The 72,089-nt window shown below is 36.3% G+C and overlaps 1 pseudogene; it reads left to right on the top strand.

The window, feature by feature from the left end:
- Positions 1-29,873: 29,873 nt before the first annotated feature.
- LOC149264350 (uncharacterized) lies at positions 29,874-53,944 on the top strand (annotated as a pseudogene).
- Positions 53,945-72,089: the final 18,145 nt, after the last annotated feature.

The raw sequence follows: 72,089 nt of genomic DNA, 5'->3' as shown, positions 1-72,089 counted from the left end.
AATGGATGATGACAAGGATGTTAATGATTTCCTTGTATTTGAACATGTATGTAATTGACTTGATGGAAAGCTATCAACCATCATATTGTTTTGTTTAAACATGCATGTAATTTCATGTTGACTTGGAAGAGTTGATTTGGACTCCAAGATTGTAAAAAGGAGATACTGATGAAGTGTTTTATCTTTGTAAAAGAATCATTAAAATTATTTTTGTACATGCTTGACTTGAAGGGTCAATTGCGGAAAAGACATGATTTTTATCGGCTTGTGACTTAGTTGATCATTTGTACACAAGATGTAAAGACATGATGATGATTCACATGGTGTGAAATTTGTTTCTTTTGATGGAGCAAGAATTTATGTCATCAAGTTGTTTTCTTGTATTTTGACATCGTCTGTTGAAGGAGATTAGTAGCAGCAAAGGTCACCCTGGAAGTGGTTTGAAAGCAATGTTTAGCTACCTTCTGTACATTCCGAATGAGTTCAAGGAAGAGAATTCTTAATAGGAAGACAAGGGCATCCAAGAAGGGAAGTGTCAACTACCTTCAAGTTTTGGTTTAAAGGCACTAGCCATGTAGGCAAGTGTATGAAGGCTGAAAGAAGAGGGTAATGTACTCTCATCTACTATTCAAATCAATATATAAGTGTTTTGGGGTCCAAAATTTTCCCAATGGGGAGGAGTGATCAGATATTGATCTAGGGTTTTAATAACAGCGCAAATTTTAAAGTGTTCGAAAAGGTGTCAAACCTGAATGACCGGATAGATATTGTCTTCCTAATTCTAGCACTGTGAATGGTTCAAAAAACTGACACTGTATGAAGAAGTTACCACCATTTGAAAAAGTCTAGTAAACTGTAATTTCCAAGGATAAAATGATTTTTGGAAAATAATAAAAAAGAATATTCCAAGAAATATTCCACTGAATATTCTCGTTTGATTGACCAATCAGGAGTTGACACATGGTAAGCCCGAAGGTCACCACATGGCCCTGGAATGGCATGTTAAAATTTTGTTGGGTCCGACGGAATTGAACCCGTGACCTCCGGCTAGCTAAACAAGCATACTACCAACTCCGCTCTACATTGGTTCTTAACAATCTATGGTAAAATGTTTAATTTAACGTGTAATAGTCAGTGTTTTTGGGGTCAGGACCACCAATGGTCTTACTCGCCAGTGGTCCCATAAAACTTTGTCACATGTAACCACCGATGGAACCAAACCACGCGATCTGCGGGATGACCGCTAACCTTAACAACCGTTTATCCCTAACTATTAGGAGTAGCTATCACATGCATGGACGAAGCTGATAGTTACAGTTAGTGATTGGTGGTAAAGTTTATGGAGTCTACTAATTTCAAGCCTGCTACTAGATTTGGCGGCCTTAACTGCAGTTAACCAAATTTAGTGGAGAATCTCTAGGAGATAATGAATAAATGCATTCCAGGAGCAGTTTTTGACCTGAGAGAGGAAAACAAGAGGCTAAATAGGCTAATTGAGGCCTTCTGAAGCCAATGGAATATTCCATAGAAGCTGAAGAAGCCATATTCAAGGAGATTTTAATCCAAGGAGATTTTGGAGCTTAGGGCAACCAAGGGTTGGAGGCAGTTGCAGGAGTTACCAGTATCGAGTCTCAGTGAACCAACAGTCATTCCTGACTGTAACGAGCCTTCTAAATCCATTTCAAGGGTTTACAAAATCATCTGAAGACTTCTAAAGGATGTGGTGCTACAGGGAAGTTTGAGGCAGCCTAGTGCCAACCGTGGAAGAAGGCCTAGATTAGGGACACAGTGCTCATTTTGAGAAAATGAACTGACTATTGTTGATGTTGGTATGTACTGGAAACATTAGAAGAGGTTTCAGAGATAGTTGAAGAATTCTGAAGGAGTTTGTGCCATCAAGAAGCTCAGGGAAGCTCAATGCACCAATTGAAGGAATCAAGTCTAAGGGATCTTAGATCTGTTTGCAGAATGATGACAGCCATGACAGGGATATAGATAGTTTTCTAAGCCCATTGGTTTAGTCAATAACCATTGGAGTTGAGTGTGGAACTTGTAAAAGAATTGAAGCCATAATCCCAAAGAGCTAAGTCAAATTGACAAAAGCTGAAGGAGATGTAGCCCACGATATTCGGGTGAACTCCTAGATTAAATTTTTTGTCATGTGTTGATGTTTATTTGCTGCATTATATGGCTATTATGTGTGTCTAATATCAGCATAAACAAATCAACTAAAAGCAGTTAAACAGTTAAAAGCAAATAAAGACATACACCTATTTCAAGTACTTAATTTCGCATTTGTCAACATAAGCTAGATCATATAATTGTTAATATTTGGAGTGAGAGGTTCTTGTAAGTATAACAAGATGTTAAACCTTCACTTCAGATCATTCATGGATAGAACCAACTTTCCCTTGCAAACATCTCATATTTTATTTCAAGACTTCATCAACCGAAGTTTATAATCAAGCACAGAGAATACAGACACAGGACTGGTCAAGTGCTACAATGTCACAACACTCTTTAGATCTTAGCCACATACTCATTCAAAATCCATAACTCAATAGCGGGTAGCCTGTATTGGAAAAAGAGAAAAATAGCGTGATATTAAGTAAACAAAACAAAGTGAAGAAAAAAAAATCAAAGTAAAGCGGAAAGACAACAAGCAAGCAAGGGAGCAACAAACCAAACCAAGTCAACAAGCAAACAAACATGCAAACCAAAAAACAAAGGCAAGCAAGAATAAAATACTACTCCCACTCCTATGCTAAACAGCGCATGGGCCTACTTTGGCGAAGTGATATTTCCAATGCAGCCACTGGCGCATTGGCTGGCCCATGTTGGTGAAGGCATGGTTCACAAGAAGTGAAGACAAGCAAACTAGCAAACATAAAAGATATAATAACGAATCCCAACACACTCCAAGTTTAAACGCGTCTATAGAAAAGAAAAGAGTGAAAGCACAAGACAAACTGTTTTTCCACTTACCATGGTGTTGTGACACACTATGTATAGGTGATAAGCATATGCACTCTCTTGACTGTGGTAGACAAGAAAACATGAGAAAAAAAGAAAACTTACGCCTTGAAAGTGTGCTTGTTGCGAATAATTCCTCAAGTGTGCAAGGGATGGGATCATGTGATTTCAGTGGAAGAAGCAAAATTTGTATGTTGGATTGGCCTTCAATGCATACAGATGAGTGATGAGGAGCCTTGTGTGTTTTGAAATTTTTTTGATCAGAAGTGGAACTAACCTCAAGATAGTGAGCACCTAACATAATCATCAGCTCAGGCTGAAGTGCCTTAAAGCTTGCGGGGTTCCCACTTCATCAATAGATAGTTCATTAGAGACCAATGACTTAGATAGATTAAAAATGAGTGAATCAACATCGTGATCAAATCAAGAAGTATAAAGATCACAACAACCATGATCAGAAAATTTAGTACGTTTTTCAGCATCCTCATTAATTGATGAATCATAAAAAGGGGTGGATGAGAAGAAAGAATGTTCACCCTCTACATTTCTGGAAAATGTAGATGAAACATTAAGCAGATTCTCAATGAAACATTTTTCCTCTCCACTATTAAATAATGGATTGGAATCAAGTGTGATCTATGAAATATTGGAAGTAGATGCATCCGTGGATGGACTTACACAAGGAAAATCAGACTTAACAGAATCACGAATGATGTGAAGAAAAAGAGGAGGAGGCATGCATAGAAGGAGGTCATCCTTCACCGTGGTTCATGTTTAGATGCTCAGTCATACTCTTCCTGAATGACAGTGCAGGTTGGTTGTGCAACATCAACTCCATCGATCTCTTGATCCTCGTTAATAATAGGTGAAGAGTCCAGAATGGAGGAACACAAGATAGTGCAATTCAGAGGATCAACAGAATGCAGAGATAGAGTTTGAGGTAACAAGTGTGTATGAAAACCCATGGGATTCCCAACCAAAATCCATGTAGTAATTGATAGTAGTGAGGGTGGGACAATGTGCCAGTTGAACAATTGTGTGTGCATGTTCTCCCACATCACTCTATGGGGGTCGATCTGTCTGATGAGGGGAAGACGGACAATCACTTGTGATAGTGGCGGTGTCCGCTTATGATTGTGTAGCTCCATCATTGAAGTACGCTGAGTGGGGTTTGAAATTTAGCTTCATATTGGGACAGAGTGATTTGGTGAGGCAATATTTAAATCTATCCATGAGATATTGGAATTTTATCTTATTTTTAAGAGCTTAAAACATGAATAGACGAAAGCGCTGCACAAAATTTATAGGTGATTCATGTAGGGCCTTCCGTTGTTTTAACAATTGTTTATCAAGTGCTTTAGGATCAAAATGGTGAAAAACAAATTCTATGAGATCACTAAACTTCTTGAATGAGTGCACGAAGTTATGAGTTAGTATGCTATAGCATCGCAATGGGTGGTCGCGAAGTGTGTGTGAAAGCAACGAACAAAACTTTGTTGCATTAAAACCTTCCTCATCCTCCATGAGTGCATGGAAGTCATCTGAGTACTCAACCCAGGCCACTTCGCCTTCACCATCATACATGATTTGTGACAAGTCATCTGAGAACTCCCTCTCAATGCTAAAGATGTGCTCGTTGGAAATAAATTTCGGAGGGTAAGCTATAACAAACTCCATGATAGATGTGTGAAGATTCAAAACAAATTGTGAGGACTCAAATTGTCATCTGGCCCTCCTTCTAGTGCCAAAAATGTTGACGATGCTCAACCCACCAACATTCATGGGATCTCCCCGATATGAAGTCCCAACTAGACCTCACACAGTTTGGTGTCGGAGTCCCATCCGATACGATGGCCAGGTTTCCATTATCTTAAATATATGCCTTAGCTCTTGCTTGCTAGCACATGAGAGTGGTTTTCTTTGTCTTTGAACAATGAGTTTCACGTGCCAAGTAAGTTCTTATTGTTGTTTGTCTCAAAGTTCTTTCACTGTAGAGGGAGAGGGTGGAAGTGAGTCTCAGGTTGAGATGGAATAGTCCCAACTCTGTTAGAGACACACAACACAACAGGACATGTGCAACTTTTGGCAGAGTAGTCCACAAAGATGCGACAATCACCAACACAAGGTGAACAGATAACACATGCATCACCCAATGGAATAGTCCACACAAGTGCGATGAGCGTTATAACAAGTTTACAAGAATGAATCTATCAAGTGTCCGACGGGATAGCCCATACAGCCCAGACAATGGTAGAAACTGATACAACACATTTCCAAAATATTATGTACTAAAACAACCGAAATAGTTCGACTACCTTAACACAAGTTTAAGCAACATGGATTACAAGTGTCCAAAGAATAGTCTTACAACTAGTTACAATACATGTGTGAAAACATGTTGGCCTATTAATAGGATTCTGAATTAAGCTAAAGTTCCAAGAAACATTCATACAACATTACATCACTAACCCTGATAGTGGGGCATTGGAGCCACTGTTCGCTCCTCCAAGAAAAGATTACAAACTTTGAAGGCTATGTGGGAGGAGCCAAGGTGAAAATTATTTTGCATGTACAAATGAGGGGTATTTATAGCCAAGGGTAAACTGGCCCTCATGACTGATCGACTTCCCTCATGACTATTTGAATTACATGAATCTTCAACTTTACATGAAACTTTAGATTTACATGTGGGTCTCTTGGAATTCCATGTTACATTATATTGATTACAATAGTGTGACCCCTAATAGTGATGTGGCCGAGATGACTCATGACATCACTTGACACGATAGAGCTGGTGTGTTCATGCTGGTGGTGGTGTGCATGTCGAGTTGCAGTGCTACTAAGTGATGGATGTCCTCTTGGTGTATCATAGTTTCACCTCCACATGGCAAGGTGTGAGGAGTCATCAATGGTCTTGTTGTTCACTTGATGTTGCATGTGCACGTCGCTCCTTCACTTATACTTTAGCATACTTCATGTGTTCATTCATTCGCAAACAAATCTCCTCGCATGCATTCCTCGTTTATCCATTCGCGAAAAAATATCCTCGAATGCATTCGTCATTCATGCATTCACAAAGAAATATCCTTGCATGCTCTCCTTGTTCATCTTGTTCATTGTTTCATTATGTCTCATCCATGTACCTGTATCTGCAATCACTCATGATGAGACAACATCAAATCTAGAAATATCCTAGTCTAACATGTTGCATTTTCATTTTCTTTTGGATGCAAGTGACAGGGAGAGAGGACAGGGCTCTAAAACTGCACAAGGAAGATTTCAAGCCAAGATGTGAGCTTCAGGAACTGCCAACGAAAATTCTATAGAGCTCATTGGGGGACCGATATGGAAAATCTAGATCAACAGTGATAATCCGTGGGATCTGGCTTGGATGGAGGGAATATCTGCGCAATTTTTTTATGGAGGTAGTGTAGGTAGTAGAGGGGGATAGGAAGCAAAAACTATGCAATTTCTCTTGGTAGTTGGCAGTAGGCTGCTGACAAAAATTGCATAATTGTTTTGGGGAGCTAACATCGGGCTGCGAGACTGCTGCTAGCAAAAACTACATAATGCTAGGAGGCTGGCCTACTAGACATCCTTGTGCAGTTTCTGACCTAAATGGGATGCTGGGCAGTTGGGAAACTTCTCATGAAAACTGCATAGTTTTCTGGGCAAGCAATATGTCGACTTACTGGGTGACTCGTAGGAAAAATTGCGCAATTTTTTTAGGGAAACAGTGATGGAAACAGGGTATCTGTCTAATATGTTTGCATAGTTCCTTCAGTCAGTGGAGCGGGCATGCTTTGTAGCTTTTCTGTAAATTTTTTGGGGATTGAGTCCTAGGGTCATTGCCTAGTCAAACTCTCTGGTTGACCAGTTGGAGGCTCAATCGATGTGCTTGTAGGAATCACAGATTAAAATGGCTTGCTAGGAAACTTTTGTATTGTTCTAGGTCGCAGTCAGTCAAGTCGGTTCCATGGTTGCACAATGCAAAATGCCTGGGAAGCAACCTCAAGCTCTGTGCAATTTTGGGTAGTAGTACATAATCACTAAGAGCTGAAACTGCGTAATGCAACTAAGTAGATTTTCTGACTATTGGAGGATGGTCCAGTCAACAAAGCTTCAAAGAAATGACCAAGTGTGTGAACGAGTGACTTCGTACATGCATGACCTCGCGAACACACACTTAACATGACTTGAGGACAAGACACCTCGAACCAACAAGACATCATAGACTCAGTGTGATTGACTGATGGTGTGAGCGATAAATGAGAAACTTGTGATAGATCGTTGAATGACCGTGATGAAACTTGTGTGACAGTGCATACAAATTCATGTGTGAGTGCGAAAAATGTTTACATGGTGAACACAACTTCTACACACGAAGGTGGAACTTGTGCATGACCAAAACATGAATACAAGCATGACATTGTGACCAACATGCAAAAATATGTTAGTTGAATGGTCAAGAGAGGAAGGTGCAAATACTTGACACGAGCTCACGGGATGAGCCCGAGTGCTTGCAAACATCAAGGAAAAACCCAAGGAAGGCTCCAAATTGGATGCAGGCCAAAATTTTGGAGAGTCTTGTAGCCACTACAACATAGTGTTAGCATAATAATAATAATAATAATAATAATAATAATAATAATTTAGAAGGAAATTTTAGACAAATTTTTATTTTGATAAATAATTTATAATTATTTTGTTGTAATACATTATAATAGAAGGATAGGAAAAAAAAGTAGAAATGGATTAAATAGTAAATATTTATAAACTGATGTTTACATGTAAGAAAATAATATATATGTTTTAAGTAATTTTTATATTTTCATTATGAGGTAGTTTAATTGGCAATCGTGTTGTTATGCAGTATTATGTAACCATCATAATATATCACAATGAAGTATTATGTAACCATCATAATATTAGTTTAATATTGTCTTGATATGAAAACCAATCATGGTCAGCCATAGTCAACCATGATCTAACGTTGCATTGTGACAAGGATTATCTCAATATGAAAATTAACCATGGTCAGCCATGTTTATTTTACGGTTTATAGTGTTGGAAATTAGATAAACCAACACTCCCTTTATATTTCACGACATGGACTAACTGCTTGTCGTGGAGCCTTATCTCTAGCGATGTGATTGTTGACTAACACCTGCGAGTTTTGGTCTAACGACAATATTGACTCCCAACAAGTGGTATCAAAGAGTAGGTCACGAGCTCGATACACACCCGGCTTGCTTTGGGGGGGATATTGTTGGAAATTGGATAAACCAACGCTCCCTGTGTATTTTGCGACATGGACTAACCACCTCTCGTGGATCCTTATCTTTGGTGATATGATCTTTGACTAACACCTGCGGGTTTTGGTCTAACGACAATCGTGATTCCCAACATATAGTATTTATCGTGACATTTGTATACCTTGAGAGTTATAATATTTATCCCTTAGGTTTATTATTCATTTGTGCTTATAATAACAATCCCTTGGGTTTATTAATCTAAGGGTTCATATTGTTAGGGTAAATATTATTCATATGGTTTATAATATTAATCCCTTGTGTTTAATATAAATCCCTTGGGTTTATAATCATGGTCAACCATGGTCCAACGTCACATTGTGACAAAGATTGTTTCAATACAAAAATCAACCATGGTCAATCATTTTCAACCATCATCAACCATGGTCAATGATGGTCAACCATGGTACAATGTCACATTGTGAAAAATATTGTCTCAATATGAAAATCAACCATAGTAAAACATGGCCAACCATGGTCATTATAATATTAGTTTAATGTTGTCTCGATATGGGAACTAGTCATGCTCAACCATGCTCCAACATTGCATTGTGACAAGCATTATCTCAATATGAAAAGCAACCATGGTCAACCATGTTTATTTTAGGGTTTATAATATTTATCTTGTGGTTTATATACCTTGGGTTTACAATATTAATTCCTTAGTTTTAATATTATTCCCTTGGGTTTATAATCCTTGGGGTTTTAGTATTAATCTCTTAGGTTTATTATTCCCTTGGGTTTATAATATCAATCCCTTGGATTTATTAATCTAAGGGTTCATACTCTTAGGGTAAATATTATTCATAGGGTTTATAATATTAATCCTAGGGTTTAATATAAATCCCTTGGGTTTAAAATCATGGTCAACCATGATCAACTATGGTCCAACGTCACGTTGTGACAAATATTATCTCAATATGAAAATCAACCATTGTCAATCATTGTCAACCATAGTCAATAACGGTCAACCATGGTCCAATGTCACATTGTGACAAAGATTGTCTCAATATCAAAATCAACCATGGTCAAGCATGGTCCAATGTCACATTGTGACAAATATTGTCTCAATATGAAAATCAATTATGGTCAAGCATGGTGAAGCATGGTCCAACATCACATTGTGACAAAGATTGTCTCAATATGAAAATCAACCATGGTCAACCATGTTTATTTTACTGTTTATAATATTTATCATAGGGTTTATATACCTTGGATTATAATATTGATGTTAGGGTTTATCATGGGATTTTATGAATATGAAAATCAATCATGGTCAAAATTATAGCAATGTGATGATCAATTTGACAATAGTTATCGCAATGTTACATTACAATGCAATTTATGCTATGTCACATTGTGACATAACATAATTAGCATTTTATTTATCTTAGGGTTTATAATATTAGGGTTCATAGGGTTTACAATATCAACCATGGATGGTCAACCATGTTTATTTTAGGGTTTATATTATTTATCTTAGGGTTTATATAGCTTGAACTTATAATATTGATCCCTTGGGTTTAATATTATTCCTTTCGGTTTATAATCCCTAGGGTTTATAATATCAATCCCTTTGGTTTATTAATCTAAGGGTTCATATTCATAGGGTATAAAATTATTCATAGGGTTTATAATATTAATCCTAAGGTTTAATATAAATCTCTTGGGTTAATAATCATGGTAAACCATGGTTAATCATAATCAATCATGGTCCAACGTCGCATTGTGACAAAGATTGTCTCAAAATGAAAAGCAATTAAGGTCAACCATGGTCAACCATCATTACCCATCATCAATTGTGGTCCAACATCACATTTTGAGGAAAATTGTCACAATATGAAAATCAACCATGGTGAACCATCATTAACCATCATCAATCGTGGTCAATTATGGTCAACCTTGGCCCATCATCACATTGTGACAAAGATTGTCTCAATATGAAAATCAACCATGGTCAACCATGGTTAAGCATGGTCCAACGTCGAGTTGTGACAAATATTGTCTCGATATAAAAATCAATCATGGTCAACCATGCTTATTTTATGGTTTATAATATTTATGATAAGGTTTATATACCTTGGGTTTATAATATTAATCTCTTGGGTTTAATATTATTCCCTTGGGTTTATAATCCCTTGGGATTTTAGTATTAATCCCTTGGGTTTATTATTCCCTTGGGCTTATAATAGAAATCCTTTGGGTTTTAATCTAAGGGTTCATATTCTTAGGTTAAATATTATTCATAGGGTTTATAATATTAGATGTAAGGTTTAATATAAATCCCTTGGGTTTGAAATCATGGTCAAACATGGTCAACCATGGTCCAACGTGACATTGTGACAAATATTGTCTGAATATGAAAATCAACCATGGTCAACTATCGTCAACCATGGTCAATCATGGTCAAATGTGACATTGTGACAAAGATTGTCCTAGTATGAAAATCAACCATGGTCCAATGTCATATTGTGACGAAGATTATCTCAATATGAAAATTAGTCATGGTCAAGCATGGTCAAACGTCACATTGTGACAAAGTTGTCTCAATATGAAAATCAACCATGGTCAACCATATTTATTTAAAAATTTATAATATTTATCATAGTTTTTATATACCTTGGTCTATAATATTTATCTTAGGGTTTATCATGGGATTTTCTCAATATGAAAATCAATAATGGTCAACCATGGTCAACATTGTAGCAATGTGACAATCAATTTGACAATAATTATCACAATGTTACATTACAATGTAATTTATGCTACGTCACATTCTAGCATTACAAAATTAGTATTTAATATATTAATCTTAGGGTTTATAATATCAATCTTAGGGTTTATAGGATTTACAATATCAACAATGGATGGTCAACCATGTTTATCTTAGGGTTTACAATATTTATTTTATGGTTTATATAGCTTGGGTTTATAATATTAATCCCTTTGGTTTAATATTATTTCCTTGGGTTTATAACCCCTTAGGTTTTTTAGTATTCAGATACCTTGGTTTATAATATTGATCTTAGGGTATATCATGAGATTTTCTCAACATGAAAATCAACCATGGTCAACATTGTAGCAATGTGACAATCAATTTGACAATAATTATCACAATGTTACAATACAATGCAATTTATGCTACGTCACATTGTGACTTTACAAAATTAGTATTTAATATATTAATATTAGGGTTTATAATATTAATCTTAGGGTTTATAGGGTTTACAATATCAACCATGGATGGTCAACCATGTTTATTTTAGGGTTTATAATATTTATCTTAGAGTTTATATATCTTGGGTTTATAATATTAATCCCTTGGGTCTAATATTATTCCCTTGGGTTTAAAATCCCTTGGATTGTTAGTATCTATCCCTTGGGTTTATAATATCAATCCCTTTGGGTTTATTAATCTAAGGGTTCATATTCCTAGACTATAATATTATTCATAGGGTTTATAATATTAATCCTAGTGTTTAATATAAATCTCTTCAGTTAATAATCATGGTCAACCATGGTCCAATGGCTCATTTGAAAAAGATTGTCTCAATATGAAAATAAACCATGGTCAACCATCGTTAACCACGTCAATCATGGTCAATCATGGTCCAATGTCACATTGTGACAAACATTATCTCAATATGAAAATCAACCATGGTTGGCCATGGTTCATTATAATTTTTATTATGTTTTAATATAAATAACTAAATAAATTATTATTCCTTAATTATTATTAATATTTAATTAAATTATTAATTAATTATTTAATAATATTATTAATTGATAATAGTAGCAATATTAATTAATAAGAATAATCTTAACTAATAATATTATTCGCTTGAATTCAAATAATAATAAATAACATTTAATATTAAATAATAGTTAATATAAATTAAAAATTATTATTACAATAGTTTATTATAGTTATAATTATTATTATAATGATAATAATAATATTTTTATTATAATACTTTTTTATTATTATCATTTCTATTATTATATATTTATTAATGATAGATATAAATGAAAGTGAAACTTTCAGCTATATCAACCACATTAATATTTTTAACGTGGTTGTACTAATAATATGTTTAATTTATATCTTTCTAAAAATTAAAAAACATTTTACCACAACATCTTTATCTTCATCCTGGTCTTGTCCTAAATACTAAATGTTGTTGTAAACATTATGTCTCTTCATACACTAAGACATTTCCAAAGCATAATTGTTTGTCGATAGTATTAATTGTTTTATATGTGAGGAACTTGAAATGAAGAACATGTGTGTAGGGGGGTAAGAAAAGAAGAACACGGTGCATGGGCATGTGTGTGATTGTATCATTTTCAGTGAAAGAAATATACTCGTTTAAAATTAGGGTGTAGACTAATTTATAAATGAAATGACATTTTTCATGACTATTTTTTTTGTTATTTTTAATCAAAATCTGTCATAGATATTTAAAAGCTTGAGTTTAAATTATTTAATAAGTGCTCCAAGAGTTTTTTAGAATATTGAATCCATTTATATATTCTAAAATATATTTTGAATGACAAAAAAAATCTCGAAATTCTATTGCTAATAAATTTTAGTAAAAAAATTTGTTTTATCTATAAATTAAAATAAGCCTAAAATTATTATAATTAACCCAATTTATTTGAAAATAAGGAATATATAGCTTTAAAATGAAAGAATATAAAGTTTTTTAATAAATTTCACGAATCTATATTTATGTGATATGTTTTTACTTTATCACACATTAAAAAAACGTTGTTTTACTTTATTTTAGTTAATGTGCCACTTGGAACGTGAAAGGGAGATGTCTCGCACTTTACGTGACAAAATCACTTGCTTGTGTGCAATTAAAATGCTGACTAGCATCACGTAAATGCTTTTATAAAAGTTAATATAATTACTCTTAACTTTATGTAATTATTGCAAGGTTAGATTTCCCTAATTTAGGCCTCTTCCCCATTTTAAAATGGCATCTGACTTCCATAGGCAATGGCCTCTTCAAAACAAGAAGTATTATTTTATACATATGAGTGGTAGAGATTGTAAATTTCAGTATAAGGATTTCTTTTATGAATTTAAAAATTTGCAATTTTAGTTATTTAAAATTATAGTTTTAGTTTTACCAACAATTTTATAATCAAATTAAATTAATGATAATAAAAAATACATATATTTAAATTAATTAAATTAAATTATAATATTTTAAACCATTACATAGCATGAATCCAAAACCTTATAAAATATTTTCTCATATATAGTATAATATCTTTACTTTTATTCTTTAAGTATCACATTTTAGGATATTATTTTTAATAAGATTAGTAATAAAAATAAATTTAATAATAAATATTTATCAAATATAAATTAATTATTTTTAATTAAATATTTTTATTTTAGTAAAGAAAACTTAGTTTAAGTGGTATAGTTCACATTTATTATTTTATAAACAAATAATTTTATTTTTTTTAAGATGTGGAACCTCTTAATTTTTTTTTGCAAAATCCAATATTTGGATTTTTATGTGAGTCCATCTTCTCAAGATTGCAATTTATAATGAGGAGTAGCAACGCAAGTATTGCTTAGTTTAAGACCACCATCTCTATTCATAGTGTTTGTTCTTTTTTCAATCTCTATAGCTTCTTTAACCTTTTTTTTTAAATAATGTTCTTCTCTTTGGATGAGTTTAGCATTTTCCATGCAGATGTAATGAGAGGAGGAACATGCATGTTCTGCCAAGGAAAATTTTGATGTTCTATTCCTTAATATGTCTGTTGCATGCTCTTTGAGTCTAATGCTAACAAATCTTCCTAATTCTCCTATGTATTATTTTCCGCACGAACAAGGAATGGTGTATACGCCTTTATGTTGGTTAGGGCACAACTAGTCTTCGATAGAGAGGGGTAAAAGTAGTCTTATGTTATGCTTTTTTAAAATTTTCGCAATTTTATTTGTAGATTCTTTTATGAAGGGAAGGGTGATTCTAGGGAGATCTAAAGAAGTTTTTGAATGCTTTTTATTTAGGGCTTGATGGATAGATTTTTTAATGATGTTTTTATTACTTTTAAAAGGTGGTCAAGTTCATGGTTTAAAAGATAAGGATAAAAAATTCTAGATGCTCTTGTAGTTAGGGTTTTGATGACACCAATTTTTTGTTTCGGATGGTGATGAAAGGCAACGTGCAAATATCTATCAGTGTGGGTTTTTTTCATGAAGACTTGGTACCCTATTTTACCATTTTTCTTGGTGAGAAGGATGTCAAGGAAAGGTAATTGGTTATCTTTTTCAATTTCTAAAGTGAATTTGATGTGATCTATCAAGTTTTTCTCTTCCATGGCTCCATTTTGTAAATATGTCATCTACAAATATTTTCCATTCTTCTGAGGTGTAAGGAAATGATATAAGCGCTCTTTGTTCAAAATGTTCCATGTAAATATTGGCTACTATCAGAGATAATGGTGATCCCATGTCCCATAGCTACGCTATATGTTTTCTCATAGATTTTTCTTTTGTAAGTGACATATGATGATTGATGACGCATTTCTAATTATTCCACAGTTTCATTGTCAATAATGGTACTCATAACATGGATCACTTCATCTACGAGGATCATTGTGTAGAGTGATACTATGATCATTGTGTAGAGTAATACTATATCAAAACTAACCACGAAATCCCCATCATTTACCTTTAAATTTTTTATCCATTTGACAAAGGATGCAAACTCCATGCAAAGTCTTTAATAAAAGAGGAGGAGTTGCCAAATAATAATTGCAGTTTTTTGGCAAGGTATTGTGCAAGAAAGTAGGTGGGCGACTCTACGGTATTTACTATGTGCTTTAATGGGATACCAATTTTATGTATCAGCGGAGCTATGGGCTACCAATTTTATGTATCTTCGGAGCTCCATATATTCTAGGTATAATTGAGCTAGATGGTGTGATTCTCCTTTTTTGTTACAACGTCCAAAAATGATTCTTTTATTTATGTGTTGACTTGTTCAGTTCTTTGTCCATAATTCTGTAGCATCCACTTTAGTTTAAATGATCATACATATTTTCATCATAATCATGTCTGTTCATTATTATAGTGGCATTTTCCTTAGTCTACATTTAGAATTGCGATGTTACACTTCAGGTTTTTTAGCGCAATTATTTCTTCCTTGGATATATTGCTTGCAGGACGTTTGGCGATTATGAGAATTTTGGCTACATCTTGTCTTATTTCTTCAGTTTTGAAAGAGTCGATGTCTTTGATGGCTACTTCAACGTTGCTTATTATTTCTTCAACCGGTATTCTGTTTGGTGTTATGGAAAAATTTAAGCCTTTTTGGAGAAGAAATTTAGATGCGCTGTCTAAAGTGAGATTTGGAGATTAATCATTGTGGAAGGATTGTTACAGACAAGAGCGGTGATTTCCTTCAGCTCATTATTAATCGAAACTTGTGCGTTATTGAATTCTTTTGTGCGTTCGATGAGAGCTGTGGGATTACCATGTCCGATTTGTTTGATGGGAATCGATGAGAGCTGTGTGCTTATATTTGGAGATACTGTCTCAGAAAAAACGTTGTAATTATTCATTATATTCACGTCAGAATTTGAGCATGTATTAATTTTAGGTCTGTTTTGTATGATATGTAGGTTATTTATTTTATTCTTCTTTTTAATTAGATTATGTTCCAGCCATCGATATACTTTATAATAATTTATAATTAGTATGAAATGTTATTTAATTATTTAATATTAAATGTTATTATTTAATTAAATAATAATTATTTAATTTGAAATTATGTAATATAAATATGAACCCTTAGATTAATAAATTTTAGGGATTGCGGCCTGGAGTATGCCGTAAAACTGCTTCTGCTTGGCTAAGAGCTCGTCTTCCTCGGACGTAAGGAAACAGGTTAACGGCCCAAGACCCAGAGGCATCTGGCAGGAGTGAGAGCCTGCTCCCGATTACGGACCACCAGCAGGGTTATGCCAGGTGGCGTGGTTTTCCTATTTAACAGTGATGAGTCAAACCCAGCATTCGCGGATAGCAGCCAGAGATGGCTGTCCTCACTGTTGGTTTGACACCTGAGTTGATAGGTTTTACCACCTTCGGAAAAAAAAAAAAAATAAATAAATAAATAAATTTTAGGGATTGATATTATAAACTCAATAGAATATTAAACCCAAGAGGTTAATACTAAAACCCCAAGGGAATAATATTAACCCAATGGATAATAAACCCAAGTGATTATTACTAAAAACCCTATGGTTTATAGTATTAATCCCTTAGGTTTCTTATTCCCTTGGATTTATAATATCAATCCCTTGGGTATATTAATCTAAGTGTTCATATTCCTAGGGTGTGATATTATTCATAGGTTTATAATATGAATCATTAGGTTCAATATAAATCATGGTCAACCAAGGGTTTATATACCTTGGACTTATAATATTAGTCCCTTGGGTCTAATAACATTAGTCCCTTGGGTTTACAATATCTTGGGGTTTTAATATTAACCATTGCATTTATTATTCCATTGGGTTTATAATATCAATCCCCTCGTTATGCTAATGCAAGGGTTCATATTCCTAGGGTTTAATACTAAAACCCCAAGGGATAATGAACCAAAGGCAATAATATTAAACCAAGGGAAAATAAACCCAATGGATTAATACTGAAAATCCAAGGAATTATTAACCAAGGGGAATATTGTTAAACCCTAGGGATTAATACTATAAACACAAGGTATATAAACCCTAAAAAAATATTATCAACCCTGAAATAAATATGGTTGACCATGGTTAAGAATGGTTCATTTTTATTTTGAAAGAATCCTTGTCACAATGGCATGTTGGACCATGGTCAGCCATCTTTATACTAGGGTTTATAATATTTATCTTATGGTTTGTATACCTTGGGTTTATAATATTAATTCATTTATGTTTATAATCTCTTAGCTTTAATACTAAAAATCCAAGGAATTATAAATCATAGGGTGTAGTATTTAACCCTACGGATTATTTAACCCACAGAATATTATACCATTGGGTTTTTAGTATTAAACCCAAGGGATTATAAACCCAAAGGAATAAAATTAAACCCATAGAATTAATATTATAAACCCAAGATATATAAACCCTAAGATATTAAATACCCTCGAATAAAGATGGTTGGCCATGGTCAACCATGGTCCAATGTCGCATTGTAACAACGATTGTCTCAAAATGAAAATCAACCATTTTTCAACCATGGTCAACCATGTTTATTTTAGGGTTTATAATATTTATCTAAGGGTTTATATACCTTGGGTTTATAATATTAATCCCTAGGGTTTAATATTATTCTCTTGTGTTTATAATTCCTTGGGTTTTTAGTATTAATCCCATGGGTTTATTATCCCTTTAGTTAATATTATTCCCTTGTGATTTTATTATTATACTTTAGGAATATAACCGTAGGGTTAATAGTATTAATGCATCGGGTTTATTATCCCTTGGGTTTATAATCACTTGGGGTTTTATTATTAACCCCTTATGTTTATTGTTAACCCCTTGGGTTTATAATATCAATCCTTTGGGATTATAATATAAATATTATAAACCCTTGGACCATGGTTGACCATGGTTGATTCTCATATTAAGACAATATTTGTCACAGTGCAACATTGGACTATGGTTGATGATGATTAAATTTATAAAACATGGTTGACCACAGTTGACCATGATTAATATTATAAAAACAAGGGAATAATAGACCCTAGGGATCAATACTAAAAACCCAAAGGATTATAAACCTAAGGGAATAAAATTAAACCCTAGGGATTGATATTATAAACCGAAGGGATAAAAATTATAGACCCAAGGTATATAAATCCTAAGATAAATATTATAAACACTAAAATAAACATGGTTGAGCATGGTTAATTTCCATATTGACCATGATTGATTTTCATATCGAGATAATCTTTGTCACAACATGACATTGGACCATGGTTGACCATGGTTTATTTCCATGTTGAGACAATCTTTGTCAGAATGTGACATTCAACCATGGTTGACCATGGTCGATCATGGTTGATTTTCATATCGAGACAATCTTTTTCACAATGGGGCATTCAACCATGGTTGACCATGGTTGACTATGGTTAACCAAGGTTCACCATGATTAATATTATAAGCCAAATGGAATAATAAACCCAAGGGATTGATATTATAAACCTAAGGGATTAATACTAAAACCCAAAGGGATTATGAACCCAAGGGAATAATATTAAACCCAATGGATAAATATTATAAACCCAAGGTATATAAACCCTAAGATAAATATTATAAACACTAAAACAAACATGCTTGAACATGGTTTATTTTCATATTGAGATAAAGCTTATGACAATGTGACAACATATCATGGTTTACAATGGTTCACCATGGTTAATTTACATATCAAGATAATCTTTGTCACAATGCGATGTTGGACCATGGTTGATTTTAATATTGCGACATTTTTGTCACAATCCAACGTTTTACCATGGTTGACCATGATTGTCCTTAACTGTCCATGATTTTCATATGGTGACAATTTCTGTCACAATGCAACATTCGTCCATGGTTGACCATAGTTGATCATGGTTGGCTATGATTGATCACGATTAACCATAATTGATCTTATAAACCCCAGGGATTCATATTATAAACCCAAGGGAATAATAAACCTAAGAGATTAATACTAAAACCCAAATGGATTATGAATCAAAAGGAATAATATTAAACCCAAAGGACAAATATTAAAAACCCAAGGCATATAAACCCTAAGATCAATATTATAAACACATGGTTCACCATGGTTGATTTCCATATTGAGACAATTCTTATCACAATGCGATGTTAGACCATAGTTGACCATTGTTGATTTACATATTGAGACAATATTTGTCACAATGCAATGTTATACCAGGGTTGAGCCTGGTTGATTTTCATATTAAGAGAATCTTTATTAGAATGTGACCTTCGACGATGGAAACCCTGGTAGATTTTCATATGGAGACAATTTTCTTCACAATGCGCCATTCGAGACCATGGTTGATTTACATATTGGGACAATCTTTGTTACAATGATACATTGGACCATACTTGACCATGATTTATTTTCATATCGAGACAATTTTGTCACAATGCAATATTCAACCATGGTTGACCAAGATTGATCATGGTTGGCCATGTTTCATTCTATAAAACATGGTTGACCATTATCAAACATGGATAACTATAGTTGAACATGATTGTCCATGATTTTCATATGGAGACAACTTTTGTCATAATGTGATATTCGACCATGGTTGACCATGAGTGGCTATGACTGATCTTGATTGACCATGATTGACATTATAAACCTAAAGGAATAATAAACCCAAGTGATTAAGATTATAAACCCAAGGGATTAATACTAAAATCTCAAGGGATCATCAACCCAAGGGGATAATATTGAACCCAAGGAACAAATATTGTAAACCCAAGTTATATAAACCCTAAGATAAATATTATAAACACATGGTTGATCATGGATGATTTTCATATTGAGACAATTTTTATCACAGTCTGATGTTAGACCATGGTTGACCATCGATGATTTACGTATCAAGAAAATCTTTGTCACAATGCGACGTTAGACCATGGTTGACTATGGTTGATTTTCATATCGATACTATCTTTGTCATAATGCGACGTTAGACCATGGTTGACCATGCTTGATTTTCATATCAAAACAATCTTTATCACAATGTGACGTCAGACCATAGTTGACCATGCTTCATTTTCATATCAAGAGAATGTTTGTCGTAATGCCACATTAGACCATGGTTAACCATGATTATCCATGGTTGTCCATGCTTTTCATATGGAGGCAATTTTTGTCACAATATGACATTTGACCATGGTTGAAAATAGCTAGTTATAACTCACCATGATTAACAATGATTGATATTATAAACCCAAGGGATCGATATTATAAATTCTAAAATAAGCATGCTTGACCATGTCTCATTCCATAAAACATGGTTAGCCATAATCAACGGTGGTTGACTACGGTTAATCATGATTTTCATATGGAGACACTTTTTTCCACAATGCAACATTCGAGACCATGGTAGATTTATATATCGAGACAATGTTTGTCACAATGCGACATTGGAATATGGTTGACCATGATTGATTTTCATATCAAGACAATCTTTGTCAATATGTTGTTGGCATTATGATTCTGGTTTGGCTCTATGGTACAGGTGTTGTACTTGATGGCAACTCACTCAAGTGGAAAAATTCTGTTCAGGCTCTCAAAATGATGGAAAATAAGAGGTTCGCAGGTGCATCGTTCAAAAGGTGCGAACCCGCAGGTTCGCCGTCTAGGAAGTGCAGACATACCCGCAGGTTACCCGTTCATAAGGTGCAGTCCCCCAGTTCACTCACTCCAATGTAGAGAAGCACACTCACATGGGGTTTCTTATGTTTGGCCCTTGGTATTTAGCCCGTCGTTCATGATCCTATGGTTTTGGCCCATGGTTTAGGATCTAAATTATTTGAACCCCTGTTTGGATCCCTTGTATTGGTTTTCGATGGTTTTGTCCCATGGTTTGAATAAGGGCTTGCCTATAAAAAGGAAAAGAGATCACTTGGCTAGACACTTGTGAAATTTAGAATATCTTAAGATCTGAAAGATTGGGTGATTGGTTTTAAAAGCTAGATCAAAATCAAGGAGAAAATTTAAGGCGAATCTATTGATAAGTCGCGATCTCTTGGGCGCATGATCAGATCTATGGATCTGAGTGACTGTGGAACATTGGAGGACTGTTAATTTGGCCCTAATCAGAGGTTCACAGGTGATCCACGGAGTGAGTGCGGGGTACGCAGCGCAGGAGAAGGCGCAGTGCGGGGGTACACAGCTCAGGAGAAGGCGCAGTGCAGAGGTACGTAGGGAAACAGAAGAACAAGTCGCGGAGGTACACTGTCAGGCGGGCAGTGCAGGTGCGGATCCGAGCAAAGGTACACAGGGCAGCATAACGAGTGGTGTGAAGATACGTAGAGCAGTAGACTGACCAGGTGCGGATCTACGTAGTTTAGACACAGAAGAGTTGTGGGTATTCGCAGGCCACTATTGGTGAAGTTGCGGACCTATCTTGAAACATTTGTTGGCTGTATTTTATCTATTACTGCAGAGTTCTGGGTTTAGATTTCTGATATTGCCTTTCTGTTTACAGCATTCTGAGAAGTTGGGTGCCATTGGTTAATTGTATAAGGAGATTGGGTGATTTGCATGTACTTGATGATTATTTGATCTTCTTGGATCGAGTTTGAAAATTAATGAAACATGGTCCCTAAAGAAGTAAAAGAGCAAAGGGGGTTGTAGCTCCCTTCCAGGAGAGACTGGAAAATGAGAGAGAGTTGTAGCTCTCTACAGGTTGCAGCCTGCGTACTGGTAAAGGACTGCACCAGTACAAAATCCTTGTAAAAGAATTTTATAATTGAAAGAAGATTGAGACCTATTGCAGCAGGCGGTTTTAACCCACATTGGGTTTCCACCTTATATCTGGTGTTCTTTGGTGTGCTTATCTATTTTTCTTGTTCTTGTTCATTATTATATGGCACTGACATACAAATTAATGATCAATATCTGAAGAATAAATTAAAGTATAAATCTTGAAGGCATATTGAAAAGAATTTGATAATACTGATTCACCCCCCCCCTTTCAGTATTATTTCCAACAATTGGTATCAGAGCAGGTTCTTCAGAAGAAGCTTGATCGCTTGAAGAAAGATCTTTCATCATGAGAAACTACGAGAGGGAAGCATCAATCAGGCCACCGATTTTTGATGGGACAAACTTCTTTTATTGGAAGGTAAGAGTTACTGCCTATCTTCAATCTCTTGGCACAGAAGTATGGGATATCATAGATACAGGGTATACTTTTCCATCAGCAACTCCTACATATCCGGCTGAGAAGAAGAAATATGAAACAAATGCAAAGGCGGTTAATACTCTATTGGGATGCCTATCTCAATCAGAATTTGTTAAGGTAATGCAGTTTAAATCCACAAAAGAGATATGGGACAAGATTGTTCTGAGCTATGAAGGAGATGATCAGGTAAAACGAGCAAAACTTCAAACCCTCAGAATTCAGTATGAAAATCTCAAGATGTATAATGATGAAAGTGTGGCTAACTATTTTCTTCGTGTAGATGAGATTGTTAATTGTATGAAAAATTTGGGTGAAGAAATAAAAGAGGTTGTTGTGGTTGAAAAAGTTCGAAGATCTTTGTCCCCTAGGTTTGAATCTAAAGTTTCTGCAATAGAAGAAAACGAGAATCTACAAAGCCTTAAAATGTCACAGCTGCACGAAATTCTAACTGCTTATGAAATGAGGAAAGGAGGTCAATCAGACAGGAGAGAAGCTACCTTTAAGGCTTCAGGCAAAGGAGAGTACTATGAGTCAGGACACGTGTCAGAAGAAGAAGAAGAATCAAATTTTGTCAGAAATCTTCAACGGGGTATTGGTCGTTTCCAAGGTAAGTTACCTTTCAAATGCTTTGCTTGTGGAAGAGTCGTTCACTATGCTTCCAAATGTCCTCACAAGGATAATATTGACAAAGGGAAGGAACCTGTTAGATGGAACAAGAAATAGAATGCAACTAAGAAAAGTTACTACACTCATGAAGACAGTGATGGCCTATCAAATAGTGATGAAGATGAACAAGGTAATGATTATAAACTTTTAATGGCCTTTGAAGATGATGATTACATGGACGTTATAGATGTAGATGGTTTTTATGAAGAGATTTCTCGACTATGATCATTGATACTCTGCAATTCCAACTCGATGAAAAAGAAAAGTCTCTTGAGAAGTTAGAATGTGAAATTCTTGGCCTTAGAAAAGAAATTGAGAAAACAAAGGCTCTTAATCTTAAATTTGTTAAAGGATCTGAAACTCTGGATGAGATTATGAATGTACAACGTTTTCCACTAATCAAGATAGGTCTGGGTTATAATGGAGAAACATATCAAGCATCCACCTCAAAGAGTTATCTTGATGTAGCAAGGAGGAATGAGCAAAAGCCCGATGAAGATCACTAGGTAAGGCAGGGATGAATTACATAAAGAACAAACAAATACTACCAGGTAAACCCGGGGCAATCCATCTTAAGGGTGAACAAAAGCTACAACCAGCCACAGGTAAAAACTTCTCAATTTGCTTCAAGAATGGATGACAATGGAAATTACAATCATTTGGCTGGTAGATTTGATAATCGCAGAAGTTTCTTCAATGGCCAATGTTTCTCTTGCCATAACTTCGGTCACAAAGCAGCTCAATGTGTTGCTTATAAGACAATCATGACTAGAGAAGCTCAAAAAAAAAGAAGTATGACTGGGATTACGAAAAGGACCTATAACAACTTTTCTGCCCTTGAAAATGAAATTGAATGTTCTATTTGTAATAACTTCGGTCATGAAGATTTGAATGTAGGAGCAGGTTTCGGCAGACAAAGGAACAAGCCTCAAGCACTAGAACATGGAGAATAAAGGAACCACAAATAGAAAGATGTGGGATAGCATTTTATGAAGAAGGACAAGAAAATCTATGCTACATCGACAGCGGATGTTCGAAGCATATGACAGGTGATAAAGAAAAACTTGAATCATATACTGCTTTAGAAAAGGGAAAGAAAGTTTCTTTTGGAAATGATACCCCTGAAGCCATAAAAGGAAAAGGCACTTCTCAGTTGAAAGAAAAGGTCAAAGTTGGAAATGTTTTGTGTGTTGATGGCTTCAAGCATAATCTACTAAGTGTCAGTTAGATGTGCGATCAAGGAACAGAGGTAATATTTCGATCAAATGGATGTAGTGTTCGTGATCTTGATATAGGAAAAACAATGATCAAAGGCAGAAGAACTCCAAATAATCTATACATATTTGAAGAAGGACAACAAAAATGCTGAGCAAAGATGATGAACATTGGTTATGGCACCGGAGGTTGGGGCATCTAAGCTTTCCACAAATAAGGAAAGCATTCAAATACCAAGCAGTTCGTGGTCTTCCAGATATCAAAATTCCAGACAACACCATATGCAAATCATGTTAGTTTGGTAAGCAAACCAGAACTAACTTGCCTGAGAAGGAAGGATCAGCTAGCAAGCCTCTTGAACTAGTCCATATAGATGTATGTGGTCCATTTTGGAAAAGGTCACCTCGAGGAGAAGAATACTTTATATTATTCATTGACGACTTCTCCAGGATGGTTTGGTTGGGACTTATGAAACACAAGGACGAAGCATTTGAAAAATTCAAATCTTTCAAATCCTTGGCTGAAAACGAATCAGATCACAAAATTAAGTGCCTCAGGTCCGACAGAGGTGGGGATTTTACCTCAAATGAATTTTTCAATTTCTGTGAAGAACATGGAATAAGAAGGGAATTCTCTACAGCTAGGACTCCTCAGCAAAATGGAGTGGTGGAAAGGATGAAGAGAACGGTCCAACAAATGGCTCGTGCTATGCTTGATGAGTCTGGGACTCCCGCAACCTTCTGGGGAGAAGCTGCTTTTGCTGCGGTTGTTATTCTCAACAAAAAAAATGTCCGAGTGAACAGCACTCAAACTCCTCATGAGCTCTGGTATGGTGAGACTCCTTCGGTAAAGCATCTCAAAATTTTTGGAAGCAAATGCTATATTAAGAATAATGATGAACAGCTTGGCAAACTTGAACCTAGAGCAGATGAAAGCATTCTCCTTGGTTATTCTCCCCACAACAAAGCATATAAGTGTTACAATAAAAGACTTGGAAGAATTGTTGACATCATTGATGTAGTGGTTGATGAAAAAGGATACATTCCTAGGCAAGTAAATTATGAAAATATCGAAGAAGATGAAGACTAATCTCCAAATCAGATTGATGATGAAGAAGAACCTCAAGGGGCACTAGAGGAACAATTAAGGATAGAAGAGAAGACTCCATCCAGGTACGTTCAGAAGAATCATCTAGAATCTCAGATTTTGGGGCAGAAAGAGGCAGGTGTACAAACAAGAAGAACAATTGCAGAAGCCTCAAGCTATTTGGAATTACTCTCCTCCACTGAACCACAAAATGTAAGAGATACATGCAAAGATGAATGTTGGGTCAAGGCAATGGATGAAGAACTTGAGCAGATCGAAAAGAACAACACTTGGGAGTTGGTTCCTAGACCAAAAGATAAGAATCTCATAGGGACAAAATGGATCTTCAAAAATAAGTTGAATGAAAATGGGGAAGTAATTAGAAACAAGGCCAGACTTGTTTGTAAAGGGTATGCTCAACAAGAAGGAATAGACTTTGAAGAAACTTTTGCTCTCGTTGCTAGACTTGAGGCCATCCGAATGTTCCTTGCTCTCTCAAGCTTTCAAAAGTTCAAAGTATTTCAAATGGACGTAAAATCAGCCTTTCTAAATGGAGACTTAGAAGAAGAAGTGTACATGGAGCAACCAGATGGGTTCATCCTTGGGAATGATCCAAATCTTGTATGCAGACTAAAAAACGCTGTCTATGGTCTTGAACAGGCTCCAAGGGCTTGGTACTACCGCTTGGACAAATATCTTCATCAACAAGGGATTTCAAAGGGATCAACACATAGCAATCTTTATATAAAAATTGAAAATGTCAAATTACTAATACTTGTTGTGTATGTAGATGATGTTATCTTTGGCAGCAATGAAGAAGCTATGAGTCAAAGCTTTGCCTTGGTGATGCAGAAAGAATTCGAAATGTCTTTGCTTGGAGAACTGACATATTTTATTGGACTGCAAATCCAACAAAATGAAGGCGGGATCTTCTTGTCTCAAACTAAGTATCTCAAGTAGATTTTGAAGAAATATGGCATGGAAGATGCAAAACCAGTGTGTACCCCCATGGTCACAGGATGTAGCATCAGTGCAAATGATGAATCAGCAGCAGTGCATCAACCAACCTACAGACCTATGATTGGAAGTCTTCTTTATTTGACAGGTACCCAACCAGACATCATGCATGCAGTTCAGGCAAATCCAAAGGAAACTCATCTTCAGGCAGTGAAGAGAATTTTCAAGTACCTTCAAGGAACTCAAAACTATGGTTTATGGTATCCTAGAGATACAGATCTCACACTTCATGCTTATACAGATGTAGATTGGGCCGGAAGCGTGGATGACAGGAAGAGCACAAGTGGTGGTGCATTCTTTATGGGTTCTAGATTATTATCTTGGTTCAGCAAGAAACAGAGTTCAATTGCATTATCTACAGCTAAAGCAGAATATGTGGCTGATGCATCTTGTTGCACTCAACTCCTTTGGATGATGCAGACCTTGCAGGATTTTCAGATCACTTGTACTCCACCTATCTCCATCTTATGTGATAATACAAGTGCAATCAGCATTTCAAAGAACCCAGTCACGCATTCAAAGACCAAGCACATACTGATCAAGTATCACTTTCTCAGGGAACAAGTGCTTGAACAAAAGGTTAAGTTAGAGTATGTTCCTTCTAAGGAACAAGTTGCTGATATACTCACCAAGCCATTGCCCGGGGAGACCTTTGAATACCTCAGGCAAAAGCTGGGGGTTATTGATGCATCATCCTGTTGTTGAATCTCATCTGTTTCAGAGATTTTTGGGTGTACGAAAGGTTCATATGGGGTATACGTGTACATTTGCTGGGTTGCGGATTAGTCGAAGATCGAATGGCACACGTTCAGGGGGAGCATATAATGCATTGTTGGCATTATGGTAGAAGATCTTGGAGGAAGTACAGAAGGAGATCATGGATGCTGATCTGAATAGTGCTACAATACGTCTCTATATCTTTCATGGTCAATTATGGTGTTTGATGGATTATGGTTCTTCTTGAAGAAATTTCTTTCCTTTTGCAGATCTGATTTATAGTCAGGGGGAGCATGTTCTCACGGGGAGCATAACCCTTTGCCCTTGATGTCAAAGGGGGAGAATGACGTTGAGGATCTTGAGGTTGCCATCAAGTCCAAAGGGGGAGATTGTTGGCATTATGATTCTGGTTTGGCTGTATGGTACGGGTGTTGTACTTGATGGCAACTCACTCAAGTGGCAAAATTCTGTTCAGGTTCTCAAAATCATGGAAAATAAGAGGTTCGCAGCTGCATCGTTCAAAAGGTGCGGACCCGCAGGTTCGCCATCCAGGAAGTGCAGACATACCTGCAGGTTATCCATTCATAAGGTGCGGTCCCCCAGTTCACTCATTCCAATGCAGAGAAGTGCACTCACGTGGGGTTTCTTATGTTTTGTCCCTTGGTATTTAGCCCGTCATTCATGATCCTATGGTTTTGGCCCATGGTTTAGGATCTAAATTATTTGAACCCCTGTTTGGATCCCTTGTATTGGTTTTCGATGGTTTTGTCCCATGGTTTGAATAAGGGCTTGCCTATAAAAAGGAAAAGAGATCACTTGGCTAGACACTTGTGAAATTTAGAATATCTTAAGATCTGAAAGTTTGGATGATTGGTTTTAAAAGCTAGATCTGAATCAAGGAGAAAATTTAAGGCAAATCTATTGATAAGTCGTGATCTCTCGGGTGCATGATCAGATCTATGGATCTGACTGACTGTGGCACATTGGAGGACTGTTAATTTGGCCCTAATCAGAGGTTCACAGGCTATCCACGACGTGAGTACGGGGGTACGCAGCGCAGGAGAAGGCGCAGTGCGGGGGTATGCAGCGCAGCAGAAGGCGCAGTGCGAGGTACGCAGCTCAGGAGAAGGCGCAGTGCAGAGGTACGCAGGGAAATAGAAGAACAAGTCGCGTCGGTACGCTGTCAGGCGGGCAGTGCAGGTACGGATCCAAGCAGAGGTATGCAGGGCAACAGAACGAGTGGTGCAGAGATACGCAGAGTAGTAGACCGACCAGGTGCAGATCTGCGCAGTTTAGACATAAAAGAGCTATGGGTATTCGCAGGCCACTATTGGTGAAGTTGCAAACCTATCTTGAAACATTTGTTGGCTGTCTTTTATCTATTGCTGCAAAGTTCTAGGTTTAGATTTCTGGTATTATCTGTTTACAGCATTCTGAGAAGTTGGGTGATTCATTGGTTGATTGTATAAGGAGATTGGGTGATTTTCATGTACTTGATGATTATTTGATCTTCTTGGATCCAGTTTGAAAATTAATGAAACGTGGTCCCTAAAGAAGTAAAAGAGCAAAGGGGGTTGTAACTCCCTTCCAAGAGAGACTAGAAAACGAGAGAGAGTTGTAGCTCTCTGCAGGTTGCAGTCTGCGTACTGGTAAAGGACTGCACCAGTACAAAATCCTTGTAAAAGAAGTTTCTAATTGAAAGAAGATAAAGACATATTGCAGCAGGTGGTTTTCACCCACATTGGGTTTCCACCTTATATCTGGTATTCTTTGGTGTGCTTATCTATTTTTCTTGTTCTTGTTAATTATTATATGGCACTGACATACAAATTAATGATCAATATCTAAAGAATAAATTAAAGTATAAATCTGGAAGGCATATTGAAAAGAATTTGATAATACTGATTCACCCCCCCTCTCAGTATTATTTCCAACATATGCGACATTTGACCATCTTTTACTAAGATTGACCATGATTGACTTTTAAGAAATATATATTTATATTTTATATAAAAGTATAAATATTTTAATTTAAAAGAAATTCAATAATATAAATACATTAATTTCATCATACAAAAAAAATCAATTAAAATAATCCTAAACATCTTCATTTATCTAATATAAAGTATTATCAAATGCTATTTATACACATATTTTTCCATAAACTCTATCAAGGAGAAGGCTATGTGTGAAGTCACTAATGCATCATGAACTCATTTAAATATTGTAACTTCTAATGCAAAATAAAATATAGTATAAGTAATTATATTTCATATGTTGGGTCTACATACTTCAAGTCATGTGGGATGTAATAGTTTTTTTGGTATTGTAATAGTTTTATTTTATAATATTATTTTTATTATTATATATTTATTAATAGCTTGTGTGTAGTTACAAATAAAGCTTTCAAGGTATATCAACTACATTAAATAACTAAGCACGATTGTACTAGCTCAACATAGATTATAAAATCAATGTCATATTATTATTAAAAAAAATTATTGAAACATAATTCTATATTTTAAAACTTGGTATTTAAATAATAGTAAAATGACAATGATAAAATCAGTGTCATACTCTCGAAAAAAAAAAAAAATTGATATTTAGATATTTATAATGATAAAAAAAATTGAGGAAAAAATTTATGAGGTACAAGATTAGCTTCTTTCATATTTCACAATGTTGCCAAAGCATGGGCTCTTAAATTCTCTCAACATGTAAGAGAAGCATCTATGCCAGAAAATTATGATTTATAACTGGTTTAGAATTTATCAATGTGTGTATTTATGCAAACAACAAGAAAGGCATAAATTTTGAAGAAATGTTTGTGAGAGATTGTTATCAATAAGGCATACATTTTGAAGAAATGTTTGTGAGAGATTGTTATCAACGAATGTCCTTATATAAACAATCTTTACATGTATATTGGGGCATGAAGCGTTTATTGGCTAAAGCTATGGAACAGGTGGCTCTAGAAATGGCTAAACTGATTCAAGGCATTCCAACCATGAAACGGGAATTGAAAAATATTCAAGTGACTCTATTGATGCAAGACAGAAAGATGGATGATATCATGCAGATGCTTCAACCGGCCGATTTGGGCGTCAAGGTTCAGAAAGAACCAAAGACAGATGCGGTTTGGGCGTCAAGGTTCAGAAAGAACCAAAGACAGATGCACCGAATCAGTAGAAGATGCAGGTGCAGATTGGAGGTTTTTATATATACTGCTGTTTTGTTGTTTTAGAAATATAGATGTTAATGGTTCAAAAGGAAAACATTTTACCTTCAGTTCGGATAGATGCATATATAGCGTGGATAGATAGGTTGGTGATATACTTTTTTTGGATGGCTCTGAAAAACTTTAGATGGTTACGAAGCCCGGTTTCCCTTAAGGGCGGGTGGAGACATGTCCAACTTTGTAATATCTTTTGATTGCAGTAATGGAAAGTAGAGTATCGTCTTAGCTTACAAAAAAAAAATACTGTCAAAATCAAAACTGTATAACCAACCATATAAACACTAATAATTGAAAAGCTTTGTCCATGATGAATTCAAATAACAGTGTTATTATGAAAAGCTTGGAAAAATATATACCATATGAAAATTCAAAGACATGACTCTCAGTCATTTACATAATATCCCAGCAAGCAATTATTCAGGTTTCACTCTGAATCAATGTGGCATATGATAATTCTTGATTGGCAAGGGACAAGTCATTTTCATTAATGAAAAACAGATCTTGCATGTTGCTGATGTCATCCATGTGTAACTACCATTTGTTTATGAGGTAAATTGTCAATGTTAAGGCGCTGGGAGTAAATTGTAAATTGTCAATGTTAAGGGCTAGGATTAAAACAGTTAAGTGCGTATATTTTAATAAAAAAATTGATTGATTAAAGATTGAAGAAAGATATTTTGGTTGAAAACGAGGCCAGATTTTGAAGACAAAACACGTCAGTATAAGATTTTGGACCAGATTCCTGAAAATACGTAATACTATTGCCCAAATTTATTTAATTGTTTCAAAATTCTACCACAATTTCAAAATTTTATATTTCATTTCAAAATTAAAAATAAATGTACTCCTTAAATTCAAACCTGTATGCGTTCTTATTAGGTCACAACACTTTGGATATGAATTTCAAATTATATTATTATTTTTTAATTAGTAACAATTTTATTAATTTAAAAAATATGTTACATTAAAGATGTTTATTTGTAAATCACAGCGTTTTAGATATAAATTTCAAATTATATTATTATTATTTTAATGAGTAACAATTTTATTAATTCAAAAAATATGCTACATCAAAAATGTCTATCTAGAAAAAACCTTCATACCAAACTCTTTATGACGACCTAAGAATTAGACTCCATTTTTCTAATGGTATAAGTTACTTTAAATCATTTAAAGGATTTGAATATGAAATTGTATATAGTAGTTTAAAATGTTTAGTATGGTTTATAAGTGTCTTTATTAAATTGATAAGCATGGTATATTTGAAAATAAACTTTTCACAATTTTCCTTCTCTATAAAATTAAAAAAGCTTTTCACAATTTTCATTCTTTATAAAATTAAAAATGGTGAATAGCCTAGATTTAATACTGAGAGAATATTTTCAAGTCATATATACCATCCAATGCCATGGATGAAATCAGAAAAAATTAACCGTTTTTCAATTAAAAAACAATAAGATACCAAGCATTCGGTCCACTGCATTCTCCATCACTGCTGCGGTTTCTCAATATTCGATCCACCGCATTCTCCATCACTGCTGCGGTTTCTCTCCATCTCCACGGCCAAGGAAGGAGTTCCAACTGGCTTCTGGACTTCTCAAACAATAAATTCACAGGTCGAATCCTGGCATAGGATGGCTAATTGCAAGCTCTCAAAAAAACCAATGATATGCAACATGAGCCAGAAACACTGTGGAATGATAAAGTGATATTGAATTTCAAAGGAACACAGCTGTTTTACGATTATTTCTTTTCAACACAAGCTTGCCTGGATCTATCAGAAAATCAACGAAGTGGGCAGATTCCTTCTGAAATAGGATTTCTGACTTGTCTTAGAAATTTGAACCTTTCCGGCCAATAGAGTGAGTGGCCATATCCCATGAAAACTTGAGAATTTAACCCTACCGAAATCTCTGGACTTATCTATGAACCTTCTGGATGATAAAATAACCAGTGAATTGACTAATATAGACAATTGATCAGTGATGAATGTATTCTACAATAGTTTATCCGATGTCATTCCAGCAGGTAATGTATCAATCACATGTATATTTTATGTAATCATTTCACACTTCTTTCTTTTTCTGATATCACTATGTTGCGTGCAGGCAGACAGTTCAATACATTAACTAATTCTTCGTATTTGGGCAATAAGAACCTCTATGGTTTTCGTCCTTCAAGTTCCAATAACTAGAGTAGCAATGGAAATTAGGTTTATAAACATGCTTACGATAATATTAAGTTTTAGGTTTTACATTTTAATATTACAATATTAGGTATCATTAACATTTAATAATAAGAATAATATTAATACTAATATTAATGTTATTATAAATGGTATTAACATTAATATACATAGTATTAATAATTAATATAATTATTATTAATAGGATTATTATTAAAAATAAAAATAAAAATTAGAAATTTTATTCACTTTAATCATATGATTAAGGTATTAATAATATTAATATTAACAATGTTAATATAAATGGGATTAAGGTATTAATGATATTAACATTAACATTGTTAATATAAATGGTATTAAGATTAATATTAATAAATAAAATCAATAATATTTATATTCTAGTCAAGTATGGTAAAACAAACTCAACCATGGTCAAGCATAGCAACACAAGGTAAAACTCAACCATGGTCAAGCATTGCCAACATAGTCAATCATTGTCATTGATGTTCAACGATATACAACCTTAGATAGCCATAGTCAACCATGGTTTATGTTGGTCAACCATAGTCAACCTTGGTCAATCTTGGTCAACCATTGACATCACTCTTAACCTAGAAAATCTCATGCTCTACCCATTCCTAATGGCCAACTATGATCAACCAAGGTTAGAATTGCTTAATACAATCAACCAAGGTCTCTATGGTTGAACATGGTAAACCATAATCTATCATAGAAAGGTATGGTCAATGCAAGCTTGGCCGTCCCTTCGTGGATGTTTGTTGGCAGATATACTCTATTAATATGGTTAAGGAGAGAGTGAAAGGAAAAATTAATAACACTATATGTAACATTATAAAAAAACATCAAATTTGTAATGCGATTAGTAAGTTTTGGAATAAAAGTTGTTAAGAAATGAGTGTAAAATAGTAAATAGACCACATTCCCAAAAAATGATGGAAAATGTGTACTAGCTAGCATACATGATGATGATAGCCAACATACATACATCTAAACTTTACATCTACCAAGCATTTAGAGGGATCAAATCTCCAAGATCTAGATTTCTTTTTGGGTATAAAACTTAGGAAAAGTTTGCACCTAAAGAGATTTGATTCTTCTATATCCTTGATAGACAAGGATTAAGATGGATTTATGCTAGTTTTTAATAATACTATTCATATTTATATAGATTTCACATCTCTCTATATATGAAATTTTTCTTATTTTTAGTTTTATTAAAACTTTAAAAGTTAACCAACAACTTTGCAAAATTTGGATTGTAAACAAACCATATTTGTTGAACATCTAGTTACTCCTCTATCAAACTTCATATTGCAAATTCTAGTGGAGGGAGAAGATCCTCTTCCTACAACAAGATTGTGGCCAACTATAAGAACACAGGGAAACCGTGTACTGCTATTCTAACTAACCTAGTGCAAAACACTAATGGGAATCAACAAAAAACCCAACAAACACCACCCTCATTAAGGAGGCACACACCTGGAAGTTATCTAGAAAAAGTACGTATATACCCAAAATTTGAAGTCCATTCCAGCCGCATGGGGGACCATATTCAATATATGTGGGACCATGTCCTCATTAGGAAATTTCACAACATCTAGCCTTCAAGAAAATCTCACACTCAATGGATGCAACTCAAATGGAAACCTACGGGGTAGATAAAGCTAGAGCTAGGTGCAAAGAGTTTCTTCACTATCAAAGTTCCCAGTCTTAAAGACCAAATGCGAGTGTTTGAGAACGACTTGTATTTTTTCAATTCAGCACGGTTATATCTTTGTTTTTGGATGGAATGTTTTGTGCTATAAAAGGAGGACTTTAAACCTGCCTCGGTATAGATTAGAATGAACTCATTGCCATGGGAGTTTTGGGATGAGGAAACCTTGGCAGGAACTGGCAATGCCATCGACAACTACGCCAAGTCTTCAAAAGCTACTAAGTAGGCTAGGTATATCTCCTACGTCTGCATTTACATTTATATGAAAGTTTCAAGCTTCTTCTAGTGTCCTTCAAAATCTATTATCAAGATGAGCCCTGGAAGAAAACCCTCGATTATGGGCACATCCCATTTTGGTGCCAAAGGTGCCATGAATATGACAATCTTTACCATAATTTCCCTTTGCTTTCTACTAATTCTAACTATGCTTCCCCTTCTTCTCATGATAAGGATGGTTTCATCAAAGTTACACTCAAATTATAAGCCCTTGGCCTTGTAACCCTCCTCCTCCAAAGATGCCCCCCTCCATAAACCTTTTTGAACGATGTATTCTTTAGACATTGCTAACCATCCTCCATATGTGCCACCCCTAGAAGCTAGGATGTACAACTCTGCCCAACCCCTACCCACCTCTGTCACTTACCTTGCATATTCTTCTAATACCCCACTCCCTCCACCTTCTCAATCCATATCCTAGATCCCTCTGCTCAAAACTCCAAACATAACCCTTAACCCAATCGAAAAAATGGAGCTCAATTCCCTCAATTTATCGACCTTGGAAAAAACACGAAAAGGAGAAGACCATTTTTCCCTCTCTAACCACCAAGTTAGAATGCTAGGTAGGGCATATTTAAAATTACACAAGTTTGGCCTCAAATGTGCTTCTGCTTATTCTAATTTTGGACTACTCAAATTTCAATCCTAGCCTCTGAAGGATTCAACCAAACTGCATAGAGAGAAAAAAGAAAAAGGGACAAAAAACAAATCTTCAACTTTTGGATGAATTAGCAGGTATGTTGGCGAATTCATGGTGCATAAGGAAAACACTAGATGTTTTCCCTATCTTTAACATACCCACAAAATTATGATATTCTCATGGAATATTAGGGGCCTCAATTGCAAAAGTGAACAAAGGCTCCTGAAAGAAAAATAGAAATTTGAAAACCCTGCGGTTATTATGATCTGGGAGACCAAATATCCTAGTGAGACAATCTCCAATATAATAATAAATGGGGCAGATACTAATGTGTGATTGTCACATATTCCTAAGAGCACTCATGTGGCATTGTTATAATATGGAATTTCCAAAAAATTCAAATTATAAATATGTTCATCCCTTTTTACATCCTTACTATCCAATTTCAGCTAATTGGATATGTAGAGACCTACTTCCTTTCTAATGCATATGGCCCAGCTTCTTCAAGAAATAAGTATGTTTTCCTCTGGTCAATCATGAGAATGTGCAAACACCTCCCTTTTGTCCATTGTTGGTGATGAATTCAATCTAATCAAATCACTAAATGAGAAGCATGGAGGCATAAGGTAGCTTGATGTGGAATCTGCTCTCTTCTAGGATATAATGACAAAGTTGCACCTCGTAGATCTTGTAACCATCAATGGAACCTTCTCTTGGAATAACATATGGGGAGGGGTACAACAAGTGGCATCAAAATTGGATTTATTCCTAGTCACAGAGTCTCTAATGGCTTGGGACATCTTCTTAGAGGCATTTATCCTCCTGAGCCATGGTTTAGACCATTGGTTTGTATGCTTGATTATAGTCATCCAATCTTTTCCACACAATAGGCCTTTTCATTTTGAAAAGTCATAGCTTCACCATCCTGATTTCCAAGAAAACATTAAGAAACGATGGGGAGAATTGCAAGGCTTACAAGGACCTTCCATGTATAAACTCCAACAAAAATTGAAATACATCAAATGGAAGCTCAAAGGATGGAACAAAGCCAAAATTTGTAATATTATAGATGAAAAATGTAAAATGAAGGAAAAAATGAAGACCATACAACAAGAAGCTATTTTGTATGGTCAACTTGATGCTTTAATCATAGAAGAAAGAACTACCCTCACTAATCTTGAGGAATGCAAGAAACAAAAAGAGCTCTTAAAAAATAAAAAATTAAGAGTTTGCTAGAATAAAGAAGGGGAAATTAATACAACTGTCTCCCATAAATATTTGCTTCAACATCGACTTCACAATTGTATATCCTCCATCGAAAATTCACCGAGGGATAAACTATTAGATTTATAAGAGATTACGCAGGATCTTATCTACTTTTATCAAAGCATTTTAACCGATCTGTCCCAAAATAGGTTTCTGGCTCCAACATATCATCGAACATATACCTTGTTTGGTCACTACCAAGTAGAATGAGGCCATGCTCCATGAAATCACTCAGGAGGAGGTGGAAATAACTTCCAAAGGGATGTCAGGCAATAAGGCCTGTGGCTCATATGGCTTCACTATAGAATATTTTCAAGGTTGCCGGTCCATAATGGGCCAATAGGTATGGTAAGTGGTGGAAGAATCTAGGAGAACTCATTCCATCCTCAAAGTCCTGAATTCGACCTTCCTTACACTAGTTCCAAAGCAGGGTAAAGTGGAGGATCCTAATGGATTCAAAATCGATGCTCTTTGTAATGTCATATAAAAGATCATTACTAAAATCATTTCCAGTAACCTCAAAACCATCCCCCCAAAGTTGGTATCATTGCAGCATACTGGCTTTGTGGAAGGTTGACAAATCCTTTATGGCATCATGGTTGCTCACAAAGTCATCCACTCCCTGAAAATCTCTTGTAAAGTTTGGATGTTACTTAAGTTAGACCTCTCAAAAGATTTTGACAAGCTTAACTAGCAATACTCGTTCCACATACTCTAAAGTTTTTCTTTCCTCCTAGAGTGGAAAAAATGGATTGATAATATCCTATATTTTGCCTCCTTCTCCATCTTTGTTAATATTTCTCCCTCCACTCCATTCAAATCCTCCCATGGCACGCATTAGGGTGACCCCCTCTCATCATTTATTTTCATTTTAGTCATGGAAGGGTTGATCCAACCTCTTAGAGTAGCTATCTCCATGAAATCACTCCAAGACCTCTATCTTTTTTGTGATGGTGTCCCCTTCACTCATTAACAATTTGTAGATGACACAATGGGAATGGGAACCCCTTCTGTCTTTGAAAACCAAGAGTTTCTTTAAATTTTAGAGGCGTTTTATTTCAGCTTATGTGCAAATGTTAACAAATATAAATCTCATGTTTTTTTCTTCAACACTCATTTGTACAACAACATATAGCCAACAACTTGGGCTTCCAAAAATGCAAGATTTCCTCAAAATATCTTAGAAAGTTAGTGGGATGAAATCTCATTGATATGGGGCCTATGGGAGGACCTCATATCCGAAATCAATAACAATTTCAAAGGATGGGCCTTCTATTCTCTGAATATTGTTGGAATACTAGTGCTTCTAAAAGTTGTGCTCCAAGCCCTCCCCATATACTTGTGTTCAACACTAATGGAACCATCCTTGATCCTTCAGGAACTCTAGCGAATTCAACACAAATTCCTTTTGGGGGCTCTAATTTGGAATGAAAATGGTCCTTGTTAGCATGGGATAAGCTCTCTAAACCAAAACTCAAAGGAGGACTCAATCTTTGCAACCCCACCACAACGGTGACAATCCTAGGTGTAAAAATTTGGTGAAAATGGATCAATGGGGGGGCTGACCTTTGGAGATGTATATGGAATTGTAAATACAATCCCCATACACCATAATAAATCTTGTTCTTCTTACACACCATGGCATCTAACTCATATATGTGGTCCCTAGCCAAGAAATTTATGCACTTGATCTAACAAAACTGCTTCTAGGAAATTAAGGGTGGAAACATTGGTATGTTATGGGAAGATTCCTTGCAATAATTCCTAAATATGTGTGATAACAAATAACTCAATAATATGAGCGAGTTAATGACATCCTAAGGCTTAACTAAACTCACTCATTGTTGGCACATCACCGAGGCCACCCCACAATGGCACCAACGATTACCACCAACATCATGGCATCTTAAACCAGTGGAAGAACAATGGCAACAAATATTAGGAAATATTCAAAAAATGTTGATGCCCATCTCAACTCATCTAAACACAATTCGATGGGTCTACACCACAAAATTCGCCTTCATTATTCAGGAGGCTTACCATTTGGAAATAGGTCATCATGAACTACCAATAGAGGAGGCATGTCTTAAAATATGGAAATAACATGTCTGGACAAAGATATACTTATTTATATGGTTGTTCTTTCAAAATAATACTCTAACATGGGACACCATTCTAAAACAAAGTTATCAAGGGCCATCTAGATGCCCCTTATGCCTTCTCTACATGGAAATTCTAACGCATATCATTAACAACTGTAATTTTACCTTTGATCTTTGGGCACCTATTGAAGAAATTATTTCATACTCAGATTGAGATCCGCTCAACATTCGCAACGACATTTCTAATTGGTGAAAATATGCTTCCTATAACCTATTTCTCAAACATATGGATGCTCACCCTTGATTTCATACTTTCGACAATTTGGAAAGAGAAAAACTAAAGAATATTCAAAGAATCCTCCTTTCTAGTTGACTCTCTTTCGAGCTCCACTCTAGAACACACTAAATAATCCATTCTTACTTTCCCCTAGTCTTCCTATGTCTGGAAGGCTCAAGGAAAATAATCCTAGCTCCTTCACCATTGGCAACTTGTTCCCTTTCCTTTTCTCCATTCTCCATCTTCCACACCCCCATCACTTGCCATTCCAACTGTATGGCCCCATCCACCCCCTGCTTTCCTCAAACTCAATTTTGATGATAGATAGAAGGGGGATTTTGGGTCCAATTAGACTGTGGTGTCACTAGAGACCACAAAGGTTGTCCACTCTTCATGTACTCAAGCTCCTTGGGTATCAATAGTAATAATGTATCGAAACTTACCGACCTAGTCACTAGGATGGAAATCACACAAGCACTTGGATTCTCCAAACATTTTGTGGAAGGTGACCCTCAAATTACCATTAACATGCTTCACAAGATACAAAATAACACCCTTCTTCATAAAGTTTCCAGAAGTTGGTGTCTGGAAGCACTCATCGGCAAGGCATAGACCCTTGTGGTCCACATTTAGGTTATTTTCCCATCCCACGTATGGCGAATAAGAAACAAAGGAATGATATGTTAGCTAACCATGGGTGTCTAGACTCTATGGAAACACTTTCCTCCACCTGGAACCTCTTGCTATAGTCTCCCCTCAAAGACATACGTTGGACTCATATTAAGTAGGATACATATGTCCCAACGGATGGGGTGTCTTTATTGTAACAGGAAGGGGTGGGACTACCACTTCCCCCTGATCAAGTGATTAAGGGACATGACATCACACCCCCATAATGAGTATTATGAAAATTGTGTCTTTGAGATATCACCTTAGGTGAGATGGCCACAAGACCATTGATCTCAAGCCTAAGCATTGCCATTACATTAAAGTTTTGTTTTCTTGCGAGGTATATCACATCTCTTTTTGTGTGGTGACTATTTTAATTTCAATTATACTCATGGATTCCTCGTTTGTGGTGTTACTCACGTTTAGAATGGTTGGGTATTCATTCCACCTATCTATAAGATTCCTTTTGGCTCTCGTCAGCATCAACTAGGGGCACAAGTTGACCCACTTTTGTGATCCTTGGCTAGGTCTTATATTTCCAAATTTGGTCTCATTCGAATTCTTTATAAAAATCTTGTCTCCTCTCCTTAACTGGATTTTCAGAGACTCTTTTAATTGGTTCCCTGGTATATCGACACAACTCTATTATTTACATTTCGTAGCAAAACTAATGTTATTGTAGTGGCTCACTATATGATTTTCTTTCACATGTCGGTTGATATTTCCTATTGGAAGTGGACCTCTTCAGCTAGAGCTATCTGAATCCTCTTCGATTTGCATTCATCCCCTGGCCTAATTTTTTTTTTTGTGGTTTTTCATCTTTTACTGGTACTCCTTTAGCCAACATTTTTTCCATTCACTTTCCTAGCACTTGTCAGTATGCTCTTGAGGCTTTGTGCTCCTTTTTTCGTCTATCTTTCGTGGGCTCCAGCTTCCTTTTGCTAGCTTCCTTAGGAGGCTTTGTATTTTCCTCCACACTCTCCCTTTCATTAGCGTTACTTTCTTGTGGTAGGTTGATAGCCTTCTCCTCTTTTGATTTCTTTCTTTGTTTGTCTCCTTATTACTAGTTCCCTTGTCCACATTATATGGTACACCTCTATGGGCTTGTCACTTGTCCACTCACCTCTTTGACAATTTGTTTATGTATCCTTGTTTGGCCTTCCACCATGCCTCACCATCGAGCATGTGTCTATCGAGGAGCTACCTACTATCAAGAGTGTGCTTCTCCAAGGCACACACATGCCCACCATTGAATAGAGGAATTGACTACTAGGTTTCACGATCTCACCATGGGCCCCATCCAGGAAGAACTAGCTCGCATGGAATTCAAAGGAGCCTCCGAATGGAAATATCTTTCAAATACAAATGTTCTTGCTGATCTGACTAACTGGATGTTGGATGTTGGGCACACATGAGTCTGTTTTAACTTGTATATGTACACCATCAACCTATATTTGCATTTGAATTTTCTCCTTGGCATAATTTCAATGGATCTTTTTGAGCATTGGGCATGCATCCTGCACTCTTTGAAGCACATATATCATCACATGAGGGACATAGACCAACGCTTGGAACACATTGAGCAGCATCTTGGCATTCCTCCCCTTATAGGTAGCACCCCTAACAACAATGAAGACCCCATTTAGGTTGCTACCATTGACTCTAAGCCCTCTTCTTATTCTTTTGATATGCTCTAGTTTATTTTGCACTCAAATTTCATAATTTCTCCTAATGGCCAATCCGGTCAGTTTTTTGGTTAATATATCACTTCTTTAGTCCTTTTGAATATTATGATTTCCTATGCCTCTTTTTTAAGAGCGCACTTTTGGATATGGTACGATCCTCCTAGTGAAAGGTTGACCTAACATATCGGGCATATCCATATATATTCCAGTTTAAAGGGCAATACAATATTTTTGCACTACATTAACAAAAATAAATAAAAATTAAATCAATTAAAATTAAAACTTTGATAACACATATAGTTATATATATACACACATTGGGAATATCATTTTGACACATTTTATAATTATATATATATATATATATATATATATATATATATAATTTTGACAAAAAGTGTTTATTACCCATATTAAGTTTTAAATAAGTTTATTAATTAAATTTAAATATTAAATAGAATCTTATATGGTAAAATGAATCTTAATTTATACTTATTTTACATTACATATATTTCACATTTTTTAATATAGAAAAAACTGTATTTATAATTATATGTTTATTAATGTCCACGGGTCTTGGATAGAAAGTGATCGGGTGCTCTGTTTAGGCACTCTTTGATGTGAAGTCACCAGTTCAATTCCCTGCGCAATCGAGGTGCTATATTGGACATGTTGAATATGTAGTCCTGCCAAGCTTGTATATATATATATATATATATATATATATATATATATATATATATATATATATATATATATATATTATTGAGTTTTTATATAACTATTAATTATATGATTCCCTTGGAACAACTCAATTAATGATAGATGTGAAAATCAAGTGTTATCTAGCAGAAGGTTAAAGGTACAAATTTATGTTTGTCACACGAGTACGAACGCTACCCAATTATCCATTCCTCCAAAAAAAATGATTATTAATTGTATGTTTTGAAATATTAATATTAATTATTATTATTGAAATTTATTTTAATATGATATGTATATTATGAATTTTTTTGCAAAAAAATATTTTTAATTTTATTAATAAAAGTAAGATTACAATATAACCAATTAAATTAGATTTATTTATTATTTTTATTAATTTTTTGATTAAGATGATATTATGCTTTATTATTATTCTAATTTAGTCATTCATTTAATGTACCACTACAATGTTTAAGTCACATTGTGTTGTAGAGCAATAATCTAGTTTTAACGTCACAACCATGCCAAACACTACTGATGGAATTTACAAAAAAACTACAATATCTATTTTTTTTTGTTACAAAAGAATACAATATCTATTTTTTTTACAAAAGAATATATATTCTACCCTCATTTAAAACTTGCTCAATTTAAACCACCATGTTAAACACTAGTGCTAAAATTTACAAAGAAATACAAGACATCTATTTTTTTGGTTTACAAAAGAATAAATATACTTTACCCCTCTCATTTAAACTACAAAAATTAATGCATGGATATATATTAGACTATAACAAATTAAGAATTTTAATGTGGATTCTTTATTTATTTTTAAAATATATTAATTAAAATGGATAGATATAGATATATATTAGAGTAAAGCAAACTAAGAACTATAATGTGGATTCTTTATTTATTTAAAAAATATCTTAATATATTGATGTTTTATGCTTTAAAAATTAAAATAATTATAAAATATAAAAATATATAAAGTTAAAATAATTATTAAATATAGGAAATATAAAAGATTAATAAATATAAAATATATATAAATTTTATTTATATGTTAACTATTTGTATAGATATGATTTCATTTTTAATTAAAAAAACGATTATTGATTATTTTTAACATTTACCAAATGTATAATTCTCTGTTTTGTAATTTAGGAGTGGTGAAATTATATATTTACACATTATAAATGGTATTAAATTCAAAAAATTGTATACATTAGAAATGGTATTAAATTCAAAATTATGCATTTTAAAAGTAGAATTTATCTCAATGCTAATTAAATTGCTTTATCTTATTTAATGTTTTAATTAAAAAAATATATTATAAATAATTAAAAAATGTATTATTTATCATCTATTCTTTAATTTTAATTAAATTTACTGAATTTTAATATAAGTTTTTTAGAAGGAGATGAAGAAGAAAAGTGGGTATCCATGATAAAGCTCAGCCACCTGGTTAAAGAAGGAAAAATCCGTTCCCTTGAGAAAATCTATCTCTTCTTGTTGGTCATTGAGGAGCATGAGATCGTGGAGACCATGTTGGGTCCCCAGTTGAAGGAAGAGGTCAGGAAGATCATATCTGGACAAAAGCAGACAAGGGTCGAGCAGAGGACTCGATTCAAGGCCTTCGTTGTCGTGGGTGACGAGAATGGCCACGTCGAGCTCGGCATTAAGTGTAGCAAAGAGGTGGCCACGACCATCCGCGGAGCCATTATTTTGAGCAAGCTTTCAGTTATTCCCGTGAGGAGGAGTTATTGGGGTAACAAGATCAAGAAACCCCACACCATACCTGTCAAGGTCACTAGTAAATGTGGCCCCGGAACAGTCAGAATGGTGCCCGCCCCCAGAGGTGTTGAGATCATGGCTGCTCGCGTGCCTAAGAAGGTTCTGCAGTTTGCTGGAATCGAAGATGTGTTCACCTCCTCGCGAGGGTCGACCAAAACTCTCAGAAATTTTGTCAAGGCCATCAAGACGCTGGAGGAGTACCCACAGACTACAGTGCTTTATGGAGACATTGAAGCTGCATGGTCCTGCATGACCCAGAGGACCACAAAACCCCCTTCCTTGGTAACTTCTAATCGCTTTCAAATTTTTATTAAAACCCCTTCAGGGAAGTCTTCCTTGATTTGGGTCCTTGCAACAGACTATGTTATGAACCTGAAGAATATCATCGCCCAACAAATTGGCTACCCGGTTGGACTACAACATCTATTATATGGGGGCAGAACCCTACAGGATCTTAGATCCATTTTGGACTACAAGATTATGTCAGAATCTACTATAACACTCAAACTGACACTGTGAGGTGGTGCAGCAACTTTCAGTTCAACAAAACAAACAGAAGGAGGCAGTGGGACAAGCACAAAAATAAAAAACAACACAAATCCACAACAGAAGCACAAAAATGGAGGAATATCCTTCAAGAACATCTTACAAGGGGGAAAAACTCCTACAGTGGTCCCAAAGCAAGCTGGAACAGAACCCAGTCCATACATTGTGGAGTAGCTAAATTATATACCAGAACTAAATATAGATATACCAGAAACCGATGAGGCATGTAATAATTTTGAATCACAAGCCATCATTTGTCGATTCAATTTTTCTAGCCAAAACCTTTTGAACTTTTCCATTGGATATTCACAAACTGGACTCTACACTGTGAGATCCACCTCTGTTCCAAGGGGTTTTTCATTGTCAAATTCCATTCAACAGAGATAAGAGACATTGTGCTACAGGAGGGACCATGGTTTTGGGGATCTACGGGCCTTTTCATCACACCATGGTTTCTGGAATTCAATGCCAATACTATGGTTGTTTCCAGGATGCCAGTTTGGGTCCGTCTGCACAACCTCCCATTGCACTTCTGGGACCATCAGGTCCTTGCTGGTATAGGCAACACCATTGGAAGATATATTAAAATGGACACACAAAGAGTGGAGGAAAGAATTTTTACATTCGCACACATCTCTGTGGAAGTAGATCTCAGTAAAGGCTTACCGGACCGCATAAAGTTGAAGCATAAATAACGAAGCTGGAAACAGATACTAGACTATGAAAACACATCATTTAGGTGCAGAATATGCCGACAAACAAGACATCTAAAAAATGCATGTCCTGAAGACAAAAAAGATCCGAAGAAAGAAGAAAACAAGGAAACAACACAAGGGTTGGCAATTTCCCCCACCAAATCCTGAAAAGGAGGAGGAGCTTGATGTGGAAGAGCCCATACCAAATGAGAACAATCAAACAGAGAAAGAAGCAAAAATCCAAGGGACATCTCCACAAGGACCTATGGAATTACAACCGGAAAATATGCCAGATACAATGGAAAACAGTGGAACCAAAAGACTACACACATCAGACACCCGTGATTCTGACAAGGAAAATGCCCCACTAGGCACTGAAAATCCACTTCAACTTGTAGCCACGATGCCGTCTCAAGGGGAGTGGTGCAAGGTCGAGAAGAAAAAGGAGGAAAAACATGATTTTCTCCCCATATGTACATTAATCTGAAGTCATTTGACTTGCAGATGAAATACAACTTAGCATATACAACATGTAATTTTGTTTTCATTAATAAAATTATGAAGTTTCTTATGGGATTTTTTTTTTTTTCTAGAATAATATTAAGTAATTATCTTATTAATATAGTGTATTTTTATTAATTCACATTTCATTTTTCATTATAACTTCTCTAGTTCAATTTAACTCAATAATAAGTTTAATATACTTATATCATAGTATTTATTTTATATATATTATATTATTATATTTACATTTGCCTTAGTTCGTAAAAAATGTTTCTTAAACATACATACCCACTATTTATTTTCACCAAAGATTCATAATTTTTACATGTCTTGACAATGGACTTAGATATTGATTCCTAAAGATCAAATATAAAACCTGCGCTTGTAAATCTTCCTAGATCAACTATGAACTTTGATCACATAAATTTAAACACTGAGATATAAACATCTCAATCAGAAATTTAAAATTTGAAATTATGATTTTAACATAATGAATTTGGATACTGCAAGGAGTAATGGTAATAAAAGAGGTTTATATATAAATGTAAAATAATATATTGCTTAGATTAAAAATAAGATTTTTGAAGGCATTCTTATTAGTGTACACATAATCTTCTATAACATTGGGACATGGATAGACACATAAGTGGATTACATTCGGATATCAGAGATTTACATTTTCATAATATTTCCCCACATATTCAGCTTCCTTTAAGTCTTTCTTGATGGAGTTGCATAGGGATGTTTTTGTGGTTGTGGGGCATGGCTTAGAATTTGCAATAGGACACATTTCAAATTAACTTGGCATGGTGGGAGTGGTACAAATAAAATAGCTGAGATATTGACCCTATGGGGATTGCTCTGGTTCGCCAAGAGAAGGTCTCTATAATGCTTGCATATATATGGAGATTCAAAGTCTCTCATTAATGGTGTTCTGGGGCACACTAATTTCGCTCCTCCAAACCTATGTTGTTGGTTGGATCGTATCATATCAGTTAAACTATCCTTTCATATTATATATTTCCAACACATCTTTCTAGAATCAAACATTCCTAGAATAAAACATGGTTGTAGATGCTCTATCAAAAGAAGATATAAATGCTACTGTTGGAGTTTTAAATTTCAGGCACTTTGAGGATAACATAATTAAAGAAGTGGGCTCGATTCCATTCCCATAGGCAATGCTTTTAGTCTAATAATGATGAATATAAACAAGTCTATTTTGGTATTTCAATATGATATAATGTATTGTATTAATTTTCAGTGGGGAATTTAGTTCTTTTGAGACAATTTGTTTGGATTGTGATTGGAAATCACAATCCCCCTTACGTTGAGGTCTCTTTTGAACAATCTATGATAGATGTACTGGATATTATTTTTATAATATATATGCATGTTTTTCTCCTCTGGAAAAAAAATTAAAAATAAGAGGATTGTGAAGAATGTGTAGTATTGTAAAGTAAATCAATTATTTTGATAAGTATATTTATTTTAGAATAGGCTTTTAAGAATTTTAATTCAATTACTATTAATTAAAATGTAAATGATAAGAATATAATCTCATGGAATATTTTTAATAATAATTATGGATTGAGGGTTGAGATTTATTTCAAAGGTAGTTATGTCTTTTTTTTTCTTTTCATTTTAATTAAAAAATATTATAATATTGATCCATAGTAATACAACAAAAACTATTTACAAATGATGAGTCTCTATTATAAAATGGGTTAAATCTCATCTTGTTACACAATTTTTTTAAATGTATAAATATTTAATCTGTATAATAATTTTCTCTTATGATAAAAAATGTAATAATAGTTTAAAATAAAATCATATATATATATATATATATATATATATATATATATATATATATATATAGATATAGATATATATATATATATATATATATATATATATATTTATTTATTTGGAAATGTGAGATTATATTAAAATAAATGTGTTAATACCTTTTATAGATAAATATATTGCTAACTTGGCTTAGTAATTGAATAAAAAATGTTTTAATATAAACTGAAAATAATTATTCAAACCTAATATTATTTTATAATGACCACCCTACGAATTAGATTCAGTGGCAGAGAGTGGCAATGGTATCTTTTCATGTTTTAACTTCAATGCAACCTCAAATCACTGTTGGGTTTTGTTATATTCCTTCCACGACTAGCCTACGTAATGAAAAATAAAGCTGGTAGTCCCGGTTTGGATCCAGGGGAAATCTCTATATATATGTCTTTTATGTGTTATGTTCTCGCATTGTTTACTTTCTGTGTTTTAGAATCCGTATGCAGGTAATTTCTGTATGGGGTTAAAACCTACATTTGGTATCAGAGTTGTTTTGGCTTCAAGGGGACACCTTTGTTGCTGAGGGGTTTCGCTCGAGCCTGTGGTAAACCCTGTTCAGTGGGAGATCTGTGGGATCGATATTGGTGGTGAAAGAAGATTGCGAGCAGTGGAAAGATAGAGATCGAGAAATTTAATGGTTAGAGTCTTGAGTTATGGAAACTCAAGATGGAGGATATGTTGGTGGATAAAGATCAGTGGATCGTGGTAGATCCAGGTACTAAACCAACGGGAGTGTCCGATGAAGAATGAAAGAAGTTGGATTGGAAGGAAAAGAGCACAATACGATTGTTTGTCTCAGATTCAGTACTGCTGAATGTATCAGGGGAAGCTACAGCGAAGGCTTTGTGGGACAAGTTAGGGACTTTGTACCAATCTAAGTCGCTAGTGATTAAATTGTTCCTATAGAAAAAACTGTATAACCTAAGGATGAAAGACGGGGACTCGGTGACAGAGCATCTGAATGCGTTTAATACTATGGTAAGCCAGTTATCGTTTGTTGATATCAAAATTTCAGATGAAGATAAGTGCATTAGTTTGTTGTGTTCTCTAGTCTGGTTATTGCAATAGGTAGCAATGCACCTGCCTTGTAGTTTGATGAAATACTCTCATCCTTACTGACGGAGGAGATGAGATGGAAAAATATGGAAAGCTAGAATGGTGATGCCTTATCTGTACAAGGACGGTCCCATAACAGAAACAAAAATGAGTCATCAAGTGGGAGATATAAATCTAGAGGGAGATATAAATCTCTAGGAAAACCTGTAAAGGTGGTGTGATGGAAATGCGGAAAGGAAGGGCACTACAAAAGAGACTGTAAATCTAAAGCTCCTGAGAAAGGAAAGGGATCTGATGATGCTCCTTCTATAGAGGCAAAAACCACCTCAGATAAAGGTGGGTATGTGTACTTAGCTTCTTCAATTACACATGTAGATCATGAGGCATGGTTGATTGACTCAGGTGCATCCTTTTTTCACTTCACTCCCCATAGAGAGTGGTTCTGTGAGTATGAGAAATATGATGGTGGTGATGTCTTCTTAGGGGATGATAGGAAGGCTAAAATCGTTGGTCGTGAAAAATTAAAGTTGAAGTTGCAAGGTGGAAGGGTTAGAACACTTCCAGGTGTTCTACATATCCCTACATTGGCCAGAAATCTGATTTCTGTAAGCAAGCTGGATGATGCAGGTGTAAAAACAGTGTTCAAGAAGGATACTTGCAAGATGGTTCGAGGAGCACTGGTATTGATGCGGGGAGTTTGGACTGGAAACTCTGTACAAGCTGCAAGGTAGCACTATTGTTGATGGGTGCAACGATTCTGTGGTTCCTGAAAGTGGAGCAGAGAATCTAATGGTCTCTGGAGAAAATACCATGTTGTGGCATCAAAGGCTTTGACATGTTGGAGAGAAGGGCCTTTGGATACTTCATGGTAAAGGTATGGTAGAAGGTATGAGTAATACCTCTCTGGATTTTGATTTCTGTGAAAATTGTGTGTATGGGAAGCAGAATCAGGTGAGTTTCCTCTCTGGTGGTAAGAGGGCGAAACAAATATTAGAGCTTGTGCACAGTGATGTGTTTGGACCTGTGAAGGTTCCATCACTAGGTATGTCTGTGTACTATGTATCATTTATAGATGACTTCTCAAGGAATACATGGATATATTTCCTTAAGAAGAAATCTGAAGTCTTTGATAGGTTTAAAGAATTTAAGGCTCTAGTGGAAAACCATATAGAGAAGAAGATAAAGGTGCTAAGGACAGATAACGGTGGAGAGTTTTGCAGTAAGGAATTTGAAGAATTCTATAAGAAGTGTGGTATATCACGACAGAAGACTACTCCATATACACCTCAAAAAAATGGAGTTGCAGAAAGAATTAACAAGACGTTGATGGAAAGGGCAAGAAGCATGCTTAGTGGTGTCGGGTTAGGACAGGAATTCTGGGCAGAGGCGGTGGAGACAACATGTTACCTGGTCAACAAATCACCTTCATTGGCATTGGAGGATAAGACTCCACAAGAGGTATGGATTGGTAAGAAACCCTCTCTTTCACATCTGAGGGTATTTGGATGTGATGCATATGTACATGTTCCAAAGGAGAAATGAACCAAGTTGGATAGTAAATCTGAAAAGTGCATCTTTATTGGGTATAAGGATGTTTTAAAGGGTTATAAGCTTTGGAACCCAGAAACAAGGAAGGTTGTGTACAGCCGAGATGTGGTGTTTAGAGAGGTGAAATATGTTATTAAACATGAAGTCCAACCAAAGGAACCTGAGAAGATAGAGTTTGAGCTAAAGGAGGAAGAATCAGACTCTACAGAAGAGGAGGAATCAGAAGATGAAGAGCCACAAACTCTGGGTGTAAGAAGATTAGTTCGAGAAAGAAGGCAGCCAGAAAGGTATAGTCCATCTACTTTCTGTTCAAATTTTGCTTTATCTATTACTAATGATGATCCCAAAACTGTGAAGGAAGCAGTGGATTCAGAGGATGGAAACTCTGGAAAGAGGCCATGGTTGATGAAATGGCATCTTTGCACAAAAATGAGGCTTGGGATCTGGTGGAGTTGCCGGCTGGAAGGAAACCCATTGGTAGCAAATGGGTGTTCAAGAAGAAGACAAATGCAAAAGAAAAGGTGGATAAATACAAAGCTCAGTTGGTAGCAAAAGGTTATTCCCAGGTGCCGGGAATTGATTTTGGTGATATTTTTTCTCCTGTTGCCAAGGTAACTTCTACTAGATTACTTTTATCTATTGCTGCTGCTTTTGATTTTGAGGTAGAACAGATGGATTTGAAGACAACATTTCTTCATGGGGATCTGGAAGAGGAGATCTACATGAAGCAACCTAAAGGCTTTGCAGTGAAGGCTAAGAAAGAACTAATATGAAAGTTAAACAAGTCTTTGTATGGGTTAAAATAGTCACCAAGGATGTGGTATCATAAATTTGATACATTTATATGGGGACTTGGCTTCACCAGAAGCAAAGCAGATCATTGTGTGTATTTTAAATTAATTTTTCACCGTGTTATTTATCTGGTCTTGTATGTGGATAATATGTTGCTAGTTGGAAATGACAAAGAAATTATCCAGGATTTGAAGACCCAATTTTTCTCCAAATTCGACATGAAAGATCTTGGTGCTGCAAACTATATTTTTGGTATGGAAATTAAAAGAGATCGGGCAAAGAGGAAGCTTTGGTTAAACCAGAGGAAGTATGTTGAGACAATACTGCAGAGGTTTAATATGCAAGATAGTAAACTGGTGAATGTTCCTATTCCTATAGGTGTAAAGTTATCTGTTGAACAGTGTCCCAAGACACAAGAAGAGGAAGAGGATATGTCCAGTGTTCCATATGCAAGTGCAGCTAGTAGCCCGATGTATGCAATGGTCTGTACTAGACCGGACATTGCACATGCAGTGGGAGTATTGAGCAGGTTTTTTTCAAAACCAGGGAAGGAGCACTGGCCAGCAGTGAATCAGGTTTTCAGGTATTTGTGTGGCACTAGTGATTATGGTTTGTGCTACCAAGGAAGACCAGGATTAGACAGAGTGTTGGATATTCGTGGCTTTGTTGATACAGACTGGGATGGAGATATGGATCAGAGAAGATCTACAAGTGGGTATGTGTTTAACCTATTTTGAAGTGCATTCAGTTGGATGAGTAAGAAACAATTTGTAGTGTCACTATCAACTACAGAGGCTGAATACATGGCAGCCACTCATGCAAGCAAGGAAGCAGTTTGGTTGCAGAGATTGTGTTCAAGTATGGGGTTAGTATAGGGAGCTATAAGGATAGATTGTGATAGCCAAAGTGCAATTTTCTTGGCAAAGAACCCTGCTTATCATTCAAAGACAAAGCACATTGATGTTCAGTATCACTTTGTGAGGGATATGATAGAAGACAAAAAGGTGTTGCTGGTAAAGGTGGACACTTTGAAGAATAATGCAGATGCATTGACAAAATCTGTGAGCTCTAAGAACTTGTCTTGGTGTAGAGAAACAATGGGCGTTTTAGGGCTGGAAAAATGACTAAGCTCTCTTATGGCCCCCTGTGGAAAGAAAACAACAAGTTAGAGAATGTTGGGTTGTGTTATATTCTTTCCACGACTAACCTATGTAGTGAACTGGGGGGATAGAGGGGGGGCAGAGCCCCCCCTTCGTTGCGCCGATTGCGTAGCGGGGAGGTCACAGGGGGGCAGAAGCCCCCTTGTCTGGGGGGTTTGAGGGGGGTGGGTAGCCCCCCTCTACAGGATCCAGGGTAGTGCCCCAGGAAATTTTTTTTTGGACCCTATATTAGGGGCAAACCTACCTATGGTTTTCAGTCCATGGTTTTGGACGCAATTGTTTTTGATCCATGGTGTTGGATGCTTCAACATGTATAAATATGTATTGTAACATTGAAAGGAATATAATGAAAAATAAAGCTGGTAGTCCTGGTTTTGGGATCCAAGGGAAAATCTCTGTGTATATGTGTTTTATGTGTTATTCTCTCGCATTGTTTATTTTCTGTGTTTTAGAATTCCTATGCAGGTAATATCTATATGGGGTTAAAACCTACAATCACGCGGATGACTAATAAAGTTTTGGTGACTCATAATTTTGGTGTGATGGTTCTGGACTGCAAACAATGAACACCGAGTAGCAAAGGGCGAGCAATATTTCCTTTGCTATATGATATTTAATGAACCTTAAGACTGACAAACATATGATATTTCCAATGGTTTAAGAAGGCAAACAAAATTTCCACTGCCATAGATCCATTAATACACATAAAGGACAGTGGCTTGAATGGCATACCCATACCTCCATAGCACATGGTATTGTCATCATATAAAATTTTATAATGGTCATAATGTATTTTCCGGCATCCCGATTTTCTGACTTCGTAGCTCTGACTCCAAATGTCACAGTCCAACCATAATTAAAGAAAACATTCCACTTACATATATTGAATGCCACGGGATTTCAAACTCATGATTTTGCAAGTGACTATGCCATGGACCAGTCATCATGCAATATGTTTAGCCCATTTCATGTCAATCAGAAATTTTCAATGGTGCAGTGACAAAGTTGCAGCGATTAAGGCACTTTTGATGGATGGGATCCTTACAACAATTCCATTGGTTAGTGGGTATAATATAGGTATATACAGCAAGGTTAATGATATGATTTCTAGGCCTATTGTTAGTGCAACTACTTTACTCAAGCATAATTTTATTTTGCATGAAAGTTATGACCAGCAAAAATGCGTACTTTCAAAATGTACATTTAATCTTGAGTCAAGAGAACCAAGTAGGGGCATTTGATTGCCATTTGCATTATAATTTGTTGTACCATCTTGGTAAGAAGGATGTTGCTATTGATGGTGACATGGACAAAGCCATCAAGTTCATTGAACGATTCCAAATGGTACCTCAAGCAACTCAAAATCAGGGTGAAAAGAGCCAAGGCAAGTACAAAGCAAGGCACAACAAGCATTGTGTGTTCCAAGTCGGTGATGAAGTTTGGCTTCACATTAGCAAAGAGAGGCTCCAAGGAGAAGGTAAAAAGATAAAACCAATTTGATATGGTATGTTTAGAATTCTGGAAAAGATTGGTGACAATGCCTTCGGGTTGGATTTTCCTTCATATATGCAAATTTATATTGTTTTTCATGTGGAAAATTTAAGGTTGTATGAGCCTCCTTTGATTGAAGATCAAGGACAGAATGTTCAAATTCCATCCATTGAAGATTTCTCCCCTGAATACCTTGATGAACTACAACAATACACCATTCTTGAGACAAGAACAATGTCTTCAAAACGAGGGAGTGTGGAATACCTTCGAGTGGGGCTCAAAGGAACAAATCCTTCCAAGGCCAAATGGATTGAGACTGGAAAGGTAACACGGGCACTATACCCTCACCTAGTGAACAACTAAAAGTGATATTTTAGGGTCCAAAAGGCTTCCAATGGGGAAGAATGATTAGGTGCTCAAATTTTAAGTTTTCATATTGATGTGGAACTTGAATGAACGTGTAATGGTCATCATTCTAAATCTGGCACAACTCGTTTTGCATGAAACAGACTCTGTATGCTCCTAGAAACATGTTTTGTTCATTTTCCTAAATAGGCAAATTAAAAACAACATGCAAACAACCCAGTCAGCAATCCATACTGCTGAAGTGGCACTGATTGGGCATGCCTACATGGCAGGGTGACTGTGCAAGTGATTGTTTGACCACTGATGAATGGTATGGTTCTAGGTGGCACGATGTTATTGGAGCTGATTTGGACGAGTTTGATTGGTTGGTTGGTGGCCAACCACAGGCTGCCACGTGGCCCAGCTAGGGGCCACCAGGTGGCAGCGCGAGAACCACCAAAAATTTGGTTAAGTTCCAAGTAGCAGCGACGGGGTCAAACCTGTGACCTGCAAACTCCAAGCGACAAACCATTGCCAATGCACCACACATTTTTTTCTTAATATATATGATTGTCGACATTTATTTAAATTCAATGTATTGCACCATTCGGGGAAAGGGCCAGCCCTTGGGCGCGTGCCACCCCACGGGACCACGACGGAGCGAAGTGGGGGCCCAAGTAGGGGCCCAGTCAGTGGGGTTGGGCCATTTGCCTTAGTCCCGGGCACGTGGTCCACATGTGGCCCAAATTTTTTTGATTTAAGGCCTCATATGACATTTAATCCGTTCGACAATTTCACCTGGAATTAGTTGAAATTGGCACTCAATTAGCGGAATTGAGGTGAATTTGTAGGATGGTGCCGAATTTTGGGGAGATTGAGGTGTGATTAGCAGAAAGGCTTGGGGAAGCCATAACTTCTCCAATTTTTTACCAAATCAGAAGTAGAAAGAGGCTACATCGGCAATTTTGGGCATTCTGGAGCAATTGGAATAGGTTTCAGAGCTATCTTAGCATTGTAAACTAATGTATTCACACTTTTGAGCATAATATAGAGGGTCACGCAATTGGAAGTTGGGCCAAGGAGATGTAGCCCAGGAGGGTTGAACTCCTTCATCATGTGCTATTGTGATACAGTTTTGGTGATGTTCATGTATGTCATATGCTGATGTTTAGTCATTTGTTTATGTTAATTTGTACATGAAATTTACATAAAAACATTCAAAATCTCATGTTTAAACTTGTAATTAATCTCATGAATCCTTAAGCACTTTTACATATTCTAAAGAGGAAATTAGCACAACAAAACTAATTTTCCCATTCATAGCAGGTGGAATCATTGTTTGATGGGTTAAGGTGGTTTGGCCTCTGAAATCCCTGGATGGTTTTGAATAATGTGTTTTATGAGATCCCACATTTATGCTTGGAAAATGGCATGGGGGTGGATGTTTGAAAAGAGATTTGGCTCAATCACTCTATGGTCGGGTGGAACGTGGTATTCTCATACCGCTTTCAATTTTGCATCAAGAATATGAGGTTATTTCTCCTTTTTATCTCATAAGTATCATACTGGTTTATATGTGGATTATATGGCTATTGTTTCCTTGATATTTTTGTTTTTATTATGTTGGTTATAATTATGTATTATGACAGTGGCTATGTATGGCTCTCATCATGTTTCTACTTGTAAATGAATGAACAACATGTCAATGGCCTAATGGATGAAACTGCAACTAATGTGATAAGGAAACAATGGTTCATGGCAAATCTCAGATAAGTATGAGACCCATATGCTTAGATCTGTTGTTTACACCTGTAGATTGCATTGATGGAAAGTGTTTGAAATAATGTTAGTCATGGTTGGGGATGGTCAGGCCTAGTCCTGGAGTTGGTTTTTGGTTTATTAGTCTTGTCATCATGCGTTTAATGGATTCCAAAAGCTACAACAAGTTTTGGGCAGTGGCCAAAATTATAGGCTTGAAAAGTGCCTTAAATTTCTTGGACTCTGGCATAGGTCTGCTGGAAATAGTCCTTGAATGCAGGCATGCAGATGCAGGCTTGTGGGAGCATCTAGAGCTCTCTAGATGATGGAATTTGCATAGCATGGGAGCATAGAGAGGTTTAATAACTTAAAAAACTAGTGGGACCTAGGGGCACGATACTTGTGTGGTTGGGATGGCTCCTGGGAGTGTTGTTGTTGATTTTGAAGGTATGTTTGATGTGTTTCTGTCAATTCCACTTCCATAAGGTCACGTAGGAGGTTGAATCATATCATAGTAGCCTCTCGTCCCATGTTTACCCGGTTGGACGGTTACTTGGGTAGATGTGGGAGGAGGGTGTTACAGAGTGGTATCAGAGCATGGTTCACCCCTCAGACTAGATGGGTGGTGTGTTGGTCATGCATTCATGTTGGTTGTATATGTGTTGCTTATGCTTGTAGTCCATGTGCTTGTTGCATTTTCATAGTCTTGATCATGGTTGTAGTGATGTCGCCATGTGAAGGTTGATGGTGTTGTCGTTGGATTTGTCGTCATGAGTGTATGGTTGTATATGCATTATTATGTGTGCCAGTGTCTATATGCATGCATTGTCATGGTTATGATTATGCATGTATGGTAGGTCAGACATGCATTGTGAAGTCATTGTATACAATCAGGTCATCATGATGATATTGGTTTGTTATGATGCTGATATGTTGGTTGAGATAGAGTAGGAGATGCAGATAATTAAAGTGAAGTTACAGCATTGGACCTCGAGGCAAGAGCACGTTGTCATCCATGTTTGTATGTTGGGAATGAAAGTATGTAGATTAAGGATTGTTATGTGCATTAGGGTTATGTGTATGTCTTTCATTCTATTGATGTCATGGTTACATATATGATAGATCCTAGTTGATTAGTGTATTCATATGCACATGTGTCATATGGTTATGAATGATAGTAACATGTGGTTGTATGCCTTATGTTAGATGACTTGATGATTTATGAGTATGCTATAGGTTAACTTGTTGTTATATGATGGTTAGCCTAATGATTAGGTTATACGTTCTTGATGAACGTGATATATAACGTGTTGTTGTTATAAGTTAGCTTGATGAATAGGTTATATGTTGTTGATGAACGTGGTATATAACTTTTTGTTGTTATATGATAGTTAGCATGATTATTAAGTTACGTGTTGTTGATGAGCATGATATATAACTTGTTGTTGTTATATGCTAGTAACTTGATGATTAGGGTTATTGCATTAATATTTGATGTTATATGTATCATACTAAGTTGGATTGGTCTATGCGAATGGTTAGGGTTATGACATTCAGGTATGAGTTAATAAGTTGTGATATTATGTCATACTAATCTAGATTGACTATGTGGATGTGATTATTATGTATGAATGATAAATGTTTATGAGCTTATGATGTGGACATGATAGCTAATGACTATTATGATATCATGATAATTTTTGTGGTTGAGTAGATATGTTATAAAGTTATATCGTGCTAATCTGGATTGATTGTGCAGACAAGATTTCTTCCCCTTAGATACATTAAGGTATGAACTTGCTTATGTCGTCTACTTTGTGCGTGACGGTTCGGTTATGCCATCTATTTTGTGTTTGAGTGTTTGATGTCTATTATGTCGTCTAGTTGATTTATTTTACATGGTATGTTCGCAAATTGGTTGAATGTTTGATGAATTGCATAATATGAGTATGTGTTCCAATGATCTTGTTTTAAGATGATTCTACTAACACATATGTGTTGAGACAACTGATATGTACTTGAGTGTAAGTAGGTGATAGTTGTATCATTATGTATTATGATCAATGAATGTGAGTTCATTGTTGAGTATGACATGATTGTTAGTCTTGGTAAAGGTTGATTTCAAAGTGATAGATATGATTTTCTTGATATTTGGGACATGTGTGAACAGTTGCAGGAAACATTCTTGGTTTCAACATGACAAGGCAATAGTTGATGTGTTTATATAACTAACAATGGGGTGATGTGACAGTGCATAGTAAGACTCAGTTGCAGCAAGTTAAAGGTAAAAGAAAGGAATTGGGCAAGAATTCCTTTGGCTATGTTTGGAAACCCTAATTCCAAACAAATGAGTGTTTTGCATACATGAATTCTTTTTAGCCTTAATCTTGTCTGGCATTATGTGAATATGTGCTAGATTCATGAACATGTATTTGACAAGTATATTAGCTAGTCTCTAGTTATAGGTGGATCTGTAAAGGGAATTGGAGTCCCTTGAGAGATGGCGGGGATGTGTTTAGTTGCAAGAAACGTGCTTGGTGTAGCAAGGTAAGGCAACCAATGTATTGTTATGTTTATTTATGCACTAAGAGTTGTGTGTTGATGGTAGTATGATGCAAGGGATTGCATGGAAAAGAGGTTGCCATGAAATCTTGAAGAAGGCTCAGGTTGAGCTTTCCTTTGGAAGCACTGGGAACCCATGTGGATTGAGTCATGGTGTTTGTTTCTAGTCTTGTGCTTTTGGTATTTTGTGATATGTTGCGCTTGATTTGCAGTCTTGATTGTGTCTAATACATGATCATGCCACTTCCAAAGCTCTACAAGTTGGCTACTACTAGTGTGCTCTCCACTAAGATGCAAGAAGATATACCAGCAGATGTGATTAGTGCCAGAGGATGGGGAAACTACACCGAAGGATGAAATGCCCCTACAACCTCAGGTGTATTTGTAGCTATTTTACAACTAGGGCACAAATTTCATTGGGCCTATAACACAACTTGGAAAAAAACAATTGGTCTCCAAGACCCACTAAAAAAGAGGTAGCTTCCAATCTTATCTACCTTGAGCACATCAGTCAAACCTAAAAAGAAAAGGAAAAGGGAAACTCCCCTCTACTTTAAAACTAGGAAAAGCACAAGGATTAAGCAAGGAAGGCCTCAAACTCCCACAAAGGCCCCTATCACAATTGAAGAATCCCCAAGTAAAAGAGAAGAGGTAGGGCCCACTTAAAGGAAATTTGAGGAGGTCACCTCTCCAGAAACCATATCGAAGACTCCCATAGCATATGTAAGGAGGCCCACCACTAGATCAACCTAATCTAAACAATCCAAGACACCTACCACACTCGAACAAAAGGGAAAAGCGAAGCTACATGAAAAACAAAACATGCTACAGGAAAAACATAATGTGATAGAGGAAGAACAAAAGTCGAGATAGGAAGAGTAGAATGGGCAACAGGAAGGTAAAAAAAAATAAAACAGTTCTAGGAGGGGGCAACTTCCCCAAGAACATTTGAGAAGGACTTCCCAGACCTACAGGAGCCTAGTCCACAACCTAGTTTGAGGTCCTATTATAAATTCATTGAAGGTGGGAGAGTTATCCCACAAAAATTTGCAATCCCACTTTTCTTTGAACTTGAAGCGGAAAGAGGAAGAACCCACAGATGGATGCAGACTACTAAATCCAAGAAGGTGGAAGATCTGGGTCTCATGGAAGAGAATGTCCTTGATATGGGAAAGGATTTAATTAAGAAAAGGGAGAAAGAGTCCACAATGAGGGGACAACTGTAGGCAGAAAATAGATGGTTGAGGAAGACATTGCAAGAGGAGGAAACCCAACTGGCCACAATGGCAAGCCCCTCCATGGAGGCACTACAGTGCAGACATCCATCCAATTCTTATGCACTCTTTCTCAAAGAGCAGCTAATGCAATTCCAAATCAAGACCTTAGCACAACATGGATCCATGCCATTCCAGGACTACAAATAATTCATTGACTTGTGTGACCAAAGTAGCATAGAATACATAGCCAACTTGGCTGAGTTCTACATGCATAACCTCACCTTAACGGATATGAATGTTTTGGATCCAAATGCAGAGTTGGGAGACCTACAACTGATGGCCCTTACATCTTAGATGACTCATGAGGAGGCCAGAGCTAAGGAGGTAAAGAAGGTAATGACAAAGCAAGAAAAATAATCACTCTATATCAGGGCAGAGCAGATAAGTCCAATGGTTGTAATTAGTAATCACAGCATCATCTCTAATGATGCTAAGCCAACACCTAGATACCTTGCAACCCAAGAGAAGGCCATCTCAAATTTTGAGGACACACTCTGTCTGTTAGGGACAGAAAGCCAACACGCATGCCAGAGAAGATGGAATTCCTTGCCCCACAGTCTCTAGATCAGGGAGTATCACTCTCCTAGAAGGTTGAGGAATGTATTGGAAAGGACGCCCATATACAAAAGGGTCATGGAAAGATTAAAAATCAATTGGATTAGACTCAAGCTCATTCCACCTTTATTGTTGGGTCTACAAGAAGGAAGGAATGAAGAAGAGGAAAGGAAGCAGTGGACAGACATAGAGAAGGATGCAAGCTTCTATCCTCAAGAAGACACACCATATACATAACCATGGAATGTCAGAGAGGCCACTGGAGCCATGAAATACATGTACATAGATGACTGAGTTGCTCAGAGGATGAGCAATAGTTTTAGTAGGGGGTGATGATGATTCTCATCAGTAGGTATATCATAAGGGTGACAATGCCATCCTCCAACTTTAAAATTATCTCTTTCTCACATTTATTTAAAAACTTTGTTATGTTATGCTTAGCATGAGGGGTAAAAGATGTGTTGCTATGTCATGTGGCCTAATATGTCTTAAATGTAGGAATTGGAGAAATTTTGAGATAATTTGAATGCAGGATCTCCGAGTAGACAAGAAGGAGAGATTTTAGGAGTTTTTCCACCTCCTTAACTCCTCTAATCAGTCAAATATCACCACTTTATCTCTCATCAACTCAAGGTCATTGGCAGCGAAGCCAGTGCAGTTCAAGGAAGATCTAGATCCACCTTTCTTTCTCGAGTTTGGGAGACAAACATCTCTATTTTCTAGGGAGTTGTTGTTAGCCACCCTTTTGTATAAATAAACAAGCTAAGGAAATCATTAGGATTTCCATCACTTTATCCCATCATCCTTACCCACCAAACCCTCTCGGAAAACTTTGTGTAGCATTTCAGGACTTCCTGTAGCACACCTGTAGCAGTATGTTTTTCCCTTGCTTTGACTTGTAATGTGAGTGTATCTTAGTTTAGGAGTAGGTTGACCCCCCATCTTGGACTCCATGATCAGAGTGTTGGCATTATGATTCTGGTTTGGCCCTATGGTACAGGTGTTGTACTTGATGGCAACTCACTCAAGTGGCAAAAATCTGTTCAAGCTCTCAAAATGATGGAGAATAAGAGGTTTGCAGGTGCATCGTTCAAAAGGTGTGGACCCACAGGTTCGCCGTCCAGGAAGTGCGGACATACCTGCAGGTTCTCCGTTCATAAGGTGCAGTCCCCCAGTTCACTCACTCCAATGCAGAGAAGCGCGCTCACATGGGGTTTCTTATGTTTGGCCCTTGGTATTTAGCCCGTCGTTCATGATCCTATGGTTTTGGCCCATGGTATAGGATCTAAATGGTTGAACCCCGGTTTGGATCCCTTGTATTGGTGTTTGATGGTTTTGTCCCATGGTGTGAATAAGGGATTGACTATAAAAAAGGGAAGGAGAGCACTTGGCTAGACACTTGTGAAATTTGAATATCTTAAAGATCTGAAAGTTTGGGTGATTGGTTTTAAAAGCTAGATCTAAATCAAGGAGAAAATTTAAGGCGAATCTATTGATAAGTCGTGATCTCTCGGGCGCATGATCAGATCTGTGGATCTGACTGACTGTGGCACAATTGGAGGATTGTTAATTTGGCCCTAATCAGAGGTTCACAGGTGATCCATGACGAAAGTGCGGGGGTACGCAGTAAAGGAGAAGACGCAGTGCGGGGGTACGCAGCTCAACAGAAGGCGCAGTGCGAGGTACGCAGAACAGAAGAAAGCACGGTGTGGAGATACGCAGAGGCACAGAAGGAACAGTGCGGAGGTATGCGGTCTGACAGACAGTGCAGTGCGTATCTAAGTTGAGGTACGTAGTTCAGCAGAAGGAGAAAGTGTGGTGGTACACAGAGCTGCAGAAGGATACGGTGCGGATCTGCATAGTTCAGGCACAGAAAGAATGCGAATATCCACAGGTTTATATCAGTGAAGTTGCGGACCTGTCTTGAAACATTTGTTGGCTGTCTTTTATCTATTACTGCAGAGTTCTGGGTTTAGATTTCTGGTATTACTTTTCTGTTTACAGCATTCTGAGAAGTTGGGTGATTCATTGGTTGATTGTATAAGGAGATTGGGTGATTTGCATGTACTTGATGATTATTTGATCTTCTTGGATCCAGTCTGAAAATTAATGAAATGTGGTCCTTAAAGAAGTAGAAGAGCAAAGGGGGTTGTAGCTCCCTTCCAGGAGAGACTGGAAAACGAGAGAGAGTTGTAGCTCTCTGCAGGTTGCAGCCTGCGTACTGGTAAAGGATTGCACCAGTACAAAATCCTTGTAAAAGAAGTTTCTAATTGAAAGAAGATAGAGACATATTGCAGCAGGTGGTTTTCACCCACATTGGGTTTCCACCTTATATCTGGTGTTCTTTGGTGTGCTTATCTATTTTTCTTGTTCTTGTTCATTATTATATGGCACTGACATACAAATTAATGATCAATATCTGAAGAATAAATTAAAGTATAAATCTGGAACGCATATTGAAAAGAATTTGATAATATTGATTCACCCCCCCCCTCTCAGTATTATTTCCAAAAATTGGTATCAGAGTAGGTTCTTCAGAAGAAGCTTGATCGCTTGAAGGAAGATCTTGCATCATGAGCAACTACGAGAGCGAAGCATCAATCAGGCCACCGATTTTTGATGGGACAAACTTCATTTATTGGAAGGTAAGAGTTACTGCCTATCTTCAATCTCTTGGTACAGAAGTCTGGGATATCATAGATACAGGGTATACTTTTCCATCAACAACTCCTACAGATCTGGCTGAGAAGAAGAAATATGAAACAAATGCAAAGGCGGTCAATACTCTATTAGGATGCCTATCTCAATCAGAAGTTGTCAAGGTAATGCAGTTTAAATCTGCAAAAGAGATATGGGACAAGATTGTTCTGAGCTATGAAGGAGATGATCAGGTAAAAAGAGCAAAACTTCAAACCCTCAGGATTCAGTATGAAAATCTCAGGATGTATAATGATGAAAGTGTGGCTAACTATTTTCTTTGTGTAGATGAGATTGTTAATTGTATGAAAAAATTGGGTGAAGAAATAAAAGAGGCTGTTGTGGTTGAAAAAGTTCTAAGATCTTTGTCCCCTACATTTGAATCTAAAGTTTCTGCTATAGAAGAAAAAGAGAATCTACAAAGCCTTAAAATGTCATAGCTACATGGAATTCTAGTTGCTTATGAAATGAGGAAAGGAGGTCCATCAGACAAGAGAGAAGCTGTCTTCAAGGCTTCAGGCAAAGGCGAGTACTACAAGTAAGGACACGTGTCAGAAGAAGAAGAAGAATCAAATTTTGTCAGAAATATTCAACGGGGTACTGGACGGTTCCGAGGTAAGTTACCTTTCAAATGCTTTGCTTGTGGAAGAGTCAGTCACTATGCTGCCAAATGTCCTCACAAGGATAAGATTGACAAAGGGAAGGAACCTGTTAGATGGAACAAGAAATAGAATGTAGCTAAGAAAAGTTACTACACTCATGAAGACAGTGATGGCCTATCAAATAGTGACGAAGATGAATGAGGTAATGATTATAAACTTTTAATGGCTTTTGAAGATGATGATTACATGGACGCTATAGATGTGGATGATTTTTATGAAGAGATTTCTAGACTCAAGACATGTTTAGAAGAAAAGAATGTGATCATTGATACTCTACAATTTCAACTTGATGAAAAAGAAAAATCTCTTGAAAAGTTAGAATGTGAAATTGTTGGCCTTAGAAAAGCAATTGAGAAAACAAAGGTTCTTAATCTTAAGTTTTTTAAAGGATCTGAAACTCTAGATGAGATTATCAATGTACAACATTCTCCTCTAATTAAGACAGGTCTGGGTTATAATGGAGAAACATCTCAAGCATCTACCTCAAAGAGTTATCTTGATGCAGCAAGAAGGAATGAGCAAAATCCCAATGGAGATCATCAAGTAAAGCAAGGACGAATTACATCAAGAACAAACAGAGACTACCAGGTAAACCAGGGGCAATCCATCTTAAGGGTGAACAAAAGCTACAACTAGCCACAGGTAAAAACTTCTCAATTTGCTTCAAGAATGGATGACAGTAGAAATTACAATCATTTGGCTGGTAGATTTGATAATCGTAGGAGTTTCTTCAATGGCCAATGTTTCTCTTGCCATAACTTTGGTCACAAAGCAGCTCAATGTGTTGCCTATAAGATAATCATGACTAGAGAAGCTCAAAAACAAAGAAGTATGACCGGGATTACGAAAAGGACCTATAACAACTTTTCAGCCCTTGAAAATGAAATTGAATGTTCTATTTGTAATAACTTTGGTCATGAAGATTATGAATGCAGGAGCAGGTTTCGACAGACAAAGGAACAAGCCTCAAGCACCCGAACATGGAGAATAAAGGAACCACAACCAGAAAGATGTGGGATAGCTTTTTATGCGGAAGGACAGGAAAATCTATGGTACATCGACAACAAATGCTCGAAGCATATGACAGGTGATAAAGAAAAACTTGAATCATATACTGCTTTAGAAAAGGGTAAGAAAGTCTCTTTTGGAAATGATACCCCTGCAGCCATTAAAGGAAAAGGCACTACTCATTTGAAAGAAAAGGTCAAAGCTGGAAATGTTTTGTATGTTGATGGCTTGAAGCATAATCTACTGAGTGTCAGTCAAATGTGCAATCAAGGAACCGAGGTAATATTTTGATCAAATGGATGTAGCGTTCGTGATCTTGATACAGGAAAAACAGTGATCAAAGGCAGAAGAACTCCAAATAACCTATACATATTTACAGAAGGACAACAACAATGTTATTTGAGCAAGGATGATGAACATTGGTTATGGCACCGAAGGTTGGGGCATCTAAGCTTCTCACAAATAAGGAAAGCATGCAAATACCAGGGAGTTTGTGGTCTTCCAGATATCAAAATTCCAGACAACACCATATGTAAATCATGTTAGTTTGGTAAGCAAACCAGAACTAACTTCCCTGAGAAGAAAGGATCATCCAGTAGGCCTCTTGAACTAGTCCATATAGGTGTATGTGGTCCATTTAGGACAAGGTCACCTCGAGGAGAAGAATACTTTATATTATTCATCGACGACTTCTCCAGGATGGTTTGGTTGGGACTTACAAAACACAAAGACGAAGCATTCGAAAAATTCAAATCTTTCAAAGCCTTGGCTGAAAACGAATTAGATCACAAAATTAAGTGCCTCAGGTCCGACAGAGGTGGGGAGTTTACCTCAAATGAATTTTTCGATTTCTGTGAAGAACATGGAATAAGAAGGGAATTCTCTACAGCTAGGACTCCTCAGCAAAATGGAGTGGTGGAAACCATGAATAGAACGGTCCAACAAATGGCTCGTGCTATGCTTGATGAGTCTGGGACTCCCGCAACCTTCTGGGGTGAAGCGGCATTTGCTGCGGTTGTTATTCTCAACAAAACAAATGTCCGAGTGAACAACACTCAAACTCCTCATGAGCTCTGGTATGGTGAGACTCCTTCGGTAAAGCATTTCAAAATTTTTGGGAGCAAATGCTATATCAAGAACACTGATGAACAGCTTGGCAAACTTGAACCTAGATCAGATGAAGGAATTCTCCTTGGTTATTCTCCCCACAGCAAAGAATATAAGTGTTACAATAAAAGACTTGGAAGAATTGTTGACAGCATTGATGTAGTGGTTGATGAAAAAGGATACATCCCTAAGAAAGTAAATCATGAAAATATCGAAGAAGATGAAGAATACTCTCCAGATCAGACAAATGATGAAGAAGAACCTCAAGAGGCACCTGAGGAGAAAATAAGGATAGAAGAGAAGACTCCATCTAGGTACGTTCAAAAGAATCATCCAGAATCTCGGATTTTGGGGCAGAAAGAAGCAGGTGTACAAAAAAGAAGAACAATTGTAGAAGCCTCAAGCTATTTGGCATTGCTCTCCTCCACTGAACCACAAAATGTAAGAGAGGCATGCAAAGATGAATGTTGGGTCAAGGCGATGGATGAAGAACTTGAGCAGATCGAAAAGAACAACACTTGGGAGTTGGTTCCTAGACCAAAAGATAAGAATGTGATAGGGACAAAATGGATCTTCAAAAATAAGTTGAATGAAAATGGAGAAGTAATTAGAAACAAGGCCAGACTTGTGTCTAAAGGGTATGCTCAACAAGAAGGAATAGACTTCGAAGAAACTTTTGCTCTCGTTGCTAGACTTGAGGCCATCCAAATGTTCCTTGCTCTCTCAAGCTTTCAAAAGTTCAAAGTTTTTCAAATGGACGTGAAATCAGCCTTTCTGAATGGGGACTTAGAAGAAGAAGTGTACATTGAGCAACCAGATGGTTTCATCCTTGGGAATGATCCAAATCTTGTATGCAGACTAAAGAAGGCTCTCTATGGTCTTAAACAGGCTCCAAGGGCTTGGTACTACAGTATGGACAAATATCTTCATCAACAAGGATTTTCAAAGGGATCAACAGATAGCAATCTTTACATAAAAATTGCAAATGACAAATTACTAATACTTGTTGTGTATGTAGATGATATTATCTTTGGCAACAATGAAGAAGCTATGAGTCAAAGCTTTGCCTTGGTGATGCAGAAAGAATTCGAAATGTCTTTGCTTGGAGAACTGACATATTTTCTTGGATTGCAAATCCAACAAAATGAGGGCGGGATCTTCTTGTCTCAAAACCAAGTATCTCAAGCAGATTTTGAAGAAATATGGCATGGAAGATGCAAAACCAGTATGCACCCCCATGGTCACAGGATGTAGCCTCAGTGCAAATGATGAATCAGCAGCAGTGCATCAACCAACCTACAGATCTATGATTGGAAGTCTACTTTATTTAACAGGTACCCGACCAGACATCATGCATGTAGTGGGAATAGTTGGAAGATTTCAGGCAAATCCAAAGGAAACTCATCTTCAGGCAGTGAAGAGAATTTTCAAGTACCTTCAAGGAACTCAAAGCTATGGCTTATGGTATCCTAGAGATACAGATCTCACACTTCATGCTTATACAGATGCAGATTGAGCCAGAAGCGTGGATGACAGGAAGAGCACAAGTGGTGGTGCATTCATTATGGGTTCCAGATTAGTATCTTGGTTCAGCAAGAAACAGAGTTCGATTGCTTTATCTACAGCTGAAGCAGAATATGTGGCTGCTGCATCTTGTTGCACTCAACTCCTTTGGATGATGCAGATCTTGCAGGATTTTCAAATCACTTGTACTCCACCTATCTCCATCTTATGTGATAATACAAGTGCAATCAGCATTTCAAAGAACCCAGTCATGCATTCAAAGACCAAGCACATACCGATCAAGTATGACTTTCTCAGGGAACAAGTGCTTGAACAAAAGGTCAAGTTGGAGTATGTTCCTTCTAAGGAACAAGTTGCTGATATACTCACCAAACCATTACCCAGGGAGACCTTTGAATACCTCAGGCAAAAGCTGGGGGTAGTTGATGCATCATCTTGTTGTTGAATCTCATCTGTTTCAAAAATTGTTGGTTCATATGGGGTATACGCGTACATTTGCTGGTTTATGGATTGGTCGAAGATCGAATGGCACTGGTTTAGGGGGAGCACATATAATGCATTGTTGGCATTATGGTAGCACAGAAGGAGAACATGGATGCTGATCTGAATATCGCTGCAATATGTCTCTATCTCTTTCATTCATGGTGTATGGTGGATTATGGTTTGCAGATCTGGTTTACAGTCAGGGGGAGCATGATCAGCAGAACAAAGACTTAAGCATGGTCTGAGGGGGAGCATAACCCTTTGCCCTTGATGTCAAAGGGGGAGAATGATGTTGAGGATCTTGAGGTTGCCATCAAGTCCAAAGGGGGAGATTGTTGGCATTATGATTCTAGTTTGGCCCTATGGTACAGGTGTTGTACTTGATGGAAACTCACTCAAGTGACAAAACTCTATTCAGGCTCTAAAAATGATGGAAAATAAGAGGTTCGAAGATGCATCGTTCAAAAGGTGCGGACCCGCAGGTTCGTCATCCAGGAAGTGCTGACATACCCACAAGTTCTCCGTTCATAAGGTGCGGTCCCCCAGTTCACTCACTCCAATGCAGAGAAGTGCGCTCATGTGGGGTTTCTTATGTTTGGCCCTTGGTATTTAGCCCATCGTTCATGATCCTATGGTTTTGGCTCGTGGTATAGGATCTAAATGGTTGAACCCAAGTTTGGATCCCTTGTATTGGTGTTTGATGGTTTTGTCCCATGGTGTGAATAAGGGATTGACTATAAAAAAGGGAAGGAGAGCACTTGGCTAGACACTTGTGAAATTTGAATATCTTAAAGATCTGAAAGTTTGGGTGATTGGTTTTAAAAGCTAGATCTAAATGAAGGAGAAAATTTAAGGCGAATCTATTGATAAGTCGTGATCTCTCGGGTGCATGATCAGATCTGTGGATCTAACTAACTATGGCACAATTGGAGGACTGTTAATTTGGCCCTAATCAGAGGTTCGCAGGCAATCCACGGCGAAAGTGCGGGGGTACGCAGTGCGGGGGTACGCAGCTCAACAGAAGGCGCAGTGCGAGGTACGCATAACAGAAGAAAGCACGGTGCGGAGATACGCAGAGGCACAGAAGGAACAGTGTGGAGGTACGCAGTCTGACAGACAGTGCAGTGCGTATCTAAGTTGAGGTACGCAGTTCAGTAGAAGGAGAAAGTGCGGTGGTATGCAGAGCTGCAGAAGGAATGGTGCAGATCTGCGCAGTTCAGGCACAGAAAGAATGCAGATATCTGCAGGTTTATATCGGTGAAGTTGCGGACCTGTCTTGAAACATTTGTTGGCTGTCTTTTATCTATTACTGCAGAGTTCTGGGTTTAGATTTCTGGTATTACTTTTCTGTTTACAACATTCTGAGAAGTTGGGTGATTCATTGGTTGATTGTATAAGGAGATTGGATTATTTGATCTTCTTGGATCCAATCTGAAAATTAATGAAATGTGGTCCTTAAAGAAGTAGAAGAGCAAAGGGGGTTGTAGCTCCCTTCCAGGAGAGACTGGAAAACGAGAGAGAGTTGTAGCTCTCTGCAGGTTGCAGCCTGCGTACTGGTAAAAGACTGCACCAGTACAAAATCCTTGTAAAAGAAGTTTCTAATTGAAAGAAGATAGAGACATATTGCAGCAGGTGGTTTTCACCCACATTGGGTTTCCACCTTATATATGGTGTTCTTTGGTGTGCTTATCTATTTTTCTTGTTCTTGTTCATTATTATATGGCACAATCCAACCATAGTTTGGAATGAACCAAATCTTTCTTTCAACCAATCACCCCCATGCCATATTCCAAGCATGAATGCGGGACTCACAACAAAAAAAACCCATTTTTCCTCAGGATTTACCATATATACCACCAAGGGATTCCTAGGCCTAAACCCTCGTCAATACATCTAGTATTTACCTCAATCTCACCGGATCACTAGGCCCTAAACAAGCATGGATGCTTTTGGATATCTCCACCTAAACTTTGAGGATTTTTTCTATCTCAACCTCTCATCTTTATCGTGTATCCCACCATTATTGGTCAATGGATTCCTAGACCTATGAGTTCACGACCCTTTGGTCTTTATCATCTATCTGATCACAAGATTCCTAGGCCCAATCAAGGGTATTACTAAGCCCAATCAAGGGTGGTGGTTTAAGGTTAACCTCTCATCTTTACTATGTATCCCACCATTACTGGTCAATGGATTCCTAAGCCTACGAGGTCACCACCCTCTGGGCTTTACCGTCTATCCCATCATGGGATTCCTAGGCCCAATCAAGGGTATTCCTAGGCCCATTCAAGGATGGTGGCTTAAGTTTAACCACCAACTCTAGAACTAAATCTTGAAGTAGTTATTGGAAAAAATTCAAATCTATCTAGAAGTTGAAGTCTTCTATTAGTGGAACTATTCCCTGATAATGGTTTGAAGATGACCAAAAATTAATGTCGTTTTGAAGATGAATTCAAAATAATGTAGTAGAAATTGAAGTCTTCTGCAGATGGTGGTTTGAGGAAGGAAATCAACTAAAAGGAATTCCAATGGAGCATGACTATGTCTCTAGATACAACTCTGAAACTGGCTATGACTGACTATGGATCTAGGCTCTAGTAGTTGGATTTGGTTTAGATTGTGGCTTAGGCTCACTTGATAAAACTTCTAAAAAAGCAGTTGACCATCAATTCCCAGCTTATAAGATACAAGGTGAGAAGATGAAGAAATATTTATTGTGATACTAGTAAATACTCGAGAACAAATTATGTTGTATGATGGGTATATCTTCTTGGATGCTGAAGGCCATTACCAAGAAGTGATCCATGCAAGGTGAATCTTCATTCTTGCAGGAGTCTTATTTATGGAAAATATGTGTGAATGGTGAGTGTGATTACCACATTGCTCACAAGGGTGAATTTCAAAACACTTATCTTTCACATGGCCAAATCGATCACAATGTTTCCATTTGACAATCTACTATGGCTATGGAATAGGAATAAGTCAAGATGAATCATCCTGAAGAGACACAAAATTATGAAATTGAATGGGCTTAGAATAGAATGGAATATGAAAGGACGCATGATTAGCATATCCAAGACTAATTCTATTCCTATTGTTAACTTCTTCCCAAGGTCTGATGATAGTCTTGGGAATTGCAGACTGAACATTTTCATTTTTATGCATATCTACTCCTAAAATGGCCTCACAAATCAGATTAATCTCTAATTTATTATGTGAGTCAAAATAAACAAAGGGATTTGTTCTAAATGAGAACCATTTCATAATCATGAAGGTTATGTTAGAGTTCATCTTGGTGGGACTAATATCCGAGTGGCAAAATTTTTATCTTGTCGTGTGCATTTTACAAACAATTTCTAATCTCAGAGAGATTATTCTTACTGATTTGGACTATGTTATGAACAATATAGAGAATTAGAGTGTTTAGTATCTCTAATAAATTAGTAATTCAACTTATTTTACAATAACTCAAACTTAGAAAATTAAGGGCGTTGACTTCCATTGAAAATGCACCATTTACAAAGTAATTCAAATAATAAACTTACAAAAGACTAGTTGCAAGTTACAGTGTATAATTTATAGCAACACCAGATAAATCAAAAGCAAATAACAAAAGGTTTTAGTTTCATACAACCTCATAAAGATAAGGCACTCATGCAATAAAAGCACTTCTATAGGTGGTGTCCTTAAAACCCTTAAGGCAACCACAATAATGTAATAATATTCTCCTCTTCATGGAGGAGACGAGGAAGTCTAGACATTAAGGTCAAATTCCCCAATTGAATACGAGCCTAGATCTTCTTTCAATGAATATATTGGGAAAAGTTGCATTTCCTATTCCACTCTCCTTTATGATCTTCAGACAAACTTTCCCAAACTCTCTCGTAGACACAACTTAGTTCAACACATGTTTGATAAATAATTAACCTTAGATTATATGTTTGACTCTAAATTTATTTTTTAGTGGAAGACTTTCCAATATAAGTTCGGAAACAAGACTTAGACTTGATTTAGATACAACACATAATAATTATTATTTTTTCTAATCTTATTAACATTTCATTTTATCTTATAAAGGATAGTCCATTCCTTACCATGTTATCATCTCATGCACCTTCAATTTCTAGTCGAAGGACTAGAATACCTTGAAATAGGTTGCATGCCAAAGATAATCCACAAGAATTTGAATTGTTCCAATATATTTTTAGACAAAAATTTGAAATGAAAAATGGCTGATTTTGGTATTTTAAGACTTACAACTGAAGGGGAGGTTGGCCATGTTGCCACTATTGTGAAAGGAACAACAAGATACCTAGATCTAGAGTATATTCGAAGTTTTTATGCAATATTGTTGATTTAAATGTAATTTCTTTTATTGTGTTAGTAAAAATATAATTTCCAAGTTGGGAAACGAGGCTTAGAATTGATTTAGATACAACACATAATAAATATTTACAGGATTTTGAAGTGTTCCAATATCGTTTTAGACAATAATTTGAAATGAAAACTGGTTGATTTTGGTATTTTAAGAGTTACAACCGAGGGGGAGGTTGGTCATGTTACCACTATGGTGAAAGGAACAACAAGATACTTGGATCTAGAGTATATTCAAAGTATTTCTTGTAATATTGTTGATTTAAATGGATTTGTTTTCATTGTATTTGTAAAAATATAATTTCCAATATAAGTTGGGAAACAAGGCTTAGAATTGATTTAGATACAACACATAATAAATATTTACAGGAATTTGAAGTATTCCATCCTTTTAGATAGTAATTTGAAATGAAATCTGGTTGATTTTGGTATTTCAAGACTTACAACCGAAGAGGAGGTTGGTCATGTTACAACTATGGTGAAAGGAACAACGGGATACCTGGATCTAGAGTATATTCGAAGTTTTTCTTGCAATATTGTTGATTTAAATGTATTTGCTTTTATTG

This window comes from Pinus tabuliformis, chromosome 6 (genome assembly GCF_031772625.1).
Source record: "Pinus tabuliformis cultivar Carrire ecotype Pingquan chromosome 6, CPIR1, whole genome shotgun sequence".
NCBI lineage: Eukaryota > Viridiplantae > Streptophyta > Pinopsida > Pinales > Pinaceae > Pinus > Pinus tabuliformis.
Note: the sequence above shows the minus strand (reverse complement) of the source record. Positions and strands in the feature narration are given on the sequence as shown.